Source organism: Ascaphus truei, chromosome 11 (genome assembly GCF_040206685.1).
Source record: "Ascaphus truei isolate aAscTru1 chromosome 11, aAscTru1.hap1, whole genome shotgun sequence".
NCBI classification, from domain to species: Eukaryota; Metazoa; Chordata; class Amphibia; order Anura; family Ascaphidae; genus Ascaphus; species Ascaphus truei.
Genome location: NC_134493.1, coordinates 31074144 through 31130028, shown reverse-complemented (window position 1 = coordinate 31130028; position 55885 = coordinate 31074144). Strand labels below are relative to the sequence as shown.

General features: G+C 45.4%; 1 protein-coding gene across 1 annotated transcript; it reads right to left on the bottom strand.

Moving 5' to 3' along the window:
- Window positions 1–32810: 32810 nt before the first annotated feature.
- FOXL3 (forkhead box L3) lies at window positions 32811–36412 on the bottom strand. Its single transcript, XM_075565178.1, has 3 exons — window positions 35938–36412; window positions 34825–34993; window positions 32811–33725 (listed from the first exon to the last, which is right to left on the bottom strand). The coding sequence occupies exons 1-3, from the start codon at window positions 36042–36044 to the stop codon at window positions 33255–33257; spliced, it is 747 nt and encodes a 248-aa protein (XP_075421293.1). The 5' UTR covers window positions 36045–36412; the 3' UTR covers window positions 32811–33254.
- Window positions 36413–55885: the final 19473 nt, after the last annotated feature.

Sequence of the window (55885 nt, the reverse complement as noted above, 5' to 3'; positions counted from 1 at the left end):
TGTGGTTCAAACAATATTTTTATGAAAACAGAATACTGCTGTGGAAGTTACAGCGTGGTCTGCAATGAGGGTAAAGGGCATTTTTTCCCAAAAGAAATATTGAATGTATTTCATTTTATTTTTTCAGCTTTTTTTATTGTATTTTTTCTTTTTATGTTTTTGCTTGCCAATTGACTGCCAATGTACAGTATTTATCTGTGCCCCTTTAGGGTACACATAAATACAGTGACAGCCAATGCATTTTTTGGCAAATGCTTGTTTTTAATTTATTGTTATTTTTTCTGTTTATGTTTATTGTTTTGACTAAATTGTTATGTATTTGTAGGGCTTGTTTTCATTACATTTTAGGATTGGTTAAGGGTTTAATTTATTTAATTGTTTTGTTGGTTATGTGTTTATTTAATTGTATTCTTGTGTTTTGGGATTACATCATTTTTATTCTTTTGCTGTTGGGGATAGAGGATGGGGATAGTTGCCCTGGGGTGGGTGGTTAGGCCCTAAAGGGTGGGTAGCAGAGGAGGGTGGGTTAACCTCTTAATTACTATAGTGGTTATTAATTGCTACAGTGAATAAGGGGTTTGGGGTCATTAGATTGTATTTTTTTATTGTTCTGTTCCTGCCAACAGAGGACATGGAACTTGAGGATGATGATCAGGACCCCCTTCATCGTGGCAGAGGTAAGTGCAAGTTTTATTTACTTTATTTATGCTGGCTGGCTAATGTTTTATTTAGAATTGGCAAATTAGCTATTATCCATATCTGGATAATAGTAATTTTGCCCATAACTGCACTGTAGTTGTTGGGGGGAGGAGGGGAGGGTGGTTGGTGGTAGAGGAGGTGGGTAGTTGGGTCCTCTTTTTGAATGTTTATTGTGGGTAGCGAGAATGGGTGAAGGCGGTATTTGGCCCTTACTGGGTGTTTATAGCTACCGGTAGGGTAGCGGGAGGGGTTAACCCCTTCATTACCTTAGTGGTATTAACCGCTAAGGTAACAAAGGGGTTACTCCTCCTGCAATCCCCCTGCAAGGCCTAAACACCCACAAAGGGCCAAATACCACCTTCAAACACACCCGCTACCCACAATAAACATGGCACTGGTAGTTAACCCCTTCATTGCCTTAGCGGTTAGCCACTAAGGTAATGAAGTTGCCTGTAAATGCATTTTGATTACATCGCTCTTAATGCCGGGGGTCTCCGGTGCTGGTATTAATGTGGATCAGCTCCGGAGACCCGATCCCGGAGCTTTCCTGCATCAATCCCCTGCAGGAAAAATGCATTTTTTTTCTAAGTCCCTCCCTAGCCGCCTGTTCACTAGCTTCACGCCAACTTTTTCTGGCGAGAAGAATTTGGGATAAAATCACAATTCTAAAGCTACAATGAGATTATCGAGGCTACAAGAATTGCGCGATTTTCCAAAAACTTGCAACGTGGGGCTTATCGCTGCACACCGCATTGTGTGTTTGGGCGCGAGCTAAAAATGGCAATAAAATGCTTTCGCCGTGCACTTATCGAGGCTTTCTGAATAGCTATAGAGATATAGAGATTTTTTGGTGCGAGAACTGTTCAAGAGCCTCAATAAGGGGGTTATCGAGGCTACTAGTAGAAGAGGCCCCTATATGTGAGTTTCTACATGAGCGTATTATCCCACGTGTGTTTGGTTAAGCGGTCTGCAGAAGGTGCATTCCATTTGTTCCAATGGGCTGTTATGGCTCATTTGGCCACAGTTATACAATGGCTTCACACGTTAGGTTTATTAGAGTATTGATCAAGTCCATCGTACTGTAGGTTATAAATCTCAGTAAGCAACGCCAACCCAAGGTTTTCAAATATGACAAATGAGCCCTGAAAATTTCTACCGAGAAGCAGAACGTATTAGAATGCATAATATGTAGCACTTTTACACTCCTGTGTTTGGTGTGGACAATCTTATATTTTCAGGAGCTTACAAACTCACTTCTAAAATAAACCATGAATGCATTTGAGATATTCCATCATTAAGAGGTGTAATTCTATGGCAGAATGTTCCCGGGAATCTGCTGTGTCTTTCAGGCCTACATTAGAAAAACAAATAGGTGTTAAATTGTGAAACAAAACCTTAAAGTCGCACGAAAGGTAGTAAATAGGACACTGCTTTTCATTTATTTCATTTTACAATTACTGTTGAACTAGCAATTATGTTATTATCCTCCAGAACTTGTTATCCTCCAACACGGCATCATTTGTCAAATAAGAAGCATTTTGCTAGAGAAATAAATCTTATACTATATCTTAGTTCATAGTGTCTTGACCCTTTTAATTCTGCGTGTCAAGCTCACCCAGCACTGAAGGAGTTATGGAGAAGTCAGCATATTTCTGACAGTGATAATCCCCTATTACTGTGGCATCTCATGGAAGTTATTTTGCCAGTAACTCTTAACCCAGTCCATGACTGACACTGAATATTTTGCCTTGGAGTCATTATCGCGAGTGTAAATACTCAGCTTTAGAGAACTGTTTACACTTCATTCTACCCAAAGTTAAATGTTTTCTTGTTTTAATCCACACTTCAAATAGCGCCGTGACTACTTGGGAGAGGTGATGATCACAGGCTAAGCTTTCAAGGATGACAGAGGTTCTATTTCGGGCCATTGATGTGTTTTGTGTATTGATTAGGCAATTGTTGCATTGCTAAGCAAGGGGATCAGGAAAATGAGTTCATTTGAATAGCCAACTGCCTACATGTTGTTAATATTAACTTTTCTATGGTACAATGCGGCAAAACAGGTATAAAGTGCTCTCAGTAAAAAAATGTAAAAACAAAAATACATAAATATGAAGTATGTAGAATGGTATAACAGCGAAAATGCATGTAATGCAGTGTTATTCACGCTGTAGAGTTGCATTCTTGCACCTACTGAGATGCTTTAGGTAATTTAGAGAATACAGTAGTTGGACCCTTTTTTATTATTTAAATGTGCCAGCACAAATTTGGGGTTACAAATATAAAAGTTGTTAGGCTAGACTGCGGAGTTTAAAAAAATCGATTTATTTAAGCAAAAGCCATGTTGTGAAAATAGGGGGGGGGGGGCGAAAAGAATCCTCCAACGCGTTTCATGCCCACAGTGGTGCTTTGTCACACTTTAGGAACGGATGAGGCTTCTGCATTCCAGTAGTTTCCGGTTGTCTTTTGATCTGCAGTACGTCGTGTTGGCAGGAACTGGAGGACTGAGGGTTGGAGCTCGGAAGTTAATGCAGGTCTCATTTTGCCAGGGTGAGCTCAGGGTTGGCATGTTACTTTGTAGAGCAGTAGTGGAAGTCTCATTGCCACTCAACGTCGATTAAGTTATAGAGTAAATGGAAATGCACTTATCCAATGGCAAATAGAATAAAGCTGAATTTGGTAGATTGTACAGTGCTTAGAAAGAATACCAAGTACTGTTTGCAAAACGAGGCCTTCACATCCGATTTGGAGCCTCATAACCACTGGGATGTTTGGATATAAGTGTGGATTTTTCTTAATGTAGCTTTAATTCATGGTCCCGATTTTTCCTGACATGATTTACTAAATCGAAATCAATGGCATTCTTTTTCTTTTTACATATCTGATATGGTTGCTGTACGCGAACAGTGTTAAGTGACTTGCCCAGAAGGGGTTTCACTAGTTACCTATGTGAGGTTCTCTGAGCGTCTTGTTTTGGTTCTAGATGTGTGAGAAGAACATGAGCATTGCAAGTGGTAAAAAAATTAATTTGAAGCCCTTCTTAATTCTGTCATAGGGCTCTATTCGTCATGCTTTGAAACCATCCTTATAGCGCTGGAGAAGATTTTAGCACCGTTCCAAAGAATAAAGTGGAACGGCTCCCCAACAATGGAAAGATTCCTTCACACAGCATGTTGGATAGGGTATATAGTTTCCATGATGCACTGTAACGGTTGTATTCTTGTTCATTTAACTTCTGTGTTCAGGACCCTCTCAGCTGCAGTTTTAATATATAAAGGGTACATTGCGTTCCTCACTTTGGGATACACATGACAAAAGCAGGGTTCTTCCCCCGAAACTGTATGTTTTTTGTTCCTGCTCCTATGTTACGGTGCGTAAATATGTATCAGTAAGCTGATGAAGTGGCAAAACCCCTAAAGTGCGACTGTCTTTCTTCATCGACAGGACACCCAAGACTGACTAGCATGGGGCACCTAAACGGTAGACACAGCCTGCATCCAACTTCATCCAACTAACACCCTCCGAGTGTGCCACAAATTGTAGATTCAATAGTCAGGGAACTAAGAAGTTTTGGGACTGAGCAAATTGGTTTGTTTTGCTAAATTGTGTCACATTCTTATCAACATATTGTTCAGTAAGAAGGAAAACTGCTTTTATGTGATCCGATAATAGCATCTTGTAGTCTTGAAAATAATTGCATTGCACCAACTTTATATATCTATAAATAACTATATATCAATATCATGATAGTGTTTATTGTTTGCTAATGCACCCAAGAGAAATACAAATGTGTGCGGTGGCGGCTTCCAGTGAAAATAAACCCAGATTATTCTAACTACTATGAAAACAGATACACAAATAGAATGAGTAACGCATAGATATTGTAGATACAGCTGGGGAGAATTCCCAAAATGTGACAAACTCTACTGCCCAATCAGATTACAGTAGGAGTTTCCTAGTTAGAATGGAAAATTACCTAATAACATTACAGCTTTTTATGGCTAAATATTTTATTTGATTTGGGAGGTAGCAAATATTTAATAAAGATTACTAACTGCAGGCAGCATTAAGATGACAGATTATATGGCAGTGACAGTAATTACATGTGTCTTTTTAACATGTAGTGAATTATAGATATATAGGTTCTATGGTATGTAGACTTATCAGTGAGATATCTAGGAAGTTATTTCTATTAAGGAAGGAAGTTATGTATCAAAGGACAATTACACCTTACTTGCCGGTAAACAGATGCTTGGAAAGGGTTGTTCATCATCTGCCACTAAGCATCTATGTATCAGGCTATTTTCCCATCTTTGCCCCCAAGCGTATTAGCTTTGCAATTTTGGTAGTATTTCTAGGAGGAATTAGTAGATGACATACATATTATAATGGAATGTATCGACTCCTACACCGAGGTCTTTCACTTTTTCTCCCGTTCCTTATCTTAAAGAAAATCTCCAATAAATCTGTGTTGACTTAAGATCACCCAGCTCATAACCTATTTCCAATGGAAGATTCTTGAGTAAAAAGTTTCTTCAATTTGACACCGACTCAAGAAAATTGTAGTTAAGTTCTTTGGTCAACAATTTCATCGTGATTTTATAATATCAATAACATTCCATTGAAATGCTATCAATTGTATTATTTCCGTGTAGTTAAGAATCCGCCTGCACGTTTGGACACAGTGCACTCAATCTTAGGCAACACTTATAGTAAGGCCTCGGACATGGTGCATTAACAGCGCTGAGCCGCGCTGACGCTCATGCTCTGCTGCTCAAGCAGGAGCTTTTTTGTGTCCCTGCATGAGCGTCAGTGAGCGCTCTTGTGAGCTGGGTGGGAGGCGGTGCTAGCGTGCCACGTCATGGCGCCGACGTCACAGACTGCCATTGGCTCTTGGCACTCACGTGACTGGCCCTCCGCTTCCCTCAGCGGGAAAAATTACATTTCATTGTCGGCTGCAATTCCACATGCCTCCGCACGCCTGCGGAAGTGTGCAGAAGTACCATCTAAAGCCGCACACAGTAGGGATAAGTGGCGCTGCTTTGCGTGGGTCAGCGCTGTCTTTTGGACCATGGCCCTGGCCTAATGGTCCATTCTTCTCTTTTCATCCATTCAAGGATCCTCCGCAAGGGGGACACAGGACTTTAATACCCCATGTTCTCATGGACTGAGCACACTGGAGATCATATTGTGGCAATTTTCCAATGAAGAGGCCTAGTTGAGCATGGTTCAATGGTTTGTACTTATAGTATTAGTGTTAGCAAATTTGATTTGCTAAATGTTTTACTTTACATGTGCTTCTAGCACCTTGGAAATAGCCACTAATGTATTTAGCAAATGTTCCCATACAGGTAGCAGTTGGAAACTAGAATGCACTTTGAAGTTCAATTTCTAGTTGACAAAGAAGCGTTTCTGTAAGCCAATTGTTCCTTTATCTTACTTCTTCATCTCATTTACATTTGTGTTGTATCATGTCAATTCCATTTGAATTGGCCAACCAATAATTGGAATGTAACATTTTGTAAATGTTTAATTGGGCTAGGAAATACCATGATGGTTTTATTACAGGCACATTTTCTCGGTTACAGATTCCAAATGTGTCATCTTATTCACTGTACATCAGGAACATTTCTTTCAACATTGCTTTTCTCATACGTTCCCGAAGACACAAAGCACCAGTGAGTTTATCTTTTGTATAGTTGTGTAGTTTACTCATACCAACCGTGTTAGGCAACAATCTAAAACAACAGGAACTCTTAAGAGATCACCTGGGCAAACATACGCCCATGTCAACTTGTTTCAAAGACAGAAACCTAATGGGAAACAGTAAAACATACAGAGCATGTGTGGTAGACAAGGACATGTCTTGGGACTCTAGGTTTTACCAAACATTCAATATATAGGTTGGATATATGTTAGTATACAGACAATTCGCTTTTGTATTGACTTTAGCAGATGTTTGTAATAGGTATAAAGATTGCTTTATATAAAACGTATATAAAATAGCAGAGCACTACAAAAAGTTGAATGAAAAGATCCAGAGGAGGCTCACATTATTGGATCATACAAGACCCCAGCATAGTAAAATACACACCAACGCGTTTCGGGCAGGTTGCCCTTTGTCAGCGTGTAGTGACTTTAATTTGATTCTGGTGAGATGTTAACTGTGGCACTCAGGTTATTTGTGTTTAACGCCGTAGGCAACACTAGGGATACTGTATATGGAATACTGATACTGCTATCAACTCTTAGAAGGAGGTCATTATTATGAATTTTCTTATGCTTAAAATGGACAAAGTCATTTTTTGATGCACTGGGTTCACCTTGCTATTGTTACCATTTTTTTAAACTTGAATTTTCTGGTTCTGTTATGATTTAGATATATAGATGTGGATGGCAGGAAACGGCTTGGTAGGAGACAGATTGGTAGGCGACAGATTGACAGGAGACGGATTGGCAGGAGACGGATAGGCAGGAGACGGATTGGCAGGAGACGGATTGGCGGGAGACGGATTGGCAGGAGACGGATTGGCAGGAGACGGATTGGCAGGAGACGGATTGGCGGGAGACGGATTGGCGGGAGACGGATTGGCGGGAGACGGATTGGCGGGAGACGGATTGGCAGGAGACGGATAGGCAGGAGACGGATTGGCAGGAGACGGATTGGCGGGAGACGGATTGGCGGGAGACGGATTGGCGGGAGACGGATTGGCGGGAGACGGATTGGCAGGAGACGGATAGGCAGGAGACGGATTGGCAGGAGACGGATTGGCGGGAGACGGATTGGCGGGAGACGGATTGGCGGGAGACGGATTGGCGGGAGACGGATTGGCGGGAGACGGATTGGCGGGAGACGGATTGGCGGGAGACGGATTGGCGGGAGACGGATTGGCGGGAGACGGATTGGCGGGAGACGGATTGGCAGGAGATGGATTGGTAGGAGATGGATTGGCAGGAGATGGATTGGTAGGAGATGGATTGGCAGGAGACGGATTGGCAGGAGACGGATTGGCAGGAGACGGATTGGCAGGAAACGGATTGGCAGGAAACGGATTGGCAGGAGATGGATTGTCAGGAGATGGCTTGGTAGGAGACGGATTGGCTGGAGACGGATTGTCAGGAGACGGATTGGCAGGAAACGGATTGGCTGGAGACAGATGGCAGACAAGGAGACGGGTCACTGCCAGGCCTGCCAGACAGCAGGAGGAGGAGAGATTAGTGCACAGCACTGCCTTGTAATGAAGGCGTCCCAGGCCTTAGGGGCACTGAATGGGATACAGTGACTGTGCTAGAAATGTACAAAAGCAGCAGAAATTATCTTTTTATGCTTACACATTGTTTCCTATGCACTTTACAGGCATTGCAGTCAATTTATCTACATTTGAAGCAGCCGTCAAAGTTGCCATTTTTTTCCCCCTTTAATATGCCCATCATTACAATCCACACAATGATAAGTAATTAGCTAAGTTGCCGATCGATCCGTTCTCCTGTGATTGATCTGCGAACATTCGGCTCGGGGGGGGGGTTCACTAAATGGCTGTCAGTGCAGCAGTAGAGGACCAAAGATGCAAAGTTCTGTGGGGAGATCATGTGACCAGGCCGTCACTAGATACAATTGGTGCACTGCTAGTGAGAGGGCAGGGCTCAAAAAGGGCTGTGCCAGAGCCTGTTTCAGAAGAGGAAGGGGATGTGACTTTGCAAATGGTTGCTATAGAAACAAAAAAATGCTTGTTACATTACAATACATTAAAAATGTCATTTAGAGTTGTTTTAAAAAAAAAAAATGCAACAAGTATTTTCTCATAGTACAGAACTGATTTATTAAAAAAACCACACACACACGTAGGATATTGCTTGGTCTGCAGCTTTAAGTGAAGATGCCTGATCCTATAAGATTGTTTTATGCTCCCTTCCAAACAATTTAACTTTTGCTTTTAACTGCTGAACAGCGTCTTGTCTGAAGGGTAAAATGAGACCAGAAAATGTTCCTGCCAAATGTTCCCATTGTGCTGATCATATGGTGACAGGTGGCTGTTCCAGCAGTGAAACTAAACATGAGCAGATTACATGATGCGCTGCCCGGCATAAAGTTTATTCCTTCTGCGTTACAAATTGAAAAGCAACATTATTCAATGGTAAAAGCAGCTGAAGTTGGACTATTGGTATAAAGTATTTGTATGCATTAATTACTGACAATGGTCCAGATCCACTAAGCTCAGTTACATTTGCGATACTATTGTGCGTTCCGTTAAACGCAGAAGATTTTTCCCCCCGATTTATTCCGTATTTACCCAGAATTCTATATGGACGATAACCGCTCATTAAAAAACTCATTTGCATATGAAATGATGGTGGGGAATAGAGGACCACCGCGACAGTCACTAGTGCGATTTCCTGAAAAACTTTTAAAAAATCCAAATTAATTATTATAAACCTTATTGGCAGAAAATAAGTGTATCCCGTTCATGCCTGGAGCTTCCAATGTGTTGCAAAGGGATGCCCTCAGGCACTATAAGGGTTAACACACGCGTAGAAACCCAACAAATAAATAACCTAACTCAAAACATGGATACAGTATGTTTTTATTAAAATACCACTGCTAGGCTAAGTGAACGGCTAGCATAGGCATACCCATGGCTAGCTGGCCGCTAAGTGTGCTACAGAGGGGTTAATAGATACTGTACCTACCACTACTAACTCACTATGCACCATCCCGACTCTTGGGGTCCGCTCAAGGATGTCTTCTCTCTACCCCCTTTTTATCTAAAGCCCTCTCCCGCCTTAAAGCTTTTTCACTGACTGCCCCACACCTCTGGAATGCCCCTCCCCTCAATACCCGACTAGCACCCACTCTATCCACCTTTAAGACCCACCTTAAAACACACCTGCTTAACGAAGCACATGAGTAGCTCCGTGGCTGATACTATACACCTCATACATAAAGCAGACGCACTTACCAGAACACCCTCCTACTGTCTCTGTACGTTCTAACTACCTACCAATTAGATTGTAAGCTCTTCGGAGCAGAGAGTCCTTTTCCTAAATGTCACTTTTATGGCTGAAGCGCTTCTTCCCATTATGTGTTATTTGTATTATTTGTTATTTATATGATTGTCACGTGTATTACTGCTGTGAAGCGCTATGTACATTAATGGCGCTCTATAAATAAAGATATACATACATACACACACACACACACACATACACACATACATACATACGTACATACTAACGACCCCTCCTTGCATTGTTTGGCAATGCCTTGCTAACCCCTATGGCAAACAAGGACATAACCCCCACCACCCTCCCTAGGGCACCTACCCCATGAGCACTACCTCTTGTTTGGTATGCATGGGAGAGGGGGTATGACTAGTCTAGTAGTTGTATATATTAACTCCTTAGTGGCAAGCTTGACATGGGTTGTCCATGGTTAACATACATAAGAAAATATTACAAGTTTATTTAACATATTTTTATCAGCTATTCTAGATAGACTAGTCTTATCTTGCCTATGTACTGTATATACTGTATACTGTATATAGCGGCCATTGTATACACATTCAAGATCGGCCCAACGCCAGCCGGAGATAAGCGATAGAAATCTGTGATAGTTTGGAGCCGACATCAGAATCTATTGAATGGCATGGGAATGAGTAATTAAGCATCAATGACTCCTTTTGCATGTTCATTTGCATTCATCCTGTGTAAGCTATAGCAGAAACAGTGCTGCGGGTAAGAGTGCGTTATCGATGCTTCACTGATGGAGATTTAGCATTAGAAAATAGGTTGATACAAAAAATTGGCATTAGGCAATGATTATGCTTATGTTCCCATTTGTCGACCTGTAGTTCTTCACGGCCTAGGGAATTTATGTATGGTCTAGGTCGGGGTCTGGGACTGGGACTGGGTCGGGGATTGGGTCTGGTAGGGTCTGGGACTGAGTCGGGGACTGGGTCGGGGACTGGGTCTGGGACTGGGTCTGGGACTGGGTCTGGGACTGGGTCGGGGACTGGGTCTGGGACTGGGTCTGGGACTGGGTCTGGGACTGAGTCGGGGACTGGGTCTGGGACTGGGTCTAGGACTGGGTCGGGGACTGGGTCGGGGACTGGGTCGGGGTTTTGTACTGGGTCTGGGACTGGGTCGGGGTCTTGGACTGGGTCTGGGACTGAGTCGGGGACTGGGTCGGGGACTGGGACTGGGTCGGGGACTGAGTCTGGGACTGAGTCTGGGTCTGGGACTGGGTCTGGGACTGAGTCTGGGAATGGGTCGGGAATGGGTCGGGACTGGGTCGGGGACTGAGTCTGGGACTGAGTCTGGGTCTGGGACTGGGTCTGGGACTGGGTCTGGGACTGAGTCTGGGACTGAGTCTGGGACTGAGTCTGGGACTGAGTCTGGGTCGGGGACTGGGTCGGGGACTGAGTCTGGGACTGGGTCGGGGACTGGGTCTGGGACTTGGTCTGGGACTGGGTCGGGGACTGGGTCTGGGACTGGGTCTGGGTCGGGGACTGGGTTGGGGACTGAGTCTGGGACTGAGTCTGGGTCTGGGACTGGGTCTGGGACTGAGTCTGGGACTGGGACTGGGTCGGGGACTGGGTCTGGGACTGGGTCTAGGACTGGGTCTGGGTCTGGGACTGGTTCTGGGTCGGGGTCTTGGACTGGGTCTGGGTCGGGGACTAGGTCGGGGACTGGGTCTGGGTCAGGGACTGGGTCTGGGTCTGGGACTGAGTCTGGGACTGGGTCTGGGTCTGGGACTGAGTCAGGGACTGTGTCTGGGACTGGGTCGGGGACTGAGTCTGGGACTGAGTCTGGGACTGGGTCGGGGACTGAGTCTGGGACTGAGTCGGGGTCTGGGACTGGGTCAGGGACTGAGTCTGGGTCGGGGTCTTGGACTGGGTCTGGGTCGGGGACTGGGTCTGGGACGGGGACTGGGTCTGGGACTGGGTCGGGGACTGGGTCTGGGACTGGGTCGGAGACTGGGTCTGGGACTGGTTCTGGGTCGGGGACTGGGTCTGGGACTGGTTCTGGGTCGGGGACTGGGTCTGGGTCTGGGACAGGGACTGGGTGTGGGTCTTGGACTGGTTCTGGGTCTGGGTGACAAATTTCGTGTTGGTGTTTCCAGAAAAATCTTCTTCCCTATTCTTTTTACAATAGCGCCACCTTGTGAAAAATACTGTAACTGCTCCGTTATTTTGTTCCCTTCAAAATAACCTACGTTATTCAGCAAAAAAAATAATTAGTGAATATATAATAAATACTCACTGGGTTTTTTGTTTCTTTTCTTCTTCTGTATGGCTTCTTTTAATGATTTTCTAAATGCGTCTTACGGGTTGCCATAGCAATCATGGAAGTAACCAGGCCTTTCCGGATATAGGGAGGCTTCTCCCAAGGGTCCGGCAGGCACGGGAGAGCACACACGTCACTGCAGCGCATATGCGTTCCACTGATGGCAGCATATAGGACTTAGGCTGCGTTCCCGCTGGCGCTGAGCACACTCATGCTTGGAGAGCGCTCCAAGCATGAGCGCAGGGTGTCCTGGTATTTACGTGCGCGGGGGGGGGGGGAGCATTGAGCGCGCTGGAAAGTCAGATTATTTTGTTTACATGAGCGCCGGTGAGCGTGTGTGCCCGCACACCGCGGGAGCGGGGACTTACATATATCTATATATGTAAGTAACCGCAGCAAGCGCCGCCCGCTTAGCAATAGTGGGGACGCAGCCTTTGCAGGCAATGGGCAGCCATTTTGTTTCCCAAAAAACACTGGTTGTTCGCTGATTGAACAGAACAGACCGATCGGCAGCTTTTTAGCTACCCACAGGGCATTGAAGGTGCTGTGGAATATATTAACACTGTGAAGCGCTGTGTACATTAATGGCGCTATATAAATAAAGACATACAATACAACAAGAACATGAGTTGGCAAATCTGTTTCTTTAACATGGAAGATTTAGCTAAATAAAGTAATATTTACAGATCCCTCCAGCACCAAAACAAATATAAATGCCAAGTGTAGAAGTATGGATGTATGAAGCCAAACTGTGTATCTTCGAAGGATAACAATGTCACGGGATGTACTGTTCTCTCCTGTAAAGAGCACAGTGTTAACTGTAAGATACATCAGTGATAATGACATGCAAATGAGATGCAAAATTAGGCCCGTTGCGCTTATTGTATTATAATTCCCTGTACTATATTGTCTTTGTAAAGCGCAGCGTACACTGTGGGCGCTATATATACATAAAGATATATATATATATATACATATACACACTTTACCCTATCATCATATTTCTGCAGCATCCTGTTAAGGTTAACGCTGCGTTAGTGAGGTCATGTCTTACTCCCATTCCGACGCTGAAAATGGCTTCTACTGAGACTAGATCCGGGGCGGCCGACTCCGGTCCTCAAGGGCCACGAACAGGCCAGGTTTTCAGGATATCCCTTCTTCAACACAAGGAGTGCAGTCAGCCCCTGGTTCAGCACAGGTGGCTCAATCAGTGGCTCAATCTTCAACTAAGCCACTGATTGACCCCCCTGTGCTGAAGCAGGGATATCCTGAAAACCTGACCTGTTGTTGGCCCTCGAGGACTGGAGTTGGCCGCTCCGGATCAAATAAGGCTGTGATTATACGTCAAATGACGCGGCGCCGCCATTTTCACAGGAGCTGCAGGGGAGACACTCACAGGAGCTGCAGGGAGACGCCGCACCCTGCCGCAGGTAAGACTTGTGAGGGGGTGGGAGGGTGAGAGTGTTTTTTGGGGGGGGTGAGAGTTTTATGGGGGCGGCGAGTGACTTTGTTTTGGGCGAGCGCGGTTTCTTAGACTTTGCCGAGCCCTGTTAATGACTATTTGCCTCAAGGAACATTATAGATAAGTCACAAGAATGCTTTTGGGGCCTATTCTAGTAGGTTTGATAACTTTGCTGCCGTCTCGAATGACGGGGCATGTTCCCGCCGAGCGGTTTGTTATTTGTGTTATCACGGTACTCAGACAGAATCTGAAAGCATTTCCACGAGTCTCAAACCGTGAGGCAGGAAGATGCCAACACCGCTCGGGACCCGAGCGACGAGATCTCAGCCTCTCTCAACGTTCTCCTCCGTACGATCTGGCCGCAGTCAGTAAGAGCTGCACAGAGAGGCCTCTCCCTACACCGTGCTCGCAGGCCATCGTACCGTTTTTGTTAAATTGTAATACTAGTGTACAGGAGCAGGGGGTCTCTGGATTGGTTTCAGCCTCGGGGACCCCTCCTTCCCGAGTTACAGGCCCCGGTACGGCTTGCCGTATCTCCTATGCATTTGAATGTCCCGGTCACGTGACACAGGAGATTTAAACATTGCATGGGGATACCAGCACTCCAGACCGGAGTCCTGTGATAGGGAAGCAGAGGGTCCCCGGACCTGACATTAATGCGGTTCCGCTGCGGAGACCCCCTGCTCCTGTACACTAGTATTAATAGTTACATAAAAACAGCTTCATTACCTTAGCCACTAGCCGCTAAGGCAATGAAGGGGTTAAACATGAGTACCCAGTTTGTTGGGGGTTCAGGGGGTGGATGAAGGGGATAGTTGCCTCGGGGTGGGTGGTTAGGCCTGCCGGGAATGTTGCTGGAGGACTTAACCCCTTCACTACCATAGCGGTAGTAACCCCTAAGGTAATGAAGGGGTTAACTCCTCCCGCTACCCTCCCGCAAGGCCTAAACACCCACCGTGGGCCAAATTCCACCTTCACCTACTCCCGCTACCCACAATAAACCTGACACTAGTATTTAACCTCTTCATTGCCTTAGGAGTTAGCCGCTACGGTAATGAAGTTGCCTGTAAATGTATTTTTATTGCATTGGCTAGAAGCCGGTGGTCTCCAGAGCTGGTATAATTGTGTATCAGCTCCGGAGACTCCCGGCTTCAATCCAATGCAATAAAAATACTTTATTTTCTCTCTAAATCCTACTCGTAAATCCCTTCACGCCCCCCTTTGGGTGGTGAGATGAAATCTCCGAGTAGCTCGCTTGCTCAGATCCTCGATGAGATTCTCGCAGCTACTAGAATACAGTGATTTCAGAAAAAAATGTGAGTTGGCGCTCTTTTGGCGCTCCCGCTCGGTGTGTTTGGATCGCGGAGCTACCGCTCGGGAAAGAGCACAACCCAAACGAGTGTGGCAGGTTATCGGAGCTTTCTGAATAGCAAACTTGCCAAATCGTTCGGGAACTGCTCAAAATCTTTTATGAGTTAGTTATCAAACCTACTACAATAGGCCGCTTTGAGTCAGTGATATGCCAAGTTAATGACGCTTGCATGGAGATGCTCACTGAAATTGTCACTGGCATTGGAAAACAGACACAATTACAGAGGAGAATAACCAAGATCTATTTTTGGTACGCAAATAAGATGATTTACACTGATTCTCCAGTATAAATGGAAGGACGACCTGAAGCAGGGATATCATTCTTAAAAGCTGTTGTTCGAAGTGTATGACTTGCGCACTTGTTATATTCAAAATACCTGTATATACTAATTTCTTCATTTCAACTATGCCGTCAGTTGCACAGTTAGAAATGATTTATGCCTTGAACATATCACCTTTCCATTCTTAAAACGTATTATTGCAAATCATAAGAGCTATCATTTGTATAAAAATGAAAATAGTATTTTCTCTCTGAAATTGGTGCGGAAGAAGGCATTGAACATGCATGTGTTAGCATCAATATTTAATAGTATTTTGTCTCCATTATTCCCCTCCAGCTTTGCTAAGCTATTTAATACGTAGTTATATAGGGCGATGGACAGAGGGAAATATACTCATATTACAATGAGTTGTGTCAAGTTCTGTATTTTGTCACTTGTCCTTTTTTTTCATTTTTAATTTTTTCATTTCAAATCAAACAAAATTTGACATTTTTGTCATTAAAATTTAGCAAAAATGTCAAACTTTGTAGGGGAAAAAAAATCCCCAACTATTAAAAGTCAATGTGCAAACTCGTCTGGCCCTTTTTGCAAAATTTCATGGAATTTAATATTATACAAATATTTTGAAGACATTCACACAACTATATCCTCTACTAAAGGGTTAAATAAATAGCCCTACCTGTGTCTCAAGTATTTGATTTTGGATGAAGCTGCTTATTCAGCCTTCCCCACTAGAGGGCGTAATCCTATCATACAGTACCATTCTTATAAAGCAGCATTTATCAACATGTCAAGCTGACCCTACAGGACCACTTGACCATTTGCAGCAGTGGATGTAACCAATCAGTTACTGGGTCACTGTTGCTCAATCACATTTTCAATGTCGTCACTATATTGGTGCACAGTACTTTGTGAATCTTACTCTCCCGCATGATTAGGAGAGAGAGTTATTAAATGCCTTGATCAGTGCAAATATGATTTTGCAATTATCCATGGAAGCAACATGCATATTCTTAATAATGCACGTTATTGTCCATAGGCTTCCGATTAAGTACGGAGAAAAGCTTTGGCATTTCCAGCAAATGAGTTGTATTCCACCCAATGTATTGAGGATTATCAGCAAAAAAAAAAAAAGGTTTATGTTAAGCTGTCAAATCCGAAAGAAAAAAAAAACGTTTGGATCTCCAGTTACGGGATCCCCCAGACTGAGACCGTTTGGAACTGAACATCTTAACATCACAACAAATATATTATTGGCGTGGGAATCCACATTGGGACTCAGCTGGGTTTTTTCTTTTGTAAATGCTGTTTTCTTATGGCCAAATTTCTGAGTAATGTACATTTTCATTAAAAATGGCAAAAGCACATTTGAAGACCTTCTCACATCTAGTTCGTACTACACACCTGCTATTTCAACTGATTGAGGAGGTAATCAGTCCATAACTGTCTATGTCCAATTATTTACTTGCACTTAAAGCTGCAGACCAAGCAATATCCTACATGTGTGTTTTAAAAAATCATTTCTGTACTATGAGAAAATACTTGTAGCATTTGTTTTAAACAACGCTGAATGACAAAGTCACACCCCCTTCCTCTTTTGAAACAGGCTCTGGCACACCTCTTTTTAAGGCCTGCCACCTCTCTAGCAGTGCACCAATTGTATCTAGTTACTGCCTGGTCCCATGATCTTCCCCACAGAACTTTACATCTTTTGTCCTCTTCTGCTGCACAGACAGCCATTTAGTGAACCCCCGAGCCGAATCTTCTCCGATCGATCACAGGAGAACAGATCCATCGGCAACTTGGCTAATTACTTCACATTGTGTGGATTGTATTTGATGCACGTATTAAAGCGGGGGAATAAAAAATAGAAATCGGCAGCTTGGGCAGCTGCTTTAAGTGAGGAGAAAACACATAAAGAAGTAAACAAACATTGCCGGCAGACGCACAGGCTCTCGTTTGCTGTCCCCTGTATACTCTGAAAGTTTTGTTTTGTGGAAACCAATCCTATTTTTGTTATCCACCGAATACCTGAATTTCTAAACAGCATGTGCATTAAACCATTCCAGTTCCACATATTATGGAGCAGTACGGAAAACCACGCAGCCAATGAAACCTAATCTCTCCCTCGCGCATGAAAAGAAGCTGTCTCTAGACTGGAAGACTGCACGACTCCAGACACTTAAACCGTTTTGTTATTAATGCGCCAAATGATTTGCAACAGATTTTGATGTTTGTTAAGCGTGTAACAGATTTGTTGTAGCAGACGCATGTTACGTTATTTTGTAGCCCTTGCCATCTCTTTGGATGTCCAGTGGTTCCTCGGAGGCGCCAAGAGGTCAGGTTACAGTTGAGAGAATTGATTATATGTATTCCAGCAGATTGTTGGCACATCGTGCCGTGTTTAACTGATATCACTCAAATGTCTGGGAACACAGACAACCTGTTCTTCATTTTCCCCTCACCCTGCTTTTGCTGCCAATAAACATTCTGAACTATAAAATCATCCTCAGTGTATTACTTATTGAGATATTGACATGTGAGTGTAGGAACGTTTGGCAGACGCAAAGTATTGTGGGGCGTGACTGCGGAAGGGGGCGCTTCCACTGACAACTACCCACATTGTCTGTACCTACAGTGTGTTTTGCAGCTATTTTAACCCCTTGAGTTCCCCTATGATGTTGCTATCATGTCATGAGGTCTGGCATTCCAGAGGTCCCATGATATGGTCGCGACATCAAGGGCATTTTTCTCGTTTTCTAGGGACGATCATATTCTGCGCGCCGGTGACATGCTGAACGCGCTGTGACTGGATGATGAGCGGAAGAGAAGATTCTGCCTCTTCCGTTTGCGTCAGTGATGTCACGGTCACGGGATTGCTCCCGAGCAGTTACAATGCAGGTACACCTCAGACTTGCCTATGATTGACAATGGGCATTGCACTATATTGAATATACCCTCTATTAATAATAACATAAAGCTCACAGATGTCAAGGAATGATCAGCTAGACCAGTATGTAGGTATACAGTACAGAGAGGGTCAGTGACAGGTAGGCATGGAGAGGGTCAGTGACAGGTAGGCATGGAGAGGGTCACTGACAGGTAGACAGAGAGTGTCAGTGACAGGTAGACACAGAGAGGGTCAGTGACAGGTAGGCACAGAGAGGGTCAGTGACAGGTAGAGACAGAGAGGGCCAGTGACAGGTAGGCACAGAGAGGGTCAGTGACAGGTAGAGACAGAGAGGGCCAGTGACAGGTAGGCACGGAGAGGGTCAGTGACAGGTAGACATAGAGAGGGTCAGTGACAGGTAGGCATACAAAGGGTCAGTGACAGGTAGACACAGAGAGGGTCAGTGACAGGTAGACACAGAGTGGGTCACTGACAGGTAGAGACAGAGAGGGCCAGTGACAGGTAGGCACGGAGAGGGTCAGTGACAGGTAGGCACGGAGAGGGTCAGTGACAGGTAGACATAGAGAGGGTCAGTGACAGGTAGGCATACAAAGGGTCAGTGACAGGTAGACACAGAGAGGGTCAGTGACAGGTAGACACAGAGAGGGTCACTGACAGGTAGAGACAGAGAGGGCCAGTGACAGGTAGGCACGGAGAGGGTCAGTGACAGGTAGGCATGGAGAGGGTCAGTGACAAGTAGACATAGAGAGGGTCAGTGACAGGTAGACACAGAGTGGGTCACTGACAGGTAGAGACAGAGAGGGCCAGTGACAGGTAGGCACGGAGAGGGTCAGTGACAGGTAGACATAGAGAGGGTCAGTGACAGGTAGGCATACAAAGGGTCAGTGACAGGTAGACACAGAGAGGGTCAGTGACAGGTAGACACAGAGAGGGTCAGTGACAGGTAGACACAGAGTGGGTCAGTGACAGGTAGACACAGAGAGGGTCACTGACAGGTAGGCATAGAGAGGGTCAGTGACAGGTAGGTATAGAGAGGGTCACTGACAGGTAGGCACAGAAAGGGTCACTGACAGGTAGGCAAAGAGAGGGTCACTGACAGGTAGGCACAGAGAGGGTCACTGACGGGTAGGCACAGAGAGGGTCACTGACAGGTAGGCACAGAGAAGGTCAGTGACAGAGGGAGGGTCACTGACAGGCAGGCACAGATAGGGTCAGTGACAGGTAGGCACAGAGACGGTCACTGATGAGTAGGCACCGAGAGGGTCACTGACAGGTAGGCAAAGACGGTAAGTGATAGCTAGGCATGGAGACGGTCACTGATCGGAAGGCACGGGGAGGGTCACTGACAGGTAGGCACAGAAGAGTTGGTTGAAGTGACACAGGGAAATGGGGTGGCAGTGACACAGGGATACAGAGAGGTGTGGCAGGGACACTGGGGTGGCAGTGACACAAGGACACAGAGAGAGGTGGCAGTGTCACAGGGATGTGGCAGTGAAACAACGACACTCACATATGGGAGGTGGCAGGGACACAGAGGGGAGGTGGAGCGACACAGAGGGTGGCTGACAGTAACACAGGAACACACAGAGTGGGTGGCAGTGACACCTGATGAAAGGTCCATATGGGACCTGAAACGTTGTCTTCAGACTGTTGTTGGCTGTCACATTATATGGAGAACCTCATTATGAACGTGTGAGTAGAGCCCTACTTTGTGTTTCTGTCTTAGAGGAGACCGGCACTTTGGAGGAATTGTTTGCCTGTGTTGTGTTGACTGCACAAGCCGGAGTCTCCTCGCCTGAGGCTGTTTCCCTGCACTTTGGAATGGCAGAGATACCAGGCACATTATTCCTTCTATTTAGGCCCTCCTCTCCGACTCACCTTTTGCCCACAGCGCCCTTCTTTTTATCTCCCTCCTACAACTTCTCATTAAGATTCTTCTCCATAATTGTCTCTCATGCCCCCCGCCATCACTTACATCTTTCCTGCAGATCACATAACAAGTAGGCCCCTTCCTCTCCTCTTCCTCCCCAAGGCCCAGTTCCACAAATCATTAACTACCGTTAACGTCTCCATAAGTGCCTACAGGGATCTTCAAATATCACTAACGATGCGTTAAGTGCTGTAGGGACCTACTGCTCACACCGGTAGCAAATCGTACTGCTGTACACTCCCCGAGCTTCCTATAAAAGCAGACCACTGACACTTCCTGGGTGCCAGTTCAATGTGCTTTGTGCACAAAAATGCGCCCACCTGACATACCTGGGAGATATGCTAATGCGATATGCAAAGTATAGGATGGAAGCTTGTGGCGCATGTCCACCACAAGTATCATTAGCTGCAGGTGTGAGCAGAAGAGCTCAAACATGAAAAGGAATGCTGTGACAGGGGAGCTACCCAGCAGCTGAGAGAGTTCAATGCTAGAGCTGAGGTTGTGGGTTCTGGTAGGTGTTGTGGGTTCTGGCCCTGTTGGGCCCGACATTAGTACTCCCTTCATCACAAGGGGCCGTAGGCTTGTCAGTATAGGTCTTAGAGGATAATTTTAAGAGATGTAAGTCATTTAAATATACTTTGCATATACCATTAGCATATCTCTCGGGTATGCAAGGTGGGCTTCTTTTTGAGCAAAGGTGTTATTTGGAGGGAGGTTTGAGGGAATATAGATATAGTGCATGAGGCTATTTAGGTAACGTCCCTTTACTTGCCGTGATTTAGCGGAGTTTTGCGGATCTGGGCACAGGACAGGGGAATTTATCGAGGCAGATTTAGGGAAATATGTACGCAAATTGGATCATTTTCATCTTGCGTCTCTTCGCGTCAACGTATCAGGGTCTTTGCTCCAAGTTTTGTGCTGTGAAACCTTGTGATGTGGGGAGTGATAATGGGAGGAATTAGGGAGGCGTTACATGACGCCGATGTAGCAAAGATGAGATGTAGCAAATGAGATGTAGCAAATTCCGATTCTCCGTGCGTCACATTTTTGTATCTTGTATTTGCGTCAAAAAGATCTGCCTTGGCCGAGGTGGTGCAACAATTTGCGTCAAATGTAAGAAATACGTTCACACGGAACCGCAAATAGAGCAATGGGCACTTTCTTTACATTGATCCATCTTCCCCAATGTCTACCCCAGTGGTGGATTTCCCAATAGGCCCGGACCTACAGTGGCAACTTTTTTGGGGCGGCAAAAATGTCGGCCCCCATTATAAAATTGCCACGCCGCCTCCTTGCTGCCGCCCGCCTTCTCCTTTCGAATCGCAGCGTCAAATGACACTGCTGATGTCACCAACGTGATGTCACATGGCATCTCGTTGCCATGGCTATGTGGCTTCAAATGATGTCAGGACTTCGCATGACCATGGTAACGCGACGCTGTGCGATACAAAGGAAGGCGGCAGCAAGGAGGCGACCACCACAGAAAAGTGCCTAGGGGTCTACCCCCTCCGTTTCCCCCATTAGTGGGCCTCCTGGGGCCAATACAGAACGGTCGTGCCCCATTCCCACTGATAATATAAGTGCTGGTTACCCTATTCCTGAGCGTTTCCGGGTCACCCCAGTGCTGGTTATTTTTCCACTTATTAGATCTGCTCACAGTTTTATGGATGGATAATATGGAGAGGATAGAACAGCGCTGGCCGATCAGCAAAACATCTTTCCGGCATGAAATTGTATATTAGAAATAAAACAGCCGTGTCGTGTACTTACCTAACCTTATTGGAGTAAGTGGCCTATGAGCCCCTGGATATTGTATGTTACACGGTGCGCTGTGAAGGCCTCAGTGTAACACAAGCTTACTGCATGGCTCTCAGAGATAGAGGAAACAGTTCATCGAAATCTTTTGATTACACAGTATTTATCATCTTGATAGCTGTCTCTCCCTGTCTCTCCCTGTCTCTCCCTGTCTCTCCCTGTCTCTCCCTGTCTCTACCTGTCTCTCCCTGTCTCTTTCTGTCTCTCCATGTCTCTCCCTGTCTCACCCTGTCTTTCCCTGTCTCTCCCTGTCTATCCCTGTCTCTCCCTGTCTCATTGTCTCTCCCTGTCTCACCCTGTTGTCTCTCCATGTTTCACCCTGTCTCACCCTGTCTCTCCCTGTTTCACCCTGTTGTCTCTCCATGTCTCACCCTTTCTCACCCTGTCTCACCCTGTCTCTCCTGTTTCACCCTGTCTCACCCTGTTGTCTCTCCATGTCTTACCCTGTCTCGCCCTGCCTCTATCTGTCTCTCCCTGTCTCACCCTGTCTCTTTATGTCTCTCCCTGTCTCACCCTTTCTGTCCCTGCCTTTCCCTGTCTCTCCCTATCTCACCCCGTCTCACACTGTCTCTTTCTGTCTCCCCCTGTCTCTCCCTATCTCACCCCGTCTCACACTGTCTCTTTCTGTCTCTCCCTCTCTCTGTCTCAACCTGGTGACGTCAAGCGTCGCGGTCGCGGGCACTATACACGCGGCCTAATGCAGCCAATCAGGAGCCTGGGGTTGGGGCCAAGGGAGGAGGAAACAGCTTGGAGCGGAGAGAAGTGAGGGGTGTGGGTGTGTGTGTGTGTCTCGAGCGCGTCGCACATTTCACCATTGTGCCCAGTATTCTTGGAGAAGCCACCTAGCAACCCTAGCCTGTCTCTGCCTGTCTCTGCCTGTCTTAGGCTGAGATTATACTAAGTGCGACGGTGCTGGCGCACTCGCGACAAACACAAATGGCTAATCCCTATGTGGCTGTCCCAAATGCGCACGATGGAGCGCGATGGCGGGACTGCGTTTTGAAACGACAAAACAATGATCTTTTCAAGCGCGTCGCATGACGTCAGCGTCACGTGAGCAATTCAGCCAATGAGGGCAAACCAGCTAAGTGACGCGTCCGCCACACCTCCGCCACGCCTCCCCATCGCACCCCAATCTCCTACAGCCAAGTTCACACATCGCTCGGTCAAGAGGCGCCCGCAATGCAATGAGCAGACTATAATCGTGGCCGTACTATGTCTCAACAACAAAAGCCCAGTTTTAGGGTCTGGCCATAAAAGGGTTGGTCGAAACTGTGAATTCTTGTATTTTCACCCCATTACAAAATTTACCCAAAATACTTAAATAAATTTGCGAACCATTGTTGGACACATCGTTCCATCTCTAGCCAAGGTACATCCTTCTTAATTAGCGTGCTAACGGAATACGAAAAACCCTTCACAGGCACAGCATTAAGCAATCAACTTTAACACAAACGTAAAAGCAAAACAACAAATGTGATTTGTTCCACGTCACAAAAGCCCTTTTCGATAACAGGACTTAAGTGGGATTGTGAATTTGTGTAACAAAAATATTGCTACAAAGTCTAAATTACATCTCAATCACCGTTAAAAGGCGCTTGACATTTCACTTTGATTTATGTATTAACCTTTAGATCTAATAGTCTAACATTTACTGTTTTCATCGGTTCTTGATATCTCAGTAACCTCAAAGCTCATTGTGGGCAATGGACTAAATTAATTGTGTTTTCTCCAGCGTGATCAAACAACTGTAGCCTTTGATCTTTCTTGTATGACTCGGGGAGGCTGCGGGTGAGCTGCAGAGAGGCACACAGCACTGCACAACATGTATTTGGGTATGTTGGGTCTATACAGTTAGGGAGACTGTACACATAACACAATTCCAGGGTGTTGGAAATGAATTATAAAGGGATTAATATCAGATAGTACGTACTAGAGGTTCCCAGGTTTTCTGCATTGTGCTCCCCCTGCTAGACACATGTGTTCTGTGAACCCCGAAATAATAAATCTTATTGCTATTGCTGACTCATCAGAAGATCACTAAAAAACCTGTGTGAATGATCCCAGGCTGTATATTGTCCTGAGCTCGCAGGGGCGGGGGGGGGGGGTAACGGGACGACACACACGCTTAATAAGGCCCCAAACTGCCGCTCAGTGGGGCCGATTCACTAAGCTCCGTTAATTTGCGCTGAAATGGGTAAAATCGCTCGGGCGCAAAAGGGTGAAGCCCAAAGCGCTATTCACTAAGGCTGCTCTGCGCATTTTCGGGCTGCCTTGGCAAAAAGAGCCATATCGCGCGAGCACCTTCTTCCCCCCCCTGATATCGTGCTTAAAGTTAGATAGCACGATAACTGATATAAACAAAGCAGCCTGTAAGAACTGCATGGAGACGCTGCGTCTCAATGCACGGCTCTTACAGGCGATCGTGCTGTACAAATATGATTTTTAATACTAGTGTACATGAGCAGGGGGTCTCCGGACCTGAACCGCATTGGTTTCAGCCTCGGGGACCCCCTACTTCAGGAGATACAGGCCCCGTTATGGGGTGCCGGTATCCCCTGCAGAATGTAAATGTCCCGGTCACGTGACGCGGGAGCTTTAAAAGTGCAGGGGATACCGGCACCCCGTAACGGGGCCTGTATCTCCTGAAGTAGGGGGTCCCCGAGGCTGAAACCAATGCGGTTCAGCTCAGGAGACCCCCTGCACATCTACACTGGTATTAAAACACCAATACCAATAAATAATAATTCATTACCGTAGCGGATAGCCGCTATGGTAATGAAGCTGCATTAAAGTACATTTTAATAATAGTGTGCAGGATCAGGGAGTGGAACCGCATTGATTAATGGCTCAGGGACCCCCTGCTTCCCGAGTTACAGGCCCCGGGATAGGGCATCAGAGGCCAGTGTCGGCGCCATCTTTATAGCGTCCAAAACGTGACATGGGCTCTATAAAGATGGCGGCGACACTGGCATCTGTAACTCGGGAAGCACGGGATCCCTGAGCCACAAATCAATGCGGTTCAGCTCAGGAGAACCCTGCTCCCGCACAATATTAATAAAAATACATTAAAGCAGCTTCATTGCCTTAGCGGCTATCCGCTAAGGCAATGAAGGGGTTAAGGCATAATAGCATGTTTATTGGGGACAATTGCCCACAATAAACATTGCAATATACAACACACATCCTCATCGTCATCACCGTCCATGCCCTCCGGTGCTGATAAATATACACAAGAATAAAAGAGCCAATCTAATGTCCCCTAACCCCTTAATCACCTTAGCGGTTATTAACCGCTACAGTCAATCAGCCAATCAGGGCCGTGGGAACCATATGACGAAAATGTGACGTCATAGGCCTATAAAAGCCTATGTCGTCTCATTTTCAAGCCAGATGCCGAGGAGGAAGGACCTATGGAACAAGAAGAAGACCAGGGCGTGGCAGATGAAGAAAAGAAGACCCGGAACACGACAGATGAAGACCCCCGCTATGGATTACAAATACAAGAAAGAAGACACATACACTTTTGGATTGTAATGGTTTATTTTTTTTTATGGTTACCTGGTTCCTGTTATTGGATTATTTCTTCGACACATCCGGTTCAACGGGATTCGGTGAGTCGTTCATCTAATGGTAAGTAAACCAAAGAAATGTATGTTATTTTACTTTTACAGGTTTTGTTGCATTTTTTTCATGTCATCCATTTTTTTTTTGGATGTCCATTTATTGGCCCTGGATTTATGTCTGTCACTGGATATACATACGTACAGGGACAGTCACTGGATGTATTGTATGTTTATTTTTAATGTTATTACATTGTTTTTTATGCTCTTTTATTGCACCTGTATGTATGTATGTAAACTATAGATGGACATACATACAGGTATAATAAAAACATGTTTGCATAATGTTTGCTTGCCTTGTTTTCATGTTTTTTTAATTGGAATTTGCTGCTTTGTGTAAAAATGTGTTTGTAATGTACATGTTATTTTTTCTAAGGTTATTTTAACGGCTGTTTGCAATAGATTATTTATTTGGCTTATTTTTGGAAGTTAGATTTAGTCACATGGTGGTTACTTTGACATAGATTATTTTTCAGAATGGTTTGTTTTTAGGATTTGAACTGTGTAATTGACTTGAGATTGGATTAATTAATTGATGGTAATTTAAATCTGATGATTTGCTTTGTTTGTATTTAATGATTGGTTTGTACAGTATCTTGTTTGGAATAGTTTATTTGATTTTGACCATTGCTTGGCAAAGTATACATGATGCACAGATGAATTGTATCATGTACATATTGTCAAATTGAGTTTATATTAGCATTTCTTAGTTATTGATTTGGCTTGGTGCTGTTTGATATTTGGAGATATATGCATTTCGGCATGTATATCCTTAACCATTTATTTGTATATTGGTTAATCATGCATATATATATATATACAGTATATTATAATATGTGTATATTTATATATATTTATATATATATATATATTTATATATATATATTTATATATATATACATTTATGTGTACAGTGGCTTCATCATGTATGTATATATATATATATATATATATATATATATATATATATATATATATATATATATATATATATATATATATATATATATACATACATGATGAAGCCACTGTACACATAAATGGGTGAAGGGTGGGTATCGGGTCAGGGTGGCTTAACCCCTTAATGACTGTAGCGGTTAATAACCGCTAAGGTGATTAAGGGGTTAGGGGACATTAGATTGACTCTTTTTATTCCTGTGTATATTTTTCAGCACCCGAGTGTATGGACGGTGATGAAGATGAGGATGGCCTTCATCGTGGGTGCCGGACAAGGGTGAGTACAAAATGTATTTATTTTATTTATTGTGATTAATGTATATTTAATGGGCAAATGCATTATTATCCATATGTGGATAATAGTAATTTTGCCCATTACTGTAGTATGTATGTGTTAGGGAGGGGGGGTATTTTTTTATAGTATTGTTTATTTTTTGGGGGCACAACATTGGTACCGCAGGCCTAACGAACGCCCATGGGGACCCCCGGACGCCTCCGAATGCACGCGAGGACCCCTGGACACCCCCGCGGGGACCCCCGTAGTCCCACGGGGATCACCCGGGGACCCCCGCGGGGTCAGCCGGGGACATCCGCAGGCCTGTTGTATGGATGGTGTGCCTGCAAAAAGGTAAACAAAGACATTTTTTCTAAGTCCAGCTCCTTTTGCGCCTGCCTTTAGGCGCGTTTTTTAAGCCCGATTCACTTAGCGCTGCTTAGTGAATCTCCTGTACTGGCAAAATGAAGCGCAATAGCCTGATCGTGCGCATTTTGCGCCGAGGGCTGAAAAAAAGCCCTTTTAAGAGCGATAAAGCGCAGTTATCACTGCTTAGTGAATCGCACTGCAGCCTTATCGGGCTTAAAAGGTACTTTGCGCTCTTTGGGGGTTATGCACTAAGCAGTGATAAGTGCTTTTAAGTGAGATAAAAAGCCGTTATAGCGTGATATTGCCTGCTGTGAGATTCACAAAGCAGTGATAAGTCTTTTAAGTGGGAAAAAAGCCCTTATAGCACGATACTGCACTATTATCACTGCTTTGTGAATCTCACAACAGATAGTATCACGCTATAAAGGCAGTTATCTCACTTAAAAGCACTTATCACTGCTTTGTGCATAGCAACCAGAAAACCCACTTATCACTGCTTAGTGCATAACCCCCTTAAAGCCACTTAACGGAGCTTAGTGAATCGGCCCCAGTGTGTGCAGGCAGCATGGGGGGGTAAAGCTATCACTCACTGCAGGAGCTTCCAAAGTCACACCCCACAATGCCTTGCTGGTGTGGATGCAAAGCATTGTGGGGAGCGACTTTGGAATCTCCTGCTTTAAGTGAGTTATACCCCCCATGCTGAGGTGCAGTTTGGGGCCTTTTTAAGTGCGCAGCCCGTACGGGCTCCGGTTCCCACTATACTGCCTGGGATCCGATGACATATTTTTGGGGGCGATCCCCTTGGAGACACCTCCTGAACTAATTTTTGGGAATCACTGGTCTAAATGATGTGTCACACCTTTCTGTATAATGCTACCTCATTAAAAATAATGACAACAATGAAATCGGAATTATTAATACAAAAATATATATATTCTGGAGCAAAGAAATTGAGTTTAAGCGCTTGGGTGCCCAAACTGGGGTTGCAAGATTTTACAGGGGGATGTTACAGATGTCCCGTGCTCTTCACCAAGGCATTTAAATTAAATGCCGGTGACCGCACGAGGCCTCTGTAAGTCACTTACCATGGCTCAGACTTCTTCGGGGGGCGCGCGCCATGGCAACGCGTCATCACATGATGCCACGGGTCACATGACATGACCCCGCTGCGTTATTTGACGCTTCACGCGAGGTAAGGGGGTTGCCAGCACTGGCGGAGAGCAGTCCAAAAAGTTTGCGCACCCCCGTTTTGCAAATTGCACCGTTATGAGCACAGTTGCGTCAAATGTAAGAACGGTGACAGATTATAAGAAATGAGAAGTTCCGCCACTTCCTGAAACTTGGATTTGTTAACGCAGATTGAAATGATAATAAACCGGTGAGCAGTTTGCTAGATCTCATTGTATCCATGTGTCGTGTAACCCTCCCTAACTCCTGCATATCATATGCCACAAAGTGTATGTTGTCACATGGGGCAAAACAGAGCAAGAGACCGAGCAGGGTACAAAATGACCCTATCCCTTGATACATAAACCTTGAAATTGTACCCTGTAACTATAACTGGGCTCTATAACGGGGGAGCTCAACTCAAGTCCTCATGACCCCACCCACAACAGGTCAGATTTTAAGGATATCCCTGCTTCAGCACAGATGATGCAGTCGAAGACTGAGCCAATGATTGATCCACCTGTGCTGAAGCAGGAATACCCTGAAAACCTGACCTGTTGGGGAGTCTTGAGGACTTGAGTTGAGCCCCCCTTGTCTATATCACTCCATAAAGAATTAGATATGTCCGAAACAAATAATTTTGTTCGTTACTATCCGTTTTTTCTCTGTTTATTCTTCTCATAAGTATGGGCCATTTAGTTAAATCCTTTGGCCAAAACATTTGAAGCTGCAGCCACGTCATGCAACCGTGGCCGTGAATCAAGCAAAACGTGCCCTTTTAAAGTCACACAAAAAGCCGTGACTGTCAGAGTTCGCAGGCGATCTCGCCGGCATCAAGTCAGGGTGCAATTTCTTTAAATACGCTCATTTGCAAAAAATCTCTAAAACCGCCAGATCCACTTATCGCCGAGACTAGAAAAAGGACAAGCGCCGTGTCCTGCTCGAAGCCTGGTGATATTTCGCTAAATGCCGACTCGTTTCGCAACTTTATGAACCTTTTCCCAGGGAATCGAGTCCAGAGGAAACAACGCTTCAGATTTCATGGCTGCGTTTTGCAGCGTTTCTCGCATGCCTACTTACAGTATAATAACCGCCAGGTTATCACACATTGCTTCACAGTGGTACTTGGAGGAAAAGTCTTGCATGTACCAAAGAACCCTTCACCCCGCGGGACCCCGCGGTCATTTGACGCAGAGTTGCCATGGCGACTCGTCGCCCCAAGCCAAGGTAATGGAATTTACAGAGGCCTTGTGCGGTCCCCCGGCATTTCATTTAAATGCCTTCGGGGAAGTGCAGAGCCACGCCGCCCCCCCAGAAAATGTCCCGCCCCCCAGTTTGCGCAGCCCTGCCCTAATACATCCTATTGACACATCCCCAAATAGAAATCTAGTGAGCTCCTAGAAATATTGGAGCAAATAAACCTGATTCCCTGACACTAGATGAAACATTCTAGTTACAATAGGCGATATAAGGAAATAGAACAAATATGGACTAAATCTGGTGCTACTGTAATTTCTGCAGCAGGTGTCCAGCCCCTCAATGTGACAAAGTGTCACAGTTGCTAAATAGGTTTAGAGGACATCACCGGAATTAGCAAATAAAACATCATTTTAGAAAAAATAGTACATTTATTGTTTGATAAATTCAGGGCTATTTTTGGTATAATTTTAGGCAATAGGATCTTTGTATAATGGTATTTAGATGTGTGTAGGAAGCAATGCCAAATGTCTCAAAAGAAAACAGGCGGGTTAAGCCTTTGGGTGCCCAAAGACGTGGTCATTATGTCCTGGGGTCTTGCAGTCAAGAGACCCCATAGTGTAGAGGGGTGACGTCATACCCACAGAGTGCTTGTGTTCTAGGGGAGATCGCGTGTTGCGCTCACATGGAGCACAGAACACGGTCTGTTGTGCGGGGAAACCGCTCCGTGTCCGGGTTAAGGGACGCCGCGATCATATGCCGGAGGGGCCAAGGCACTCTGGGACCCCGGTCAATCTGGCACCCACATGGTTAAAACAATATGCCCCCCCCCCCTATAATCATTCTCTGCTTTTTGTTACTAATATGTCCTCAAGTCTGAAGCTGGGAGACTGACATAGAGCTCAGTAAGCACAAAAATAATTCATAATTAGCTACTTTTAAAATGCTCCTATGAATAAATAAGTCCCTTATTTTGAAATGGTTAGTTAAACGCCTTTGAAATGTTTAAAACACAGGTTACCATGATACGTTCCCATCATATTCTCGCAGCAACAACATTCAAGGTGTGTGGTGGGATAGATTAATTTCTGTTGATTTGTCTGCGTGCAGCATATGGCACAGTTTCCAACGTAGCTAATGGAAAGCTGGTGATCCATAGCAATGAAGCGGTTGACGTTTGCTCAGGGGTAATACGATATTAATGTTAATATCAATGATCGATCAAAAGATTTGCAAGAAAGGCATGCAAAATTAAATTATAATTGCACTGGGAACGGCATGTAATGGTTACGACATTTAAATAAGGTCACATAGCTTTCACCTGTGTTATGTTGTTCAATATTAAATGCCATTCACTTTAAGAGTTGGAAATCTCGAAGCAGCCGGTATGTAGAGCAGTCAAATCTGCCATCACTTTCTGAAGCATGATTGATATCCTTTCCATAAACCAAATGTCAGCCTGTGTAGGTGCGCCAATTTATTTCATTACATGTTACAAAAAATGCAAAACATACAGTAGATTTGGGGCTTAGGGGCCTCGCCAAGAACGCTCAGACCTGTTTGATGGCTACATTTGGGTTAGAAAGAAACTTTCCGGTAATGAACCCATTTGAATTTGCAAAAAGGTCATAAACTGCATTCGAGCGGCAGTGAGCGTATCGTCGCCTTCGTGCGTTCCATTTCCTGACACTTCCATAAACAGCGCCAAGTCTGAGTGCACCTTGCATGTAGTCAGGTTAACAAACGCCTCGAGCCCGTACAGTAACAGAGGTACCTGCTATGCGCTCAGACCTCTCTGGCACTGTAGGGGTTAATGCAATCTGCACATCCACTATTTGAAGCAGTCACTCTTTCATTAAAGTACCGGAAATACATCTAGAAAATAGACCGGAGGTAGCCAACCTTTTTTTCAGGTGTGCTCATACACGGTGGGCCAATGTCCTACTGCTCCCCCTTCTCCTCTCTCACTCAATCCCCCCCCCATTCATCGTCTCTCACTCAATCCCCCCCATTCATCGTCTCTCACTCAATCCCCCCTTCTTCCATTCACTCAATTGCCCCATTCCGTCTCTCTCACTCAATTCCCCGCTCCTCCTCTCATTCAATCCCCCCTCCCCTCTCTCACCTAATCTGCCTATCTCCTCTCACTCAGTTACGTCCCCCTCCTCTCTCACTCAGTTTCCTCCCCCTCTTGGGGATGGCGAGAACCCAGAGGAGACCTTGGGCCCCACGGGCGGGTTCGGAAGTTGGGCCCTCCCAAAAGGGGGGGAGGGGGTGAACACGGCCCACGGGTTGGCCCCCCCTGAAATAGACACTTCTCATCCTGTTTTTTAATAATTTACTTTGTATACACTGAGTTTTGTATAACTAACACTGAAAATGTCTACACAATATAATATCAATTATACAATATATTGATAAAACATGCACTGACATACGGATATCTATACAATTGTAAAGTGTTATGTGTCCTATATCAGAACCAAAATAACATAGTTTTCCCCGTGTCATTGGCGTTGTTAAATAAAGGTTAACATGATGGGTTCCCACCTATATCATTGGGTATTTTGCATAGCGAAAAAGCGAATAATCTTTGCGCACTTTGCAATTTGATCATGGAAACACAGTTTAGACATAGACAAACCGCATGCAATTTACTCGATATAAGTGCAATTATTTTTCTAAAACAACATATAAAAATATATAGTTTATCCATATATTAACAAAATGTTAAATAACGTAATGAAATGTGTGTGCATCTGTGAAAATCAACTGGCCACTCCCGTCTAGCGTTGAAATCTTGGTCAACTTATTTACCCTTATTTATTCAGTGCCTAAACATACCATTTTTTAATGTGTACTTGCACCTCAAACCAAGTGTAGCTGGGAGAATTGGAACCCCGCGGGTTCCCCAAGACCGTAGTCACTATATCGTGGGCTCTGGCACTTGTGGGGTCCCATGCCCAGTGGTTGACAAATCACCAAAAAATCTACTCGCCACCTAGTACCAAACGTGTGCTGCTTGGGCCAATATTTACTCGCCCGGGGGTTAAATCCACTCGCCCGGGGCGAGCAAATGTATAGGTTTGTCGAACACTGCCCATGCCCTAGTGGTTATGCCCACAGAGTGCTTTCTTTTTAGCTTAGAAGTGAAGGGAAATGGTAGAGAAGGACTCCCACTCTTCCGTTTCCGGATTCCGGGGGCGCCGGGGTCACGTGACTGCGCGCACGGGGTTAAACATTTTTCTGCCCATGGGACCTGCAGCGCATTCCTCATTGCTGTTCTTTCTGGCAGACTGTGAACCGGGTCCATGAACACCCAAAAGTAACTTGGTTTCCTTGGCTGCCTTGAACTCTTGTCTTAATATATATTCAATAATTAAGGTTAACTAATACAGCTCAACCCCGTTATAGCGCGATCCGTTACAACGCGAATCCGCTTATAACGCGGTGCAAGTGTGGCTCCCAATTTTCGTATTTATGAATACTTTACAACACGATTATTGGCGTCTTAAATACTTTATTGTACAATGCATACAATGGTACATTATTTCTAACGCGACCCGCTTATAACGCGATGTGATTCTTTGGACCCCAAGCACAGCGTTATAAGGGGGTTGAGCTGTATCACTAAGGGACTTATTCTACATCCGTCGTTTTCATCTGAAATTCCCTGTTGAATTAGCCCCTAAAATCAGGCAAAGCTGATTTTGACATGTAAGGGAAATCATTTATCAACACCCTATTAATAAAGTGATGCAATCACAGAAAAAAAGTGCTATACTGTAACTCGTATAACGCTGAAGCAAGTTTGCTACATTAGCTGAAACACAAAGCAAAATGATGTCAATTGCATTGTTTTAGCATCTTGAAGCATTGGTAAATAATTCCGTAGACATGTTGGAAGCTTAGATGTCAGAGAGTCCAAAACTGGAGGTTTAGCTGCTGGGACTCCAGTACGTGATATTTATTATCGGGAATATTGTAATGAGATCTTAGAACAGGCAGAGGGTCTGGAGATGACAGAATATAATCAATGCTAAATTTGATTTCATCCGATTTTCCAAGGCTGGAACTAGTTTGACTCTGTCTGTTGGAGATGTCGTTGGGAAATAAACTATTGGGTTCCATTCGTCTGGGCCTTGATTCAGTTCTGTTCTCGTTGCCGGTTGCAACATGTGCACAAGAATTTGCGCTGGAAAATTCCCCTGGATGAAGTCCTGGCGTCAGGCTTTGCTTCCGTTCTTTCTGCCCCTTTTTCATGTTTCTCCTCCTTCGTCTCCTCTTATAATTCCCATTTTCGAAGAGGTCAAGCATAGATTCACATCCCGCGGCAAAAGTCCAATAGTTTCCTTTACCTTTGTCGTTCCCTTCTGTCCTTGGAACCTGTAGGTATAGAAGAAACAAACTAGCTGTGATAGTCTATCTTCATTTACCTGTGCACTGCTGAACGGACCAGCACGACACTGGCTTTTTAACCCTTTAGTCCTAAGATGCAAATAATATATTCACCTACTCAGTGATGAATAGGTCAGCAGAACTATGCAGTACAAGTTTCAACTACACATTAAAAATGTTGTTAACATGAGAAAGCAAAGTGTCTCAAAGCAGCTCTAACAGCATTTCTGGGACCCCCGCTTTGCACCTGTAAGTTTGATGTTACCTAATAAAAAGACTTGCAATTAAATATTTTATTTAATTAAATACGGTATATTCAAGGAGACTATTTATACTGTTGCAGAAAATGCTATCATCAGCAGAACGTACTGTAAACAATGATAATGTGTTAATCCAGCAAAATGTTTTACCTGTATTCCTACCGTTTTTCATTTGCAACTGGGGGCTTTGGGTGAAGGTGATGTTAATGTTTCCTGACGTATATAAATACACACAGAGGTTTAGACATTATCCATCCGCACAAGAACGGTTTAACATGATGCCTGGCTACCTATGCAATGTTAAACTTATCTTATCCCCTTACTAATAAATGCACTGAAGGAATGAAAGAAAGACAGGGTGAAACTCCCACATGGTCTGCTCATCATACTAGTACAAAACTGGGGAAATAGCCATGCCAAAAACAGCACCAGATTTACAAAAGAATAAAATCCCTTCCAAAGTAACGGGATTTGGTTCTCTGCAATAAGCCGGGTGCTGGTTTTTGATCTCGTTTTGCAACCAGGAGATATTCCCCCCTGTAAATAGAAGAGGGGAGAAACAGGGTCTGACGTTATTGTTATTATTACAGTGGTTGACAAATCACCAAAAAATCTACTCGCCACACAAAAAAATCTACTCGCCACCAAACGTGTGCTGCTTGGGCCAATATTTACTCGCCCGGGGGTTAAATCCACTCGCCCGGGGCGAGCAAATGTATAGGTTTGTCGAACACTGGTTATTAATATTCGCCAGATAATGTCTTTGAACCGTGTTAGTTATTATAAAACATATAGTATATCTGCATTCTGTTATAACATCGTCTTACCTTCACAAAACAACTGTTGAGTGACAGGTTGTGTCTAATCGAGTTCTGCCACGCTCTCTGATTGGATCTGTAGTAGGGAAACTTCTTCATAATAAAGTCATATATGCCTGACAGGGTCACTTTGCTGTCAGGGCTTTGCTGGATGGCCATTGCAATTAAGGCAATGTAGCTAGAAAAGAGGAAGCCAAAACGGTTTAGTACCAATACCAATGGAGGACATGGTAACAATGGCTGAATTAGGCTACAATGAAAGAAAAATAATTGTCTCTGATTAAAAATGCGCTATGAAAGTATGGATGCTACCAGATAAGGTAACTGACCAAATGTTCTTGAAAGCATAAATACAACATAATCTAGAACACATGTAATACTGTATCTGTTTTTAACAGCACATAGGTGTATACAGCTCAAGTGGGTATAGAATGAACAGATTTGTAATGTAATCATTTGATGTTCAGGTGTATATATGTGTGTGTGTGTATATATATATATAATATATATATATATATTTACATATATATATATAAAATATATATATAAATACATATATATATATATATATATATATATAAATATATATACACACACACACACACACACACACACACACATAGATACTTTTACATTAATGTAACCATAAAATGAATGAACATTACTAAATACTGTCCATTATAAATAAATAAAAGCAGGTAAGTAGGGATTTTTGTTGAACAATAATGTGTTTAAAGGAGCAGTCAGAAAGTTTGGAGAAATAAAGAGGAACGGAAAGTAGTCTAAAGAATATTTAGCATCTTTCTTTTTATCAATGGGCGGTGGCATTAACACAGCATTTTCTTATGTCACAGCTAAGGACTTTATCCCGGATTGTACATTTTATCCCATCACATCTGGAACATCTGAAAGAGAGACTTGTGAGGTCCACAAAGCTCATTTCTACATTCCATTACTGGAGAACTCAATGTTGACCAATTTAATGCCAACACTTTCTGCAAAATAATTTCGTTTACTCATTAACTAACAGAGCTCTTCGTTCAAAATGGGTAAAGAAAAGTTTATTTTGAGGAGGACAAGGTAGAGCCCAAACTCCAGCAGCCTCTGCCTGTTCCCTCTTACCTGTATGCTGGTCTGGTGAATTTCTTCCCTTCATCTGAACTGCAGGTTGGATAATCATCTCCATCATAGTTAAAACAATTATAGGGATACTGAGTGTGGTCAAACATAGCCCCTGCACAGCTCTGAGGTGCTGTTCTTCTTGTGCTTGGTCCTTTTTTGCTACAGCTCCTGGGAGGGAGGGGATGAGATGCTTTGGTGCTCTCACTTCTCACTCTGGGCTCCCAATGTTCTCTCCTCCCTCTCTCCTCAGCGGAGGCTGTTTTCTTGAAATTCTTGATTTCTAGACAGCCAGTCTGTTGGGATATTTTGTTTGCATCCAATCTGGATGCAAGTAAGGCAGCAAATAACGGATTAAATTGGGTAGTTCTATTATGAACCTTTGAACTGTGGGTGTGCACAGCCAGTAGCTTTGTATTTGTCTCCCTGGGTGGTCCTGATGCAGACAGAAGATGTGGTGGGTAATTGAGAATAGTTTTGCCATCTAAAGTGCACAAAGTAACAAAAGCAAACAAAAGGGATCCCCACAAATATATATGAAATATTCTACTCGTGTTAACAGATTGTGACTGCAAAGTTATTTCCCTACACAACTGTGCATGCTTTGCAGGTACAGGCATCTGTAACAACCATTCCAGCTAACACTGCCCTGATTTAGTCTAATAGATAGAAATGCTGTTTCCATTAATATGGAGGAAGCTACCATTTCAAAGTGAGCAGAGCTCAAGATATGAAGGACTTCTGTCAAGCAGCAAAGTTAGAGGAAAATAGCTGGAGGCGATAAGGCTGCCTGTGTGTGGGCTTTGATCTGGAGGATGAATTAGACTAATAAGCCAGAAACTTTGGCGTTCACAATTGTAACAATGCAATAGTTTTTAATACGCTGCGGTGTTCTCCAGCAAACCATGTAACCCAAACGCATTAGAGGATTTGTTTCAAAACTAAAATAGGTGAAGAACACAAAATGATAGGCAAATGTGTTCGGTTTCCAGGAGCCAAGCCACCAGGCCACAGCAGGGGCAGAAAGAAGGAAGCTTTGGACTTTCTCAGTGCGATGAATTGTATATTGTTGGAATGTTAATGGTTTCGGAAGGTCAGATAAGTATAATAATTCCTGGCAGGGTTATATGATGGCACACAGGAAGCATACAAAGGAAGATACACATCACTTAGGCAAGGAATCAGCCATCTAGACAGCTCCCCAATTTACATTACAGACTGGGCGTTTTATTAACGAGATCTAGATGTTGATTTCATACACAATGTTCTAAGACTCCATCTTCTAATTGTATTTCACCCAAATCTCAATCTCTGTCCCATCTAAAAACACGCAGATTATATGTTAAGATTATGGGACAGATTCATCCAGCGCTGATACGGATTGCAGAACCCGATTCGGTGTTAACTACCATTGACTTCAATGAGCGCTAACACGGTGCGTTAACCCATTCCTGCGCCTGAATTACCTGCCGCTATATGTGGTCCCCTTGTGTTGGGAAAAAAAGCACGAAATATTTGGGCCACAATGAGACAGCAGCAAAATACTTAGAGCCAGGTCAGCAAAGCTCCGTTTCTTTTACTCTTACCTTCTCCGGAGCGGCATCTCCTCCTGCAGCGTGGCGTTGTCATGGCGACCCGACATCAAATGATTCCGGGACGCCGCAGGTGGAAGGTCACTCTTGAAGGAATCGCCCGGGCCGGTAAGTGCCAGCAGTCCACACAATAATAAGTAATTAGCTACATTGCTGATCGATCCGTTCTCCTGTGATCGATCGGAGTAGATTCGGCTCGGGGGTTCACTAAATGGCTGTCAGTGCAGCAGAAGAGGACCAAAGATGTAACGTTCTGTGGAGATCATGTGACCAGACAGTCACTAGATACAATTGGTGCACTGCTAGAGAGAGGGCAGGGCTCAAAAAGGGGTGTGCCAGAGCCTGTTTCAGAAGAGGAAGGGGATGTGACTTTGTAAATGGTTGCTATAGAAACAAAAAAAATTGTTACATTATAATACATTAAAAATGTAATTCAGAGTTGTTTAAAACAATGCTACTAATGCTAAGTATTTTCTCATAGTACAGAAAAAAGTTATTAAAAACCCACATGTAGGAAATTGCTTGGTCTGCAGCTTTAACGGAGCGATGTGGATCTGGCCCGAAGTAAATAAGAATAGATGTAAACTGTGAAACTAAAAAGGACTATGCCTTATAGCTGACAGCTGTGAGGAGTTTATTCAATAGACACAAAAGCACCCACATACATGTTTTACGCTTGAAGCATTCTGTACGCACAGTTACAGTATGTAACATAGATTTATGGCTGGTGAGCTATAAGCATATCAGTGAGCATTTTCAGTTTTTATGATATCATTCTTCATAGTATACAGTATAATTTATCATACTTTTTAACACTTTCACCACTTTGAGGACAGGTTAATAAAGAACTATTCTTCGGGAGCGTTAGACGGAACCTTTACACAAGTTGGTGATAAAAGCCCTGGGGATAGGAAGTGTCACTATAAACCACCAACTGAGAATAATGTTTTTTAGAGAGTATAGATTGAAAAAAAAAATGGCAATTTTTTTCACAAAATTATTGAATTGAAAAGATATTGTTTTCCTTACCTTGTTTAAAATAAAAGGAATAGCCTCACTGTACCTCACGCATTGTTTTTTATTGCCAGTAAAATTTGCGGGAGAAATTAAACTTTTTCTTGTTTTATAAAAGGACACCTTAATCTCTCTGTGTTTGATCATTTTTTTCCTTTTCTGAATTTAAATAAAACTGTATTTAAAGTAGCAAAATTTGACAAATACTATATATTTAAAAAAAAAAATGAGTTCTGTAGTTTTATAGAATACTGTCTGCATTTTCTTATAACTCCGAATGTCATTTTTAATGATTTTTTTTAATGTACTGATCATTCTTTGGTTGCAACAGCAACCATTTAGAAGGTCATATCCACTTCCTTTTTTGAAACAGGCCCTGACACACACCTGTGGTTTTTTTTTTTAGATCTGCCCTTTGGCAACAAAGTATCACAAACAGATCTGTTGCTGTGTTCCAAAGGGCAGACTGTCTGTCACTCTGAAAGCTGTAACAATAAGGTGTTACATTTAGTAATATAATGTTACATTTCAGCTGCAGCATTTCACAGACTGCAGCACAAAATCAGAAGGCGGCCATTTCGTTAGGCACACAATCGAGATTGTTACAGATTTATAACAAGAGCACAAAACGATTGCCCGCTTAGGTAAGAATGTAGAATTATTCATTGCCACACGCTTTACATTTAAAAAGAAAGAAAAAGAAAAAGGGGGGGGGGGTGTAGTATTGCTACTTTAAGAGCAAAGCATATTCTAATCTGGGATGTGTGTGTGGTTACTTCTATGCTTGATAACCAGGTGTAATTGATTAACTGTTTCAGACAGTGAAACACTGATTTTCAGGGACTGTTTAATTTTTTGCAGGTTCATTTGAACTTGTCATCAGAAACACTTGCAGTGCGGAAAAGATGCAGCTGTTTCATATTTTACACTGATTCAAAGCAGCAGTTCCTGCACTAAAGACATGAAAATGAACATCCTGCCGTTTGCACGATATTATACGGTATGTAGAGATGTGTGAAATGGTCCCAACTTTGTACAAATGTTGTTGTTGTCTTGCAAGATATTTCACCAAACTTTGCAGAACTAAGAAAATCGAGAAATCAGTCTTAGGCCGTGATTATACCCAAAAACGCACGGCCGTGTCACGTGAGCGGTTCAGCCAATGAGGGCGAAAAGCTCACGGCCACGCCTCCACCACACCTCCTCTGCTCTCCCTCCCCGGTATAATCAAGATGCTGCTCGGCAGCAGCGCTGGGTGACGTCACAGAATAGCGCTTGCAGCACTTGGTATAATCAAAGCCTTAGATACTGCAGGAAAATGCAACACAGGAGGAGAGAATGTCCTAGTTAGTACAGTATGCATTGACTTAGGGCTGTTCTATAGTTCGCGCGCGCGGGCGTGTGCGCACGGCAGCGCGTACATGTGACACGCGCGTTTCGTTTAGATATTGCACACAGTGATGCGGGCGCCGTGACTATGACGTCACAGCGTTAGGGCGCACTCTGATTGGCCTGCGGCTCGGCAGCAGCGCGAAAATATCATTTTTCATTATACTTTCTCCTGCCTGCCGCGCAAATGCTCACGGCCGTGCTCGCGCGCGTCCCAGCTATACTAACGGATGCCAAACACAGCCAACTATGATTGACGCGCGCGCGCACGGCGGAGGAATCGCGAGCACTATAGAACAAGCCTAGAACAGCGAGGCAATACAGCCTGAAATAAGAGAGGGAGAGAGTTACTGTAGGAAAAAGGCCAGTATATACAAATAAGCTCATTTAAATATGCATAATAGCTGATTTCCCAGGTATCTCCGGCGAGTTCACAGGTATCTGTCCACATGTTGGTATATCGCTCTCCTCTCCAGCAAACTCCCTATTTCAGGGTCTAAATCGGGTGGGGCACATCCGTCCCACCAAACCTTTCTATCTGGCCCGCCACAGATAGGCGGCGCCCCCCTCTCCATGCCCTATCACCTGTGGTGCGGGCTCTTACCAGGAGCATTAAGCGTCAGCTGCAGCAGTGGAGGGAGCCCACCCAAGTCCTAACACGGAAGGTAGGCCCCACCGGAAGTCGGACCCAACTTACACAATCATTGCCTGAGTGGGCTACCTGTCTCCGCTGCTACCCCGGCACCACATGTAGGGCACCGTGAGGGGGGGGGGGGGGAGGGGGGGGAAGAGAAGTGAAGGGGGGAAGAAGAGAGAAAGAAGGGAGAAGAGTGATAGAGAAGGATGGGTGAGAAAAGTGGGAGAGAAGGAGGGGTGAGAAGAGTGAGATAGAAGGGTGGGGAGAAAAGAGAGAGAAGGAGGGGGGAGAAGAGTGAGATAGAACTGTGGGAGAGAAGGAGGGGGGAGAAGAGTGAGATAGAACTGTGGGAAAGAAGGAGGGGGGGGAAGAGTGAGAGAGTGAGAGAGATGGAGGGGACAAGAATGAGAGATATGGGGGCGAAGTGTGAGAGAAGGGGGGAGAAGCATGAGAGAGATGGGGAGAAGAGAGAGAGAAGGGGGGGAGAAGAGTGAGAGTGAAAGGGGGAGTGAGAAAGGAGGGGGGAGAGGGGGTGTGAGGAGAGAAAGATAGAGAAGGGGGGGCATGGAGGGGAGATGCAAGTGAGAAGAGTATGTATATTACGCATGTGGGCGACAAAGCTTACCAAAGCTTGTGAAGTCGCCCCCCCAGCCAAAACAATTGTTCACCCCTAGTCTAGATCAATTATGCAAATGATCACAAAGTGAATAAATACTTGCTAACATTTTCACGGCAAACAAAGGGCCAGTTTAGCAGGATTCGCAAAGTGCGGCGAACATTTCCCACACCTCAAAGTTATATGGAGTAGAATCATTAGAAATCAGTACAAGTGCTCGAAACACCTTTCCAACTCTATTGCACTGTGATTTTCTAGAGCAATGTCCGTGTTCTAGTTATTGTACTGTAGTTTAGAAATCATTGTTTCCTACACTTGGGTTTCTGACACCAGCTTTCCCTACAGAAACACCAGTGGGTTTAAAAAAATAAATAAAAACAACTAGGTCATGGTGTTTTACATTTTAAATGTAAAAGGTTTGTTGACCTCATCTATCCATCGGACAGCTTTTTATTTGACCTAAATTCTCCAACGTCTGGTGATGGACAATCTGCTTCTTCTGTTATCTCCCCTCAGATTTACTAAAGGAGTCCTATAACTCAGATTAATGCAGCCCTTCCAATTTCTCTGCCTATCCATAAGGATTCACATCTTACAGCAACAAGAGAAGCAGCCCAAGGGAATGAGTGAACACAGCACAAGCGCAAATTCAGACCACACTGAAGCCTTTCTCCTTTCAATTCACAGTGCTGACGCCATGGGAGTTTTCTTATAATGGTTTAACTAACCTGCAGCTTAGGGGAGAGAGTGTGAGGGATGACACTGTAACAAGTTGGAGCCGTATACTGTAATATCATGTTTGCAGAATTTCAATGTGGATATTTAGGCGGAGAGAAAAACACTGTGATTTCCTCATACTCCCTTTTTCATTTCATGCAAAGAAATTACACAGTAAGCATATACTCTCATATAGCATGCCATATTTACCTCTTCAAGGTCAGAGAGGTAATATGCAAGGGGACAAATCTCAGTATATATATATGGCCTCACTATTATATATATATATTATATATATGTATTGTGACAGAAACCAGGGGATGGTAATAAATTCCATATATAGGGCTCCCAGGATACTGAACAGTTTCTATCCTGTTTGGCCTGGGAGTGCAGCCTTATAATACATGCACTCCATCCCACAGTTTGGCAAGTGCTGGAACTGAGGGATGAGGGATCCAGACCAGAGTTTGTCTGCTGCCTGATTTCTGTCACCTGTCCTGCTTGTTAGAAATCAGGTATTTAAGACTGATTTCCTGGTTCCTCTTCCCTCTCCCCAAGAGCCTGGAGGCAGGAAGGCTGCTGGAAGCAGAGAGGGGAAAAGCCTCTCCCCAAACAGGTTAAATTATTCTACTCCTTTTTTCAAAAACTGCAAAGTTCCTTATTTTGTTGTTGGAAGTGGAAAAGCCACTCCAACCCTGAGTCAGGGAAACCTTCGTTAAGTTATTGCTCAGGTGAGCAGCTTTTTGTTTTGCTTGTGTTTCTTTTGTATGCACTGTGGTAGTCTCAGTGCCTGGGACTGAATAAACCAGGCATATACACACACACTATTATATACAGCATGTGTGTGTGTGTGTGTGTGTGTGTGTGTGTGTGTGTGTGTGTGTGTGTGTGTGTGTGTGTGTGTGTGTGTGTGTGTGTGTGTGTGTGTGTGTATGTGTGTATATATATATATATATATATATATATATACTATTCTATATACTGTATGTGTGTAGATAGATAGATAGATAGATAGAAAACAGAAGGCAATACGTGCTAACCCAATTAGTAAAAGTGTAAGTTGAAGATAATTATATTCAAAATGTTCCGTATCAAATACAAGTCAAGTAGTGTCCAGCAAAAAAACAAGAGGGTGGTGGAGTCTTGGGCAGCATCGTAGTGGATAAACCAAACCCGGAGGGACAAAGATAAAAAGCACACTCTCCATAGTGTAAAAACATTTAATAAAATACTTTAAACTAAAAACAGTTTCATAAATGCACACACAATGTTTCCATGAAATAAGCTCATTGGAAGCACAACTGTGCCAGTTTTCCAGGCCCCAGTCAAACGGAGTTCAAAAGACCCTACACGTTTCATCACACGCTTGTGACTTCATTAGGGGTATATTATCACTGCTGTGACGCCATGATGTCGTTACACATTGCAGACATTCCAAAACACGGCGACACAGAGGTTTCTCCTGCTCTACATTGGGATATTTGGTCTCTTGCTAACATTTGCCATAGGTTAACACAGATACCAAGCAAGCTCAAACTCCCACACCCACCACAAAGTGAATATATATTTATGTCAACCAGAGAGCTAATGAGCTTGGCAATTGTACACTGGCGACACACTTTATTCGAGCTTGGCTAGTGCCACGAATTCGGGTATACCCGGGTGTATTGAGGTTTGTGACTGTTTTCTGCCCGAGTACATTGAGTTATTTTCCAAGCAGGGATTGAAGCATTTTATTCCCGCTGGCTGCAATACTGCACAGTATATATATATAAACTGCATTACAATTCATGAATTTATGCCATCTGGTAGACACGCGAAGCATTGCAGCCTATTAAATCCTAATCATTATCATTTAACAGATCAGCCGCCCATCAGCCAGGCATGAACCCAGGCTGGGAAGGCAAATGCAACGGGGCTTGTCAGAGGTTAGGAGTGGCGCATTCCAGGTATCTGCCAGGTACATACCGGGTATTTGCTCGAATAAAGTGTGTCGGTGCAGTATATAACAAGAGACAGGGGGTGCCCAATGCTGCATCCAATTGACAAGACCCATTATGGTTTCCCCTCTCACAGAGGTAAAAGGAAGTGTTCACAGTGTAGTGTAGGACCTGCATTATTTTGGTTATACCTTGACGTTGATATGCAGGCTTATGACGCCTTTGGCCAAAGGGTTAACTAAATAACCAATTATTATTATTGAAGTATTTTACTTTATATGTTTTGTCAATTGGATGCAGCATTGGGCACCCCCTGTCTCTTGTTATATAACATTTGCCATATACTTTTTCCAATCCGTGCTTCTGACGAGCGATTGTGGATTGCAGAACATCTTTGGGAGAAGCAAGTATCCCCCGACAGTGCCACAGAGATCCACGACCTTCTCAGACTGGCACCTTGTAACTAGCACCTCTGGGCTTGAAATGCACTTATTTCATGGAAACATTGTGAGTTTGCATTTGTGAAACTGTTTTTAGCGTAAACTATTTTATTAAATATTTTTACACTATGCAGCGTGCACTTTTAATCTGTTTTATATATATAACAAAACACACAAAAAGTAGAGTTAAAAAAGTTACTAATTGATAATAAGTATATGTGAAAATGTGAAGTCACAACATGATGAAACGCGTTGGGACATAAGGTGACATCGCGTTGCAGAGCTACGAGAGGAGGTCTGGTTCTCCCTGCAAGCCAAACAGCAGATTGCGAGCACAGCTTATCTAGACACGCCGCATGCAGCAGGACAAGGGAGACACTTTGAACAGCTATTACCATAGGAGCTGGTGTCGACACGATCCGGTTCTAAAGTGCCCGGCCTTATGGCCCTGGACGCCGCACTCCATTTGGTGATGTCTCCTGTATAGAGATTTCTCTCATACTGTATGCTTGTGATTTTTGAAGTGAAACTTCTTTAGTGGCACCTCATTCGAACTGGGGCAAAAATGGATTGTGGAGACAGAAATGAAACGGATGTGACGTTAGTGCTGGCAGTTGAGGCCGGGTTGTGTTCTGGCTCAGCCCAACCCCAACACTGACATCACACCCGCTCAAAAAATCAGATGCGGCGGCGGCGATAGCCGCCGTCGCCGCTCCTAACGGCGATAGCCGCCGGCGCCGCTCCTAACGGCCGCTGCTCCCCCCACATGGCCGATGACATATGCGGCGACAGCGGCGATAGCCGCCGGCGCCGCTCCTAACGGCCGCCATTCCCCCCGCACATGCCATGCCGCGCATGCGCAGTAGTCATGGGGACACAGAGGAAAGCCACGCATGCGCAGAAGCGGTTGGCAGCGGCGCCGTTCCCCGCCCGCTGCCGCGGCTGTTGACATCTGTGCTGCCGTTCCCCATCTGCTGCCCGTGCCCCGTCTGCTGCCCGTGCCCCGTCTGCTGCCCGGGACAGCAGAGACCGCCCGACCGGGACAGCCCCCCCCCCCCTTTCCTAACCCGAATTGGACCTCCCAGCTACAGTCACACATGGGCCTCCTCTCCGTCCTCCCTGCCCTGATCCCCGGCACTGCGGGGCAACACAACCTGTGCCCATCCCTCCTCCTACCACACCGAGGGAGCTATAGACAGCGCGCAGTCCTGACTGCTCTGGCGCCGTGATCGGAGGTGCAGGGGGTTATCGGAGGTGTAGGGGGTGAGGGGAGGTGAGGAGGTGAAGGGGGGTGATGTGAGGGGGTGAAGGGGGGTGATGTGAGGAGGTGAAGGTGGGTGATGTGAGGGGGTGAAGGGGGGTGATGTGAGGAGGTGAAGGGGGGTGATGTGAGGTGCCGGGGGGTGATGTGAGGTGAGGAGGTGTAGGGGGGAATTTGAGGTGCAGGGGGGTGATGTGAGGTGCAGGGGGATGATGTGAGGTGCAGGGGGGTGATGTGAGGTGCAGGGGGTGATGTGAGGTGCAGGGGGTGATGTGAGGTGCAGGGGGGTGATGTGAGGTGCAGGGGGGTGATGTGAGGTGCAGGGGGGTGATGTGAGGTGCAGGGGGTGATGTGAGGTGCAGGGGGTGATGTGAGATGCAGGGGGGTGATGTGAGGTGCAGGGGGTGATGTGAGGTGCAGGGGGTGATGTGAGGTGCAGGGGGGTGATGTGAGGTGCAGAGGGGTGATGTGAGGTGCAGGGGGGTGAGGTGCAGGGGGGTGATGTGAGGTGCAGGGGGGTGATGTGAGGTGCAGGGGGGTGATGTGAGGTGCAGGGGGTGATGTGAGGTGCAGGGGGTGATGTGAGGTGCAGGGGAGTGATGTGAGGTGCAGGGGGTGATGTGAGGTGCAGGGGGTGATGTGAGGTGCAGGGGGTGAGGGGAGTTGTAGGGGGTGAGGGGAGGTGAGGAGGTGAAGGGGGGTGATGTGAGGGGGTGAAGGGGGGTGATGTGAGGGGGTGAAGGGGGGGTGATGTGAGGTGCCAGGGGGTGATGTGAGGTGAGGAGGTGTAGGGGGGTAATGTGAGGTGCAGGGGGGTGATGTGAGGTGAAGAGGTGTAGGGGGGTAATGTGAGGTGCAGGGGGTGATGTGAGGTGCAGGGGGGTGATGTGAGGTGCAGGGGGGTGGGTGACGTGAGGTGCAGGGGGGTGACGTGAGGTGCAGGGGGGTGACGTGAGGTGCAGGGGGGTGACGTGAGGTGCAGGGGGGTGATGTGGGTGATGTGAGGTGCAGGTGATGTGAGGTGCAGGGGCATATGCGAGGTGCAGGGGGGGTGCGCATACATCACACATGCACGCACAATGAGTCACACATGCACACACACAGAGTCACACATGCACGCACACAGTCACACGCACACACACACAGTCACACGCACACACACACAGTCACACGCACACACACAGAGTCACACGCACACACACACAGTCACACACACAGTCACACGCACACACACAGTCACACGCACACACACACAGTCACACGCACACACACACACAGTCACACGCACACACAGAGTCACACGCACACACAGTCACACGCACACACACACAGTCACACGCACACACACACAGTCACACGCACACACACACAGTCACACGCACACACACACAGTCACACGCGCACACACACAGTCACACGCACACACACACAGTCACACAGTCACACGCACGAGGAATTCACACCTAGTGCAAATAGCTAATACAGGGGATGTGTGCCGAGCACGCACCTTCAAAGTCCAAATTTATTTGCGTTTTGTCAATGAAATTGTATTTTGATTTTTAATTAAAACATCACAAACACAATTTCTGTGACAAAAGTCAAAGAAGTTTCACTTACTATGCGCGTGCACAGCACACACAGCTTTTTTACCCTCTTGTGAGTGCAGGTCCATTGGACCGCGCTTCTCTCTTTTTAACAATAAATGCCTTATTTTATACAGCGTTATGCCAGGGGAGTGCAAACTTTTAGTGATGCGCCCCCCTGTCTCTCTCCCCCTGGCTCTCGCGCTCCCCCCCGGCTACCTTCATCCACGTCAGATGACGCTGCAGGGTCATGTGACATCACATCCTGGGGGTCGCACCCCCCACTTTGTGCACCGCTGAGTTATGCTATGGAGCATGCGCTATATATACAGCCGCGGCCCCTTTTAACCTCCTAAATACCCGTAAAAATGCGGGGATGTTCTCCGTTTGTCACAGCGTTTCCCGCGCGTCAGCCGCATTGACAAGACAGCGCTAATGGCGCTTAACATTGAAAGCACCCGCGGCGCCCAAAACGGCCGAAAACGGCCCGCATCTGCCCGTGATTTCGAAAATCGCGAGGAAACGGCTGCAGGAGTTTAAAGGCGGCCGCCACTGTATATATATATATATATTTACTGTGGAGGGTTTTTGTCACTTTTTTTACCCACCATAACCTTAATGACAGTGGTGATTACCTAGTCTAGTCTCAAACCTGCAAGCCATTAAGACCAGCCTCACACTGATGATACCCATCAAGGTTGAAACATGTATGTGAGTAGGTCTAATGGCTTTGCATCTCATCCCAGCCTCTGTTTAAAAGCTGTGTTTAAAACAGCATGCAGTGGCTTGAGGATTGGCTTGTGTAATACGAGCTTGAGACAAAAGGTGGCACTGAGTGCTCATTTGCATGTCATTTCCCAGAATCCCTTGCTGCAGTGGAAGCGCTGTATGCTGGGTGACAATGGGGAAAGACAGGGTTGCAGACCTGTCGAAGACATGCAAATGAACATACAGTAATATTTACAGTTGCTTTATATATATATATATATATATATATATATATATAGACACATACATGTAGAGGTATCAGTACCGTGTTAGCCGAGCTTCAATAATCAAAAAATAAATAGATGATACCGTTCTGTGGCTAACGAAATGCTTTTATTTGTGCGAGCTTTCGAGATACAATGATCTCTTCTTCCAGCGATGTTAAAATGAATGAAGCAAGCAAAGGGTATGCATATATATATATATATTTATATATATATATATATATATATATATATATATATAGACCATACGATACCGGTTGCAACACGACATCAAGGGACAGCACGCAGGTAAGTAAATCAAAAATGTTCTATATTTGATAGAAGACACAAAAACCGACGTTTCGGTCCCCCAGTGGGACCTTTCTCAAGGTGGTGCAATTGAATGCAGTGCACAATACATATATATACCCCAAACCCCAGTGCAATTCAACAAAACCAATCACAGTTAATTAGCCTCACCTGCCTATGTGACATGCATCCACAGTATCAGCAGGTAAAGAGCATCCATTTTGAATATATTAACTCTATATTTGTTTACCTGATATGTGTTTAGGCATGCGCAAAAAGGCTCAGGAATTGCATAATGTTACTGCTGAGAGACTACATAAGTCTGCCAGACCCAGCGATATCTTGGATAACCGGAGAGAGTGCGCATGGGCTAAACTGATCTGGAGCTGATACCTGGATAGATTAACTATTTCAGGGACGTGCAAAATACACATTGTAACTGCAAGTTAAGCGAAACATGTGAAACACCTGATGTGCTCACCATAAATGTGCAAAAAAATGTGAGGGATTAAAACATATATACACACGTGTGGATGACGTGGCTGACTGGAATCTAGGACAATATATAAATGCTGAAAGCACTCAGCCATATAACGCCTAATGCATAGTGTAAGAAATGATAATGCAATAATGACTCTATGCATCATGTCAGGAAGCGACACCTTAAAAAACCAACAAAAATACATAATGCAGACAATGTCAAATAGAGAAACTGGTAATAAATTAGAATACATGCTGTGTCACACTCTCAGCAAACATTGCTACAGGTGGCTCTTGACTAAAAGGGACCTGAGGTATCTGACACACTGTAATGCACCAGCATACATAAAAAGTGAAATCGTGCATCAAAGCATAATAATTTGCACAAACAAAAAAGACAGTATATAAATGCTGAAAGCACTCAGCCATAGAACGCATAATGCGTATTGTAAGAAATGATAATGCATTGATGACTATGTATCCTTTCAGGGAGCGACACCTTAAATACCAACATAAACACATAATGCAGACACTGTCACATGGAGAAACTAGTGATAAATGCTGTGTGACTCGCTCTCAGCAAACATTGCCACAGGTGGATCTTGACTGCAAGGGACCTAAGGTGCCAGACATGATGGAGGAAATGTGGCTAACTGGCTGACACCCCAAGGCAGTATGCGCTGGTTTTGCTGTTAAAGATGAATCCTAGTATCAGCAGGCAGCTCAATGGGCCAGGTGCGGAGATTACAGGAAACAGCTTAATCTGAAGTCCTCATTTAGACCCCGTGGGCTCAATGTGCCCAAACTGTAGATGAGTCTGGCTTCAAGCTGTAGTAGTGTCCTGTTGCGATTCCCTCCTCTCCCCGAAGTCCGTGCCTGGGCAATTGGCATACAACGCAAGGTGGCGAGCCCATGCCTCTTCTCTTTGTAATGTCTTGCTACTGGTTGATGTGACAAATCCTCCTTGTTTTCAGTATCAGCCAGTGCCTTCCGTATGGCAGAACGATGTAGGGCTAATCTCTCTTTAAGCATCCTCATTGTCTTTCCCACGTAATAAAGGCCACATGGGCATTGTATAAAATATACAACGTATTTGGATTCACAATTCATTGTATCCTTGATCTTCTGGCGGATGCCAGTGTGAGGGTGTGGATAGGAATTCCCCAATATCAAGTACTGGCAGTTGATGCAACCGTGACATTTATACACGCCTGCTGGTCTGGATATACCGCCAAGTATGCTGCAAAACCAATGTGGCTATCCAGACCAGCAGGCGTGTACACACACACACACACACGTATACACACACACACACGTATACACACACACGTATACACACACACGTATACACACACACACGTATACACACACACACGTATACACACACACACGTATACACACACACACGTATACACACACACACACGTATACACACACACACGTATACACACACACACGTATACACACACACACGTATACACACACACACACGTATACACACACACACACGTATACACACACACACACGTATACACACACACACACACGTATACACACACACACACGTATACACACACACGTATACACACACACGTATACACACACACACACGTATACACACACACACACGTATACACACACACACGTATACACACACACACACACATGTATACACACACACGTGTATACACACACGTGTATACACACACGTGTATACACACACACACATGTATACACACACACGTATACACACACACGTATACACACACACGTATACACACACACACACACGTATACACACACACACGTGTATACACACACACACACACGTGTATACACACACGTGTATACACACACACGTATACACACACACACATGTGTATACACACACACATGTATACACACACGTACACATACACACACGTACACATACACACACGTACACATACACACACACACACATGTATACACACACACACATACAATTTATACACACAAACATGTATACACACACACACATACAATTTATACACACAAACATGTATACACACACACACACATACAATTTATACACACAAACATGTATACACACACGTACACATGTATACACACACACACACACACACACATACAATTTATACACACAAACATGTATACACACACACACTATCCCCAGCACCACCACATCAGCACACCGGTATCCCATGCCCCCCCAGCACACTGGCATTCTCGGCTCCCCGCCATTCCCAGCCCCCATCAACACCATCAGCACCCACACATCGCCACCTTTGCACCTCCCCCATCGGCACACCCACATCCGCACCCCCACATCAGCACCAAACCCTCCCAAATCAGCACACCGATACAATCACCATCAGTACAGCCACAGCAGCAGTACCACCGCACATGGGCCGCGTGGACCACTCCCCACCCAAATGCCACACCCACACCACAAACATCCCGGGCAACGCCGGGGCTCTCAGCTAGTATATATATATATCTTACTATAGATTTCTGAAAGCGTCATATGTTTCTGTGTCTGTATGTGTCTCCCTGTGTCCCTCCCTGTGTCCCTAGCGGCAATCCCATTGGACCTTGGGCCAGGCTAATGAGATTGCTCCCTTGGCCCGCCCACCCCCGCACACCTCTCATTGGCCTGAGGTGGAGTGACGGCCAAAGGAGAGACGGAGAGACACACACACACACACACACACACCCCCCTCCTCCCCCACGCTCTCTGCGGCTCTCCCCTCACATAGGCCGCTCCCCCAGCTGACCAACCCCGAGAGCGCTCCCCACGGCTCTCACCACCCATAGGCCACTCCCTCACCCGGCGCTCTCCCTCACCCCCCACCCGCTCACCCCCCGCTCTCCCCCCCCCGCTCACCCCCCCCCCCCACCAACACACACAGAGCACGCTCTCTGCGGCTCTCCCCTCACACAGGCCGCTCCCCGTCCCAGAGGCCGGTCCTCCGGCTGTCTCCGCCTCTCCCCGAGAAAGGCACAGCACCTCCTCACCGGAGCGTCTCAGCCTCTCCGCTGAGGAGCCCGAGGTGGAGGAGGAGGGCGTCCGTTACCCGGAGGAAGAGGAGGAGCGCGGCCGTGTGCAAGGTGAGTAAACGCAGGGGAATAGGTTATTAAACGCGTCCCTGACTCCCCCTGCCCTTTGCCCCCCCTACCCTCCCTGCCCCCCCCTACCCCCTGCCCCCCCTACCCTTTGCCCCCTGCATTCCCTGCCCTTTGCCCCCTGCCCTCCCTCCCCCTGCCCTTTGCCCCCTGCCCTCCCTCCCCGTGCCCTTTCCCCCTGCCCTTTGCCCCCTGCCCTCCCCCTGCCCTTTGCCCCCTGCCCTCCCCTGCCCTTTGCCCCCTGCCCTCCCTCCCCCTGGCCTTTGCCCCCTGCCCTTTTGCCCCCTGCCCTCCCTCCCCCTGCCCTTTGCCCCCTGCCCTCCCCCTGCCCTTTGCCCCCTGCCCTCCTGCCCTCCCTCCCCCTGCCCTTTGTCCCCTGCCACCCTCCACCTGCCCCCCCAGCCCTTTGCCCCCTGCCCCCCCAGCCCTTTGCCCCCTGCCCCCCCAGCCCTTTGCCCCCTGCCCCCCCAGCCCTTTGCCCTTTGCCCCTCCCTGACCTTTGCCCCACCCCTCCCTGACCTTTGCCCCTCCCTGCCCTTTGCCCTGCCCCTCCCTCCCCTCCCCTCCCTGCCCTTTGCCCCCCCCGCCCCTCCCTGCCCTTTGCCCACCCGCCCCTCCCTGCCCTTTGCCCCCCCTGCCCCTCCCTGCCCTTTGCCCCCCCCTGCCCCTCCCTGCCCTTTGAGCCCCCCGCCCCTCCCTGCACTTTGACCCCCTGCCCTTTGCCCTCCCCACCCTTCTACGCCCCTTGATTCGACGCCCCTCCCCTGCCCTGCCCTTCCACTCCATGCCCCCTGCCCTTCCACGCCCGGACAACGCCGGGTATATCAGCTAGTATATATATAAAACAGGGACTGCACTTGATATAATGGTGAGTAACACCAATGATAATCCAAAAATTATATCAAATATAAAAACATATATCAATAAAAATATATTAAAAATAATAAAATGTAAAAAAATGAAAATTTGATTATAATATAACTGATGCCTGACTATACCACATATGTGTTCTACTAAACCTATATATACTTGAAATTACTATTAACTCTAATTATGGGCATCATGCAGTAAGCGGCGGAAAGGCACTTCTCGCCACTTTCCCGCAAAAAAAGCCTATCCGTATTCAGTAAGGGGCGAGAAAGTGGCGAGATTCAAAAAAACGCCAGTTTGGCTGGCGGTTTTTTTTTTCCGCCGGTGGCGAGGCGAGAAGGCACTTTCCGCCTAAAAATCCAACTTTTTCCGCCACGCTGTATTCTAGTAGAATGGCGTTTTGCTGGCGGATCAGCCACGCAAGAAAAAGATGGCAACTTGCTGCTGAGAGGCAGCGGATGAGTGGCGGATCGGCACTTAGAAAAAATTCAAGCCTTTTTCCTGGCTGGGATTGATGCCGGGGGTCTCCGGAGCTGATACCATTAATACCAGCACCGGACCCCCCCCGGCATGCATCCGAGGCAGGAAAAATGCATTTAAAGGCCACTTCATTACCTTAGCGGTTAACCGCTAAGGTAATGAAGGGTTTAAAGAGCCGTGCCAGGTTTATTGTGGGTAGCGGGGGTGGGTGAAGGGGGTATTTGGCCCTTGTTGTTTGTTTAGGGCTTGCGGGGGGGTTGCGGGTGCACTTAACCCCTTCACGACCGTAGCAGTTAATACCGCTACGGTCATGAAGGGGTTAAGGCCTCCCGCTACCCACCCGCAAGCCCTAAACAAACACCGTTGGGGCTAATACCCCCTTCACCCACCCCCGCTACCCACAATAAAACAAAATACACACAACAGCCCCCCACTAACTAAATAAATATATATATATATAAATATATATATATGACCCCAACAACACCTATACCCCCCTAACATACAAAACAGTCATGGGCACAATGACTATTATCCACAGATGGATAATAGTGCAGTTGTCCATTTAAAATACATACAGAACAATAAAGACATTAAATACATATAGCACTCACCCATGTGTGGCTGCCACGATGAAGGCCATCCTCATCTTCATCCTGCCCATGCCCCTCCGCTGCTGCAAAACAGACACAAGAATAAAAACATCCAATGTAATGTCCCCTAACCCCTTATTCACCATAGCGGTTATTAACCGCTACAGTCATTAAGGGGTTAACCCACCATCACCCACATACCCCCCCCACTAACCCCCCCACCCCCTGAGGTCTAACCACCCTCATCCACTACCCACAGGGGAGTCCTACCACATATCCTTGGGGCCAATACCCCCGTCCCCCCAACACATACAGTACAATAATGTGCAAAATAACTATTATCCACATAGGGATAATACATTATTTGGCCATTATTAAACACATTAAATACTGTAGTAAAATAAAGAATATTCTACTAACCTCATCAATAAGAAGGCCACGTCGCCAGCATCATCCTTGTGGTCCGTTGCCAAAATAATAAATAGCCAATACATATCAATGCCATTCACATACCAATGAACCCCTTAATCACCTTATCGGGTACTAACCTCAAAGGTAATTAAAGGGTGAAGCCATCCTGCAATGGCAACATCACTTATGCATAACATCCTCAATGAATTAAAAAGCAATTTCCTAAACAAATCTCATGTAATCATTCAATCTAAAGCCTCAAATGCCACTTAAAACATTGCATTTACAGTGTACAGTATACATGTACACAGTAGCATAAAATGTAAGCTACATGTACACGCTGCAAATCAATGTTAACAATACAATAATCCAACTAAAATAGCATGACATCACAAGAAGTATACTATGTCATCCAATAAAGTCACCATCAATCAATTAACAGACATGAATTACATCCCTAAACAATTAAAATACCATCCATACCAATTACACAATTAACTATAGCTATCGTTACAGAGAACAAGTTAGCATCATCCAAAAAAGGACACCAAAAATTACAATATACTAAAGCAACCCTCACCATAACCTACAGTACAGCATAGAAGCCCAAAAATTACATCTCTCTAATTATAAAATACATTTAGCACACATCTATGCATAGCAGCATAGCCACAATCATTTACAATACTGCAAATCAAGCTTTTACAAAACTATCATTTCTTACCCTGTATGTATATATCTCTCTAGACATACATACATACATACATACAGTGGCAAGAAATGATATGCATAAAAAAAAATAAACACATGAAAAAGCAAAAAAAAACACAGTTACATTAAATACATTTCTTTATTTCACTTACCATTACTTGACCCCACCGACTGCCGTTGATCAGCTTACTCACGAACCAATCCACGAACAGGAACCCATAAAATAATAAACCATAAAATAATAAACATTAAAATAATAAAACACGACAATCCAGGGTCTTCTAGTTATAATCCATCTTCATCTGTATTCTTCTTTCTTCTACCTTCTTCCGGGGTCTTCTTCCCGTCTGCTGCCACGCCCTGGTCTTCTTTCTTCTCCGGAGGTCCTTCCTCCTCGGTGTCTTGCTTCAAAATGAGACGACATAGGCTTTTAAAGGCCTATGACGTCACATTTTCGTCATATGGTTCCCACGGCCCTGATTGGGCAAGGGCAGGGAGGGCAGCGGGCAAGGGCAGGGAGGGCAGGGGGCAAGGGCAGGGGGAGGGAGGGCAGGGGGCAAGGGCAGGGGGAGGGAGGGCAGGGGGCAAGGGCAGGGGGAGGGAGGGCAGGGGGAGGGGGGGAGGGAGGGCAGGGGGCAAAGGGCAGGGGGAGGGAGGGCAGGGGGCAAAGGGCAGGGGGAGGGAGGGAGGGCAGGGGGCAAAGGGCATTGGGAGGGAGGGCAGGGATGGCAAAGGGCAGGGGGAGGGAGGGAAGGGGGGGCAAAGGGCAGGGGGAGGGAGGCCAGGGGGGGGAAAAGGCAGGGTGGCAAAG

Excerpts from the sequence above, each read along its gene's own strand:
- FOXL3 (XM_075565178.1), bottom strand. The coding sequence starts at position 36,044 with ATGTTTGACCACACTCAGTATCCCTATAATTGTTTTAACTATGATGGA. Across the intron at positions 34,994-35,937 it reads TTCACCAGACCAGCATACAG|CTACATTGCCTTAATTGCAA; the intron begins GTAAGAGGGAAC and ends CCTCTTTTCTAG. Across the intron at positions 33,726-34,824 it reads TCAACAGTTGTTTTGTGAAG|GTTCCAAGGACAGAAGGGAA; the intron begins GTAAGACGATGT and ends CTATACCTACAG.